Below are 72,089 nucleotides of genomic sequence, written 5' to 3' on the forward strand. Positions count from 1 at the left end.
AGCCAGCTGTAAAACGAAGGGCAGGCGGCGCGGCCGGTAGCGCCTCGGGCGCGGGGGCGTTCGTTAGCCGCGGCCCTATCCCTGTCCCTATCCCTATCCCTATCCCGGTAATTGCCGGCTCCCGCCGGGTTATCAGCGTGATTGGACCATAAACCCGGCGGGCCGCCGCCGCCTTTTAATAACTGCGCGCGCGCCTCGGCTGCTCTGGCGGGTCACGTGTTCGATCCACTTGCGGCCTGCCCGGGGAAGCCCCGTCTTATCTGGCGCGGCGCCTGCGCGCCTTATGGCGGCGCGGCTGCCCTGCGCAGATTACGGCCTCGCTACCGGCTTGAGCCACTGGATTAGAAACGCCGTCGCCACTAGCTAGCAGCTCTCAAATTTTCCGAATAGCTGCCTCATTTAGGCGGCAACGCCGCAAGATCGTCTTCATTTTGAAGCAGTGATCTTTGTTGATCATCTTTGGTGCAGCGCTCTACCAAAACTAAGGTTCGGTATTTTTCGTACACTACATAACTGACATAGTAAATGGTCGGATTACCGGAAGTATTGGTAAAATTGATAGAGAAAGAAATGCAAATGAACGTGTAAGAGAGGAAATTGAAACAATAACTTACCATTGATTTTTTGTTTGTTTCGTTGTCAGTTTTGCACATAATTAAAAAAGCACACTATTCATTGTTAGTCCAGTGTGTATTTTATATCCTTACAGAATATAAACTGCATGTGACAAGTGACAAAAATTAGTTGGTCGCGTAACTTCTGTGCATTTATGTAACAAAGCAATTAATTATAATGCAAGAACACTTTACATGCTCATACACCGAAAACTCTGTATAATTATTGTTGTTAGTTTATACTCGATACACCTTTCATCATGATCAAAGGTAAGAATTTCTTGTCACTATAGATAAGTTTGAAAGTTGCTTATGAGCAGCATGTTTTGTATTAACGCGAAATATAGGAGAGAGTGTCACAGAAATGATACAGGATTTGGGCTGGAAATCATTAAAAGAAAGGAGTTTTTCGTTGCGACGGAATCTTCTCACGAAATTCCAATCATCAACTTTCTCCTCCAAATGCGAAAATATTTTGTTGACACCGACCTACATAGGGCGGAACGATCACCACGATAAAATAAGGGAAATCAGAGCTCGTACGAAAAGATAACGGTGTTCATTCTTTCCGCGCGCTATACGAGATTGGAATAATAGAGAATTGTGAAGGTGGTTCGATGAACCCTCTGCCAGGCACTTAAATGTGATTTGCAGAGTATCTATGTAGATGTAGATGTAGATGAGTGACAGAAACTTATTTTATACCGGCTCGATGAAGTATTGAGGGAATGTCTGATATGTTTTTGTTTTCCTTTTTCTTCAGCTTTACGTTTTTTTCAGGAAGTGCTTTTTCTAGCGCAGTATTGTTTTATTTTATGTAGTGTTTTATTTCCTTTTACTACATCTTTCCTCTGTTTCATGTCATGAATCAACCATTTTCGAAGAAACCTAAACTAAATATTGAAAATTTCGGTTTTGCTATAAATACTGTTCATTTTTAAGCAGCAAACAAGAGGGTAACTATACAGAACAAAAATGTTCCATAGGGTACCTGGCCTTATGAGCTAGGGCCCAATAGATATGCAACATACCCAGCACACAGGCAACGCGGTTACGTTCTCAGCTCAAAGCTGCGAGAAAAACTATCATTGTCTACGCTTACTTACGGTAGTCTGTTGAAACCGTTGGTAGTTATACAACTCTAACCTTTTTAAATGCTCTGCCAACGTTTCTCCTACATTTTACCCGACGATTTGTTTCTCGTGTCGGCATTGGTCCTTTTGGTGCCATATCGCTCTCACTGTATGACCATCTTATCCAGTTTACAATTCCGTATGTTCAAAATGTTCAAATGTGTGTGAAATCTTATGGTACTTAACTGCTACGGTCATCAGTCCCTAAGCTTACAGACAACGTAACCTAAATTATCCTAAGGACAAACACACATATCCATGCCCGAGGGAGGACTCGAACCTCCGGCCGGACCAGCCGCACAATCCATGACTGCAGCGCCCTAGACCGCTCGGCTGATCCTGCGCGATAATACTGTGTGTTACATTCAGTTTACGCGTTGCAAATAAATCCTCCATTTTCGTGTCAAAATAAAAGTGAAAAGAAAAGAATTAATATGATTTTCGGCCAAAACGCCAGTCTCGCGAATTATGATCAGTTGCCGGTAAGTGGAACTTTTTGCGAGAGCGACGAAGGGCGCAGGAGGAGAGTCAAGTGCTCAAAGCGCCAGTTACAGTCTGTGTGCACTGCCACGCTCCGTATGGTACACGGTAATAGCTCCTTATGTGCTGGCGCACCCCTGAGGAGTAGAGGTCATAAAAGCTAAAAATTTATAGAAAAATTGCATATAAACTACTGAAATTTGAATAGTACTTTTATGTATGTCCCTTAAGCAACCTAAACATGACTACAGCTAATTATGCACCTTAAGTGTAATGGCATTTTCTTCGATTTTTGCGATTGAATAAGTATTCGTTTTAATTGCCAGTATGACGATTTCTGTTAAAATGAAGCCTGTATGAGTGGAAGCCCACCTTTATGTACAGACACATCGTCAAGTTAAAATGGGGATTGGGGAGTTAAAAGTAGCCAGGGACTGCCAATCTACCATCAGAAGCTGCAAAAACTAGCTGCAAAAAGAACCATTTAGCTTGGTCACAAAAGGTCGTTACACTTTTGTTAGTTTTTCTCGGGATAGGGGTCTTTAAGTAGGACTAGGGAGAACAATCATCTCTAACTTTATCTGGACTTCGACGAGACAGCACACAGCTCCGCTTTCGATACAGTTTCTCGCTAGGCCACGTGGATGCGCCTGTCTAGCACCATGTGAGTAGATGTTTTACGGGATAATGAAGCCTCAGAAGAATAAAAAAGCTAACTATTTGGATGAGAAATCATTTGGTTTAATACTCACTAGTTTCGTTAATACAGTTTCCAGTTTGACAATAGAATTACAAATGTATGTTTATCACCATCTGCCACTCAGTTAATGCCAAAATGTTCTGCTGCTTCTATGTCGTTATTCATCAGTCTCCCTCCGCCCCCTCTCCCCCCCCCCACCCAAATCTCTCTCAAAATGGTTAAAATGGCTCTGAGCGCTATGGGACTTAACATCTGTGGTCATCAGTCCCCTAGAACTTAGAACTACTTAAACCTAACTAACCTAAGGACATCACATACATCCATGCCCGAGGCAGGATTCGAACCTGCGACCGTAGCAGTCACGCTGTTCCGGACTGAGCGCCTAGAACCGCTAGACCACCGCGGCCGGCAAATCTCTCTCTCTCTCTCTCTCTCTCTCTCTCTCTCTCTCTCTGTCTCTCTCCCCTGTGAACTCAGTTTTTTTTTTTTTTTCATTTATCCACTGAATCTCTGTGGGGTTTCGGCCGTGCTTTGAATAGTCTGAATGTTCAAAATCTTTCTATATTTCCTCAGCCAATAAGACCGAAACGATTGGTAACAAACTTGCCATTATTTAAGATTGTAGATAAAAACCAATACTCATAGCTACAAGCACTGTTTTTATGTTGTAGATAAAGATAACAATTACTCATCTTCAGCAGCAACATTTTTATTATTCCTTGTAACCAAACATGTTTCGCCAGATTAGGCCTGTATATGGCATCTTCAGCGGTCTAAAAAGAAATGAAGGAGATAACTGATGGGTTAACTATAAATATTTGTTTCGAGATGCAGTTCGTGGCAGCGCTTTCATACTACGATTAGGGTAACTTTCTGATTGAAGTTCCAACGAGTCTCTTGGTAGGGGTGACAAGCAGAGCCATGCGAACCATGGCTAGTTCCACACCGGCCATAAAATTAGAATCCGTATGTTAGGAAGGTACTTTGTTGGAGCTATTGGTCACCTTAAAATTTACTTTATTTACAAGTAAAGCATTGTTATTTAGTGCTTACTTTGTGTCTTCTCTGCTTTGCGTGTGTCCATCGGCTGATGTGTAGCCTAATTTATTCTGGATACAAACTTTTTTGAAAAGTGTTGAATCAGTTGCTGTTAACTGCTCTTGACCTCGCTATCAGATTAACTGTGGGATCAAGGGAACTGTGGTAGATAGGTGAGGTATCAGGTATATTGGTGCCAACTGAGGTTTGGCGGATGGTGTGGAATTAGGGACACACTACTTTTTTACACACACACCCATATATATATATATATATATATATATATATATATATATATATATATATTGCATGGTGGCTTAATTAAATAAAATGCTAATAATTTTAATTTTAGTAGCTGTCTGTCCGGTTACGAAGTCTCGTAACCGGATGGCCCTGAGTAGTATTAGTACGCAATCTGATTGCATAAAATAACAACAAGGAATGAAAGGAAATTTCCGTTAACACAATTAATTAATTAAGTCCCCAGCAACTATAAAAGCTACGAAACAACAAAGCACAAGTGTAACTGTTCTGTGTGTGGAAGTGTGATTCAACATACACATCTGGCACGGCTCTTCCTCAATACGACAAGATGCTTTAAACGCCATTTACAATAAAGCAATTAAAAAAACCAGAAATGCTATGATTGCACATAGAAATCAGAATTACAGTCTAATACATGAACACAAGCCAGATGCTTTGTTGTCTGAACCTGTGACCAAGAAGCATTGTTATTTAGGAAATTTGAAATACAAAAATTTTTTATTGCCTCTTATATATTGACGAAAAAATACACTCTGATCATTACAACATCCCCAATCGAACAGCATCGGGTGTCTAGCCCATCAGAACAACTGCACACAACATGCACACAACTAGTACTGCTATCGACATCCTCTCAGCAAGCACTGCCCACGGCAACTTCTGAACTACTTCTGCCCACAGCTACTTCTGCACGAGCACTGCCAGTGGAGACGGCGGAATAATACTCTTTGGCGCAATCTCTGGCGCTGTGACTCAGTGTAGCCACCTTTCATATGCCCCTCCTCCACGGCCACAATTTGATGGTATTTTTGCCAGCATTGGTGGAGAAAATACCACCAAATTCGTCCAAAAAAATACAGACAAAAATAAAAGATAATATTAATAAGTAAATATCACATAACTAAATAAATTTTGGCTTTGCACTGACCCTTCAATAACTTAATATATAAAATACACTAAGGAATACAAATGCTTTCATACATGTGATTTTACATAACAGTTTACACAAGAATCATTCAATCAATGGCACCAGCAATGACGAATAGCTGTAGGTAAGAGTCTCATACATTTCATTAACAGTAAATACACAAAAAAAAGTTTATACAAATATTCATATAAAATCTTTTCAATAGTTCAATAAACAGGTAACACTCCTCAGAGTAGTTGACAGTTCCACCAGTAGCACCCAGCAATGGTCAACAGGTGCAAATAGCAGTCTCATAACATTTCATCAGCAGTAATCAAACAGCTCCAACAGTGGCATCCAGCAATGGCGAGCAGGCGCAGACACCAACAAGTAACATCATTTCAGCAGAAACAGTTCCATCAGTGGCACCCAGCAATGTTAAACAGGTGCAGACAGCAACAAGTCACATTATTTCAGAAGAAGCAGTTCCATCAGTGGCACCCAGCAATGTTGAGCAGGTGCAGACACCAACAAGTGACATTATTTCAGTAGAAGCAGTTCCAACAGTGGCACCCAGCAATGTTGAACAGGTGCAGACACCAACAAGTGACATTATGTCAGTAGAAGCAGTTCCATCAGTGGCACCCAGCAATGTTGAGCAGGTGCAGACAGCAACAAGTGACATTATTTCAATAGACGCAGTTCCAACAGTGGCACCCAGCAATGTTGAACAGGTGCAGACAGCAACAAGTGACATCATCAGTAGTAGCAGTTCCATCAGTGGCACCCAGCAATGTTGAACAGGTGCAGACACCAACAAGTGACATTATTTCAGTAGAAGTAGTTCCCACAGTGGCACCCAGCAATGTTGAACAGTGCAGGTAACAGTCCATAGTATTCACTATCACTAATTAGACAGTTCATCAGAGTTTATCAGCAGAAATTAAACATTTCCAAGTGGCACCCATCAATGCTGAACAAGTGCAGGTAACAGTCCATAATATTCACTATTACTAATTAAACAGTTCATCACAGTTCATCAGCAGTAATTAAACATTTCCAAGTGGCACCCATCAATGTTAATACGTGTAAGCATGAACAATAGTTTGAATGCACACACAATTGCTTTTACAAAATTATTATCAACGCTCTTACACTAAAGATACAAATTATAATAAGCACACAAATGATATCAGATAATTGTCATATTAAATATTACAAATACACAAACATCAGCAAACCTATAATATTTATGGGTGTCAGTGCAAGCCGCAACAAACAAGTAAAATAATATTTAGGACATAGGTCGATACCAATTATTTGGGATTAGTAAAGGAAAACACACAAAACACACTCACTCATCTTTCATCCACATTAAGTGCTACTGTGTAATTGAATAGTGTTAACTGTGTAAATGCAATTCTGTCAAAGATTTGATGTTCGACATGTGTATCAAGTAGCAGTGGCAGCAATGTATAACAGTCAATAATAGTCAACGTCATAGTCATCATGTCAAGACCAATGTTTGCCAAGCCAGATCAAAATGTACAGTTGCTGAACAACTGTCAGCGTGCCAAGATATGCAGTTACTTCCTCTCTCCAAAAAAAAAAAAAAAAAAAAAAAAAGTATATACTGCTTATTGATTTAACGAAGTGTGTGTGTAGACAATCTTCCTTCCACTTGAGTGTTCTAGTCTGCCATCTTCATCCTCCTTGTTCCATATAGACCAACAAAAAAATATGCTCCTCACTTACTTTACCTCTTATCCACCAAAACTCCAATAATCATCAGCATCACATAATCTTAATACTTCAATAATACCTATTACGTCGATACATATAAACCTTATCATCAATATCATTTACCTTACTTCTTGTCCACCAAAACTTCAGTAATCATCAACTTCACACAATCTCAATACCTCAATAACACCTCTTCAATACGTCGATACACATAAACCTTATCACCAATATCATTTCACTTCCATAGCAACTCTTTCCTCTAGTCAGTCTCCTCGAACAAGTACAGATAAAATCCTAGTGCAAACTTCAATTCATCATCCCATACAAGCTGAAGACACAATGTCCACACGCAACCTCTGTGTAATCCATCTGACCCATATCTTCTACTCATTATGAATTATAAAATACATTTTGGTTACCTTGTCCATCATTAAATAAAAGAAATGCATACATGACCTCTAACAGCCTTTAGTTTGAATAACTTTCAGTAAGTAAGTACGAGTACGGAGTGTGAATGATCGTAATATTTCACAGTGTGTACACCAATTTAAGAATCATGGAAAAACAGAAGCAAACACGTGGAGTATTTCATGTGTCAAGTGTCACTTGCTATTTCAATTGCTCACGAAGAGTGCAGTGTAATAACTGTCAATGGTCTAAACCTAGTGTTGGTATGTCATGTCGGTAGCTTCCTTTCTATTAGCATAAATTAATACAGCTTCCATAAAACCTCCACCTCATGTGACTTCAATGAAGTTTCTTGTACCAATGTCGTTCGTGGCATTATAGCAGTTCATTTTCTTATCTTAAAATATAAGGCACTGAGCGTAAGCAAAACATGCAATAGCGAGTAAATATACCAGTAGAGAACAGAATGTCAACAAATGGATGTAGCACAATCCCTACAACGAGGCTCTGCCAAGCGAACAATCTATAATTAATACCATGGTGTGACCTAAACTCCATGTTCGTACACAGTATATCAGCATTTCTATATGCCAAATAAAGAGTAGTTATGACAACAAAACAGAAATGTGCAAATATGAAATCCATACGCAAAGCAGCAAATATATATCTTACATAATAAACAGGTCATTAGCATCATATCAGCATAAGCAAATAAATGTTCATATGTAATCTTAATAAGTAAACATGAAGACGCAAGCAGATAAATCACAAAGTATAACCTACACATAACCATATCAGAACAATTAATCAGGTGACAATTATAATTTAAATAAATAAGCACAGCTGGCACATAATAAAAAAATATGACATCAGTGAAAAAGCAGAGCAGCCAAGCGATGCATAATATACATATAACAACACTGTTCATTAATCAATTACATTCTTCCTGAAATTTTCTCGATAGCACGTCCTCTTAACGTGGGACACACACAGAATTTACCTGTAGTTCTTAAATATTTTATACAACTGTATCCTGAAAAAAACTGAACATTAATAACATAATTTATCAAGTCACTATAGCTTTATACTGAATTTAATCAGAGAAATTAGACTGTGTATTTGTTCACGGCTGCCAGTGCATTCGCACTGAGCGCTCAATCAGCTGTAGGTACGCGTGACGTAGGAAGTAATTGTTTCCGGTCAACGACTGCCTTGTGCGGCGCGCAGACTTGACTGTTGCTTTAAGTATGTGCCGCCGCCGGAACACGGCGCGGTATCCTTGCACTCTCTACATGTTTACGTATATCTGTTAGTTTCTCAAAAGTCTGTCATTCCACAAAAATTTTAACGTTCGATATATGATGTATTCCCTTACAGCGCCGAGATGTAAGAGTTTCTACTTCGACAGTGTTATCATGAATAATTTTGCGAACTCTATATGGACCGTTATAAAGCAGAAAAAATTTGCGACACAAGCCTTTTCCTTTGTGAGACAAACTATGAGACTTAATTAACACCTTTTGACCAACTGACAAGGTTTTTAAACGACCAGGACGTTTAGCTGATTTCTCTCTTCTAGCAGCCGCAGATGCAATATTTTGCAGAGCCAGGTTCACAACTTCAGAATGCCGCAGTTTCCGTGTAGGCGGAAAAGGAACGATTTCAGAAATGCGATTTGTCGGTGCTTTATTTTTTAATATCAATATAGGCGGTAAAGAAGTTGAATCATTAGGTAGTTCATTCAGAAACTTTTGAAAAATATGAAGATACTGATCCCACATTCTGTGATTCTGATGACAATAAAGTCGACACAATTTATTGATTTTCTTCATCCATCTCTCTGAAGCGTTATTTGATGATGAAAAAGTGAAATGAAAATTGGTTTAATCTTACGACGCCGCAGAGTCCGAAGCCAAATTTTAGAGCAAAACTGTGATCCATTATCTGATATAACCTTATCAACATGTCCCACTTATTTAAGAAAATGTTTGATGAAAGCATTAGATACTGAACGAGCTGTTGCTTTACGTAAAGGTGTAAAACACACATATTTTGATGTCAATTCCACTGCTACCAAAATGTATGCAAAACCTTTAGTAGAATGAACCACTGGACCGAACAAATCGACTGCAGCCATCTCCTTTAATTTCGCTGGAATGATAGGAAACAACGGTGCTCTGTGAGAAATAGTTGGCGGCTTAGCCTTTTGACATAATTTGCATTTGGCCAGAACAGATCGAATACGTTTTTCCATATTACTGAAGTAGCAATTTTCTCGTAATTTATGAAAGTATTTTCTGCGACCAAAGTGTGCATAACTGAAATGTGTATATCAAATCAATTTATTAACCCACTCATCAGGAATGCAAACTAACCAAACAGAGTTGTCGACCGATTTTCATTTAAAAAGAATATCATTGCGAACTAAATAATACTGTCTAATCGCTACGCTTTCCTTTCTCCTCCACTTCTCCTTAATGTCCTTCCAGATCGGATCCTTATTTTGCTCCTTAGCGATGTCCTGGAGCGAAGACGAAATAAAATTTTCAAACGCAACACCTTGAATATACATCAAACAATAATTGTTTTCCTTACAGTTCTCCTCAGCACTTTGTTTCAAACCCATAGGTGCACGTGATAAAGCATCAGCAATAATATTTGAAGAACCCTGTATGTAAACAATACTAAAGTCAAATTCCTGTAGATACAGGGCCCATCGTGACAATCTTCCATGAGTTAATTTTTTTGACATAAGAAATTCCAGAGCTCGATGATCGGTGTAAACCTTAGTGTGTCTCCCATACAAAAATGTCCGGAATTTTGTGAAAGCCCAAACAACAGCCAAGGCTTCAAGTTCCGTAATCGAATAATTCTTTTCTGATTTAGAAAGAACACGACTTCCAAATGCAATAGTTTTCTGTACTGCAACGTAGTTTTCTTCTATCTCTTGAAATAAGTGTGCACCTAGGCCTTTGTATGATGAGTCCGTCGCCAAACAAAAATCTTTAGATAAATCCGGATGTGAAAGAAGTCGAGCAGCAACTAAAGCATCACAAAGTTGTTCAAATTCTGATTGAGCTTCCTCATCCCAACACCAATTAGAATACTTTCCAGATAGTTCACATAAACGAGGTGTGGCCAAATCGTCCAATCTAACAAAGCGTCGAAGAAAATTACAGACACCAAGGAAACTACGAACATCACGTTTTGTGGTAGGAACAGCATAATTACGAATAGCGTCTAGTTTCTCTGGATCAAGAAGAATACCTTCTGTAGAAATAATATGACCAAGAAATTTCACCTGAGAACGACCAAATTCAGATTTTTCCAAGTTCACTGTAATGCCAACTCTTGCAAAAATACGTAATAATGAATCCAAAATTTTGTTATGCTCTCTCCAAGAACGTTTAGCAATAAGAATATCGTCAACGTATGAAGTAATATTGTCACGAAGATAAACAGGTAAAATTTCGTTTAAACTACGAATGAATGCTGCTGAAGATATTGTAAGTCCAAATGATAATTTCCGAAATTGATAACAGTTACCAAAGGCTAAAAAGGCAGTGTATTTTCTACAATCAGGGTGGAGACCTATTTGCCAAAAACTTGCGCGCATATCAATCGTGGATAAAACTTTAATTCCATGGAAATGTTGAAGAAGTTCATCTAGATTTTGTGGACGGTCAATTTCAGGAATGATGATATTATTTATCTGTCTGGAGTCCAGAACCAAACGAATTGACCCATCCTTTTTAAGAACGACGTGTAATGGGCTGGTATAAGGGCTGACTGCTGGCTCAATAATGCCCTGATCTAACATGTATTGAAGTTCACTCTTAACCTTGTCTCTGTAAGCCAAAGGAACAGCGTACGTTTTCCCCAGAAATGGTGTGTGTTCTTTTCCTTTAAATAAATATTGTAAGCCTTGTGTAGTTCCTGTGTGATGACTAAATACTGTAGCATGTGAAGTCAAAATTTGGTGCAGTTCTTCTCTTGCAACGTCATCTGGCACTTCAGCTTTCTTAACCTTTTCATTAATTAATTCTTCGCTATTAATTATATCATCCATCACGTCTCTGGATCTATTGTCGTTGTCATGAATTGTCATTGTCGTCATAATGCTCAGCGAAAACATCAGAAGTAAGAAACCTTAAACATTTTGTGTCTGATTCAGATTTTGCTAAACACTCGAAAAATTTCAAACATTTCGGCATTCCGGCAACAGTCAAATTCACACTTCCCTGTTTAAAGTTTAAAATTGCCTTATGTGTGTTAAGAAACTCCATACCTAATATAATCTGTGTACTGAGTAATGGAACAATAATAAAATTAGCAGAAAATTCGTATCCTTGACAAATGAAATTTAGGTTGGTCTGTTGTTTGACTTCCACACTTTTTCCAGAAATAGCTCCTCGAATTGCAGTTTTAGAAACAGGTAACACAGGACAAGCAATAGTTCTTACACATATACGAAAAACTGATTCACTAATAACATACAATGGGCTCCCAGAATCTAAAACCGCAGTGAACTTATTCTTACCCACACATACTTCAATAACAGGATGTAAAAATGCGTATACATTATTTTCCTTGTCGTCTAGCAAAATGTCTCTCATGTCTTCCAGGCGTACGTAGTGTAAAGTCGTAGTGTCATTACTTTCTGAACCGTCTATATTGCTGCCAGAAGCCGAAGCTACAAGTCATTGTCGATTGTTTGCGTCACGTCTTTGATTATTCGCGTCATTTCGCAGATCAATTTCTACGATTTGCACTTGTCTCTCTGAATTTCTGCCACGTGGAGGATGCCAATTAGGTCCCTCCTGTCTGTTACATGTAAATTCTTGGTTGTGTCTGTTATTAAAATTTCTATTTTTCTGTCTATCTGCATGACTACTTCTTGTGTAATTTCGATTGTCTCTTCTGAAATTATTGTTATATCTACTACCCTGGTTATTTCTGTAGTAAGAATTCCTATTATTGTATGAATAATTTCTGTCTTGATGATACCGATTGCTGTTTCCGTATAATTGATCATTCCGGTAGGAATTTCCGTTATTATAATTGTCTGTGTAATTTCTGTTAGAACGTCTGTTATTGCCATAAGGCTGGTATCTATTGTCCTGTCTGTTTCATCTGTCATTCTCAAAATTACCACTATAACGTCCATTCCGATCATTATCCCTTCTGTCTGAAAGATTACCGTTACTGAAAAAATTACAAGAAGTCCCGTCGTCGTTGTCATACTCAAGTTCTTATAGCAAAGTCTTAAAAGTCTCAATGTCATCTTTACATCTTCCGGCTAAGGCAATTTGTCTTATCGATTGTGGCAGCTTAGTTAAGCAAATGCGAATTAATTCAGTCGGGCTATAAGGGTTGGAAAGGAACTGATTCTTTCGAATCATATCTTCAAAATATTCTGCCGGCATGCGGAACTCAGACTGTTTAAAATTACGCTGCATAATAAGTCTATGTTTGACTCTGTCTTGCGTGTTTTCGGACCAATATGCCGATAGAAATGCGTGATAAAAATCATTTAAATTATTACAATCTCTAATAAGTGCGCGCATGCGCGTCGCCGGTACGTTTTCTAAATATCCACACATAAATTCCAGTTTGTGACTTAGTGGCCAATTTGGTGGAAGTGCGTACATAAATTGATCTAACCATGAACATGGATGTATATCATTCTTAGAATTGCGAAAGATCTTAAATTTCCGAACAGTTAAAAAGTGTTTATAGTCAACATTTTCGCCTCGTGGTGACAAAGACCTACCGCGTCTGTCCCATTCCCAATGTCGATTATCGTCAAGTTCGCGCGCCTGGCGCTCTCTTCTTGCATCTCGTAAATGAAATACATTATTATCTTCAAAACCCGCTGCTATCGGCGATTCCAAATTTCTTCTACCGTCTTCTCCTACGATTTCGCTTTCAATTTGTTTGACTTGCTTTCGTAACGCCCCAAATTACCTTTTAACGCGTTCATTAAATTTTCCCTGATTTTCAACATGTTTATTTATGTTCTGGTACTCTTCGGTTTCCGCAAATGGCAATGGAGCTGCATCATCTGAATCTCTGTCCCCATTTAAACTAAGACTTGTCAATTTATCTGAAATCTCCTCAACTCTTTCCGATAAGTCACCTATCTGTTCTTTCTGTTTATTTACGTCTTCCGTAAGTGTCGTGACTCGGGTTTCGGTATTGACACATTTAGTAGTTAACTGTTCATACTGTTGCGTTAGGTTATTTATTCTGTCATTTGGTACGGATTCCTCGATTCTTTCAAATATTTATTCCTTATCGTGTGCACGTTGTAAATGTAACTCTGAAAATTTCTGTACTATCACGCGATCTCTTTCTCCCTGTTCTCTATCCTGTTCCTTTTGTCTAATTTCTATTGAAATTAATCTATTATTGTGAGCATTCAAAATTGGTTGCACTTCTCCTCTAATTTCTTTCTTTAATTCATCTTTCATTTTTTTGAAACATGTCCCTATTCGTGAGTCTAACTGCGTTTTCATTGTTTCCATCTCTGTTTTAATTGTTCCTATTTGTGAGTCTAACCGTGTTTCCATTGTTCCAATCTCAGTTCTAATTGTTCCTATTTGTGATCCCACCGTTTTTAATTCAGATCCCAAATTTAATATTGCACTCATCAACTGCTCCATATTAACTGGTTCGAAATTCATTTCGCCCCTAACATTTCCCGCAAAACCAGCTTCCTTCGTCATAGCTGTAAAGCTATCTGTGTTCGATACTATTCCAGAATCTTCTGTCGTTAATCTCGTATTCTGAAAATTCTTTAATTGTGAAAAGTTTTGAACTGGTTCCGGACTATTTTCCCTGTTTATTAAATTATCTTCTACTTCATTATTCATTATACTGCTCTCCTGTGTTGGCGAGTTCGCCATGTTAACAATTTCGTCATTCTGACTATCCATAATTTTTGCCTTTTTTATCGATCGCGTAATCATTTACAAAACATACAAAACTTGTCACTATACGAAAATTACACACAATATGACACTTTATCACCAACAATACCATTCACACGAAATGCTTCCCTCAAACACGATTAACGAACAATTGAAATGTTCATAATTGCACAAAATTGTCAAATGCATATACAAGACATCAAAAATTAAATTCTGCAAAAATACCATTAGAAGAAAGACAAGACAACTACAAATGTATAATTACTAAATCTACACATGCAATATAGACTACAATTACTAACCTACAAATTACTACAACAATACTACTGTCTGCTATTTTTACTATCAGAAGATTCCAAGGGACGATCCTGCCAGGGTCGCCACATGCATGGGGGCTTAATTAAATAATATGCTAATAACTTTAATTTTAGTAGCTGTCTGTCTGATTACGAAGTCTCGTAACTGGATAGCCCTGAGTAGTATTAGTACGCAATCTGACTGCATAAAATAACAACAAGGAATGAAAGGAAATTTCCATTAACACAATTAATTAAGTCCCCAGCAACTATAAAAGCTACGAAACAACAAAGCACAAGTGTAACTGTTCTGTGTGTGGAAGTGTGATTCAATATACACATCTGGCACAGTTCTTCCTCAATATGACAAGATGCTTTAAATGCCATTTACAATGAAGTAATTAAAAAAAACCAGAAATGCTATGATTGCACATAGAAATCAGAATTACACTCTAATACATGAACACAAGCCAGATGCTTTGTTGACTGAACCTGTGACCAAGAAGCATTGTTATTTATTACCTCATATATATTGCCGAAAAAATACACTCTGATCATTACAACATCCCCAATCGAACAGCATCGGGTGTCTAGCCCATCAGAACAACTCCACACGAGATGCTCACAACTAGTACTGCTATCGACATCCTCTCAGCCAGCACTGCCCAGGGCAACTTCTGAACTACTTCTGCCCACAGCTACTTCTGAACAAGCATTGCCAGTGGAGACGGCGGTATAATACTCTCTGGCGCTGTGACTCAGTGTAGCCACCTTTCAATATATATATATATATATATATATATATATATATATATATATATATATATATATATATATATTTATATATATATATATATATATATATTGAAAGGTGGCTACACTGAGTCACAGCGCCAGAGAGTATTATATATGGGGGGGGTAGGTGGGTGGGTGGGTGGATTGGTGTTTGTGTGTATGTGTATTTCTTTATATACATTATATCAGACTTTTGTTCCCCTGTAAGTGGTTATTTAGTCGTGGGCTATATTTTCTTTTTTTCTTTAAGGACCACTTTTTGAAATAGTCTTAATGGAGAGTAAGTATGCCCTTTATTCTACTAGTATGGTACAGAGCTGCTATGCAAGTTTTTATCCCAGTGTGCTGATGATTTTCTTGTATAAAGTTTTTCTTGTTGTGGAATAAGTACATGCACTATTCGTTACCCTAGTGTGATATTTGTGTCTACCATTCGAATTTCTGGCAGTCATAAAAATACTTTTAAAGTTGCCGAAATTATGTTTTACTTGGCAGTTTCCTGAACTATCGTACTTCTATTAATCTTCTGTCAGTGTTTTTAGTTTCTTTTGAACTGTACGAAGCGTTTCGAAGGACATTTCAGTTTCATGATTTCAGGAATTTTACTAATGTTATTTGTGAGCTCACTGTTATACACTATAGTCTGCCATTTTCTGTTTGCGTTGTGGATTGACTTTTCCAGTGTGACAGTGCATTCTGTTTTATGGCTTAGTCGGTCCCCTACCTTCTTTTTAAAGATGACTTATAGCTTCTATCCAAAGTTCACAATGGGTAATTTGGTAAACCCCTGAAGCATGATGGCACAGAATGATAATTAGTATACAGAGTGATAATATACAGATGATCATTAATATAAGCTGGGAAGTTATAGTTGATTAGTTATTATAAATCTTTCCTTTCAACACAAAATGCAGAATAATTGACGTCCATGTTAAGCAGCGGTATTAAAATCAAGTAAACGAAATTGCAGCCCAAGAAAAGTTACATAAAGAATCAAAATGACTGAGGAAGTAATTAATCACAGATTCATGTCCAACAGTAAGGAACACCAGTCGCTCACTTAAGGGTAGTTTTAAATTACGCATTTTGCTTTTATATCAAAATGTGTCAAAACGTATCATGAATGTATGACCATCTCCAGAGTTTCTTTACGTACGTGCCGACTGGCACGATTCTGCGAATCGACTGGGGTTTTCCTCAGGGACGGAGGCGCGAGGCGGCCTGGCAGCTGGGAAAGGAGCCGCCGGGTGATGTCAGCAGAAAGAGTGTTTGCTGCGCTGTGGCGAATAACAGCGGACTGGGGTGGGGTGTTGAGTTCGCTAAGTGAAATCGTGATGTTGTGCTGCCGTAAGCCGCTGAGCGTCACCGCAACTCCTGACGTTACAGAACAGAAATTGTCTTAATTCATGTGACAGTGGATTTTAGAACAGTAAAACTAAGACTATTTGGCTCTAGCTTGCATACTTTTGGCTGTGACCAGCGCTTGATGCAAGTTGTGTTGATGGACATCCTGTTGTTACTTAGTTTCTGAAGCTCTCTCTGCTAATGACATTAAAAGTGAGGAGCCATAGTTGCATGCTGTACTGGGCACGCATCGTACGAGTTCATGCGTATAGTTCTTCGATCAACCGTATTGGAACACAGAGCTGGAAGGACAAAGGTCTCGGTATTACCAGTTGATCAACCGGACGTGTGGCATGGTTGGTAATATTCTCACTCAGGGACATGGTTATAGATTTCTTCTCAACGCACCGTCTCATCAGCTAAAGATATGTAGGGTAAATCACAGTCTGTCATACTGACGTCCTTTGTAAGTATTCATTAATAGATGTTTTAATAGTATGAAATAAGGTTATTGTTGGTTATTTTACGGCAGACTCACCTCTGGCAGTTTATTTATTTTAAGTGGCGGGAGGGAGGGGGGGCGGGGGCTTCGGCTATTTTGGTATGTAGAGTTTTATATTTGTTTGGTTTTTAGTACTGGATAACCTGCTCTCAGAAATACTTTACCACCACAAAGGCATTACGTGATAATGCTCCGAATTATCTCCCCAGACTACCTTGATGGGATTTCATTTAGATTTGGTCTAGGTGTCACTGCAGAGATCCTGAAGACTTGCGCTTGTATTTCTCTTCAAGTGTCAGCCCCTCACTGGGAAAGTGATCGTGGGATAAGAATAAGCATAGCTTATTACATGTGATAAGTCATGTTCACATTCTATAAATTCAGTATCATGTCTCTGTGAGCATTTGCTTTTCTTTTTTTTTTTAGTTTCATCATTTTGGCCCCTGTTGCCTAAATTACAGTCGTTCTTTTAGATCCATCTATTGCCAGCATATTTTTGATAGGTGGGTCATTCCGCGGTTACGGACATAACATTTGCACTATTTAAAGTGAAGTATTCACATCAAAATAAAACACAAATAGACCTGAATATGACACCATACACGGCGAAAGTTTGATGATGCAACCAGTGTTGATTTTCCACTAAACAAATGAACAGGAAGTGTTATGGACGTACAAAAAGCTTTGCTTTTCATGGAGTGATCCAGGTGTTTCTGTAAAAGAGTAGTCAGGCTCCTTTTCCCGCCACAGTTGGACTGTTCTCTGGACCTGCTTTCGGAAAAGGTGAAGAACTTACCGTGTCACAATGATAGCGTACTTTGGAGTCGGTGTGTATCACAAAGATGGTAGGACTGCAACTAGGCCACGCATCACCCACAACGTCTGAGCAGAATGCTTTGGTCTTTCACACATCTTTTCGTAATTCCTCACAGTAAACCTGCAACTGAAATACACTAAAACTTGATAAAAGTAAACAACGCACAAAAAACTGCGAATGAAATTTAAGCCGGAATACGTCATAATTCTGTCTCAAAATTCCCATGAGCTGAGATAGCAGCTAGCCTGAATAGCCACAAAAGTTTTATGAGGTTGTTGCTGACACCTCTACGCGCGACAGCCATATAAAATTTCTTTATATATTCATGAGCTTGCCAGAAAAAGAAAAACTTGAAGTGAAAGTTGTCTGTGTTGCCTGTATAGTTATGGTAACAATCATTAATTACACTAACTCTCGTTATGCTTCTAGTCTCTTTCGCCAGCATTCAGACACGAATTACCTGCTGAAGCAAAGATGCCCTGTTTAAAGTCACATTTTTAAGTCGCAAGCTAAACTTGACAGAGAATCAATTTTTTTTGTAAGAGCGATGCAAAGATGTTAAATCTTTGAATACCAATGTATAATTTTCAGCCTAGAAGCTTGAGATGCTATATATACGCACGTTATCTTGCTTTGTGGAAGTTCACCTTCTTTTCTCACATACTTATTCATCAATATTTCTCTTTCAGATTGTTGCAGACGTAAGATGTAAGTTCCTTGTACTCTCGCTTATGAAATATTAATCTGATAATTAATTATTTAATTGTGTCTCGTTTCTTAACATCCGATCACATACGTTATTCTAAATAATAATTTCTGAATCAAATGTGGTATTTCTGTTCACGCAGGCCATATTTCGAAAGGTTGGAGATGCACTGTTTATTGACCAAGGGATATGATTGTTGTTCGTGCTCTTTCGTTAATGTTTGTTGTTTGTGTTCTTTCGTTAATCATTCTCATAATACAGAAAGTACCTGTCTTCGTAAATATCGAATCCGATTATCACGATTCCTGCATTATTCCAGTACAAGGATTCTATTAAACTTTCACAGTCGTGCTTCTCTGAACAACGACAACAGACTATCAAAACAAGTTGGCTAAAAACGAACAACTTTTTTTATATGGCGATGGGAAGTCTCCATACATCTCATTTTCTTCGGGTTCAGACAGGTGCATATAAAAGGCATTAATGCTGTGTTCCAACTACAATTCAAATCCCATCGCTTTTGGAATGTGCCTTCTTTACGCGCCAAACGTACGCACGTGAAACTTTGAATTATGTGCATTTCTTAATGTCGCTTAGCTGGAGAATTATCCACTGTAGAATTTTCTGTATCAAGAGGGCACATTTCACCCGTCAGGATCGGTATTCCTAGAGCACGAAACTCTTTGGGCGCAAGACAGGTGAGTTACTTTGTTTTCTTAAGGTTGGCAACGGAATATGACGAAAATTTCCAGTTGTGCAGAAAAATGATATAAATCTTTGGATGGGCTGGTGATTTTCCTGGCGACTGCTATTCAAAGAGCAGCTGTTCCAGGCGGACCACACTGCAAGCTGTGGATGACAAAGCACCATCGTTGTTATACATGTTTCTCGAAAGGCCGTTGACTATTCCTATTATTAGCCAAAACGAAAACCCTATTCCGGGAGTATTACAGTCGCAGAAATTCGATTAGTTTTCACGAATCTTAACGTGCATGACGACCAGTCGGTAATTCGATACATCTTCTGGCCCACATGGACGTTCTTGCTCCCCATATTATTTTTTTGTATCCTCTTACTCCCATTATCAATGTGTTTTTCTATGCCTTTTCACAGTCAAAATTATCGTTAAGAGTTCACGTGGCTTGCGATTTCGGCAAAACGTCACACATCGTGTGCGTTTAGTATTTGGCCACCTGTATGCTCACATTGTGGGGTTGGAACCCCCACTGCGTTCACTATTTTCATTTCAATAGACATTTCTTAGAAATGATTGTTTTTGATTTCACACACTCCACGTATAATCTTTGTAGTCCTCAGCCTGTCTTTCCCACTTTCACTATCTCGTCTTTTTGTAACAGACAGAGCTATTATAATTTCACACACAGATATATAAATGTCCCTTTTTTCAGCGTGTGAGATATGATTGTCGCTGTATTGGTCTACGAAATGCGGGACAGAGAGGTTCCGTTAAACAAACTGTTACGGATTGTTGATTCATTTCAGGTTCCTGATTTCAGGACTTAGACAGATTGTTAATGTACATGGGTTATGAGCTTTGTGGTGTGCGTACTGTAAGACCTTTGGTACACACACCATCAGATTATTTGACTTGTCGCTCTAACGAAGTAGGCGAGTGTCAGCAATATGTCTCGTGGTCTAATCGTAGCGTGTTTATCTTCTGCCGTTAGGTCAGACGATAGAAATGCCACTTGCACGCTTAGAGTAGCAGATTGATGGTGACCAACTTTAAACAGAACTTGATTAATTTTCACACAAATTTATTAAAATAATAACAAGCATAAAATTACTTAACTTGATTCTTGATGCTATTTACAATTTACAATCTGAAGTTCCTTTGGTCTTGGTAAGTTAATCTTATTCTCACATATCTCTGATACTTGACAAAGTGTCTATACATTTATCTTTTTGGTTATGTACAGGAATGTGATAATCTATTAGGCGCAAACTGAAACTTGACTATAGGCTGGTACAGACTAATGCAGACTAGTACAGACTGGTGCAGACAAATGCAGACTGGTGCAGACAAATGCAGACTGACTTATTCGGAGGCCTGTACACTCGTTATAATACCTCGCGCGTTCAGGTATCATTGCACGAGTGTGATCTGTGAGGAGAAAAGGTTCTATGTTAGCAGCAATCTCATTGGCTGCGTTACATATTAATACACGGATCGGAGGAAGCAGAATTTGGTCCATCTCTAAGGCAGCGCCATCTCATAGTGCGGAGATGGATGAGCGCTGCGCCTGCGTTGTTGTGCTTAGAGGGGCGCGCTCTAGTGGGAAAGTTGTGTACGCGCTGACTAAGCGGAACTATGTACACAACAAGCTTCAACCAGTAATAGACACAGTGTCTCTTATCAGTAAAATAGACTACTGAATATTAGTTGGAAACTAGCCATATGTATGCGTAAGTTTAAAAAGAAAATACTTACGTGTATGGAAGTCAGGAAACTTGCAGTACTTCCTCTCTGGCGGTCCACATTCCATTGAAATTACAATGAATGAAATAATCGTCATGTTGTGGTAGAAGCTCACTTTCTGTCCGTGTCTGATTTCTAATATATATGGAAATAGCGCTCTCCTTGAGCAAACAGAAACTGTTTTTGTTTAACACTCAAACATGTTTCGCTGAAGTTTGACCGCCCTCAACAGGTTCATTTGTTTTCTGTCAAATAACGTGTATAGAACTTTTGTATGATGATAGATACTGCTTATGGTGCTTATAGGTCTATGTACAAAATAATTAACAGAGCAGATATTAACAGAAAAAATAGCATAACTTAGTATCACATACTAATGGTAATGTGGTCATCTAACGTTTGCAGTACAGCTGATATTTCGCTCCAGTTTGTCATCTGCAGTGAATGAAGTTTTTTTCAATATTAATGTATATTTGTCAAAATGCTAGGACCAAAATGTAACTATTGCCTTTTCCTGCTTTTATAATGTCGGGTTATAGTACTGTCGTTATATTACTCTCTGCTGTCAATATTGGTTTGTTGTTTTTCCTCTTTAAAGCAATAGGTTGGCCCAGAAAATGTTGTGGGGGATGTTGATTAATGAAATCTGTAAATTAGTGAATGGAAGGAGGACTGTGTTTGTAAATTGAGTGTACTTACTTTTTTTTGATTGCTCTTTTTGGTGCCTCTGGGCTCTGTATTCATTTATCATTTCTTATAGTTATGGCTTTTTGTATGTAGTAGTTTTCTTCTGGGCTGTTCCAGCATTCAAGGATGTTTGGGTCAGCGTTTATGTCTGTTTTCATGTAATACTAAAGTTTCTGCCCATCTGCCCGATGTAAACTGAGTTACAGTCTTGACGTGTGAGTTGATAGGTTCCAGATATGTTGGTTGTCCTCAGTTACTTTTTTATAGTGTTGTCTATTCTGTAGACTAATTTGAGTCCTCGTTTTCAGAATATGTATCAACTCCAGAGAGGTGCTTTGTTGTTGTTCATGAGTGTATGCCATTTGTTTGTTGTTGTGGATGTTTCCTTTTCAGATATCTTGTGTGTATATGTGTTCCATGTGTCTAACTTCTTTGTATCTGTGTTTGTATGTTGGTGCTGAACTGTTTGTTGCTGTCCGTTGGATGTCTCTTTCATTTCTGTTTTAATTTTGTGGTTTATTTTGTGTATCATGATTTTTTTTGTCGATTTTCAACAGCTATTTGTCTGATTATCTGTAACTCATTTTTATGGTTCCGTCACTCAGTAGATAAAAACTGAATCCGTGCAGGATCACTTTGTCGTCACTCTGTTGAAACTTCTTTTTCTCAGGAACTGCGAGACGTACCATGTTGAAATTTGTCACGTACTAAGGTCTACAGCTCCTTCGAATTGTAATAAAAAAAGTTACTAATTGAATGTAACCAAAAGATACGTCTATTTATGTCACAGCCGGCCGCTGTGGCCGATCGGTCCTAGGTGCTTCAGTCTGGAACGGCACTGCTGCTACGGTCGCAGGTTCGAATCCTACCTCGGGCATGGATGTGTGTGATGTCCTTAGGTTAGTTAGGTTTAATTAGTTCTAGGTGACTGATAACCTCCGATGTTAAGTCCCATAGTGCTCAGAGCCATTTGAGCCATTTAAACTTGACATTAGAACATTCTCAAAAGTCTTGGAATCCCTGGGACAGATATCATGCCTGTATCATTGCCGATAACAGCCAAAAATGGTCGGGATTGACTGGAAGACCCAATGTCTTTTCACTGTCTGTGGTGATGGTTGCGCCCATCGCTTATACCAGTGGAAGAAAGAAGCTCTATGCCAACTTATCCCTTATGTCAACTATCCCCAGCTCTCCCTTCTACAGCTTATCAATGTAAACGAAGCAAAATAACATTACATCGTTTGTAACTCGTATAAAGAAAAATATTGGGTAAATCTAGATACTTGGATTTTGATACTGCGCTGCGTGTAGCGACAAGGTCGTCGTTCCATGCTGACCGCTATCCACCTTGGCCTCGTAAACAGCGCCCTCGGAAGATTGCAGAACCAGTAAGGCAGCAGGGTGCGGGTACGCAGCAACAAGCGGGGGCTGTGAAGCAACAGATGGAGAGGTTGCCCCGCACGTAGGGGGGCGGGCAAACACTCCTCGCGGAGGGAGCCCTCGTTACATGCGTATTACGCACCGCAGTTGGTGCGGTGGGGAGGGGAGGAGAGAGGGTCATGAGTAACGACTCGACCCTGCGTGCAGGCGGGCTGGTGCAGTTCTCACGGCGAAAGCCAAGAGCGTGCGCCTCGCTGTCACGCCGCCAGCCCTTGCCGCGGCCTGTGGAGGTTCCGCTGACGTCTGCGGCGGCTGTCGGCACTCTTCCATCTACACTACTGGCCATTAAAATTGCTACACCAAGAAGAAATGCAGATGATAAACGGGTATTCATTGGACAAATATATTATGCTAGAACTGACATGTGATTACATTTTCACGCAATTTGGGTGCATAGGTCCTGGGAAATCAGTACCCAGAACAACCTCGTCTGGCCGTAATAACGGCCTTGATACACGCCTGGGCATTGAGTCAAACAGAGCTTGGATGGAGTGTACAGGTACAGCTGCCCATGCAGCTTCAACACGATACCACAGTTCATCAAGAGTAGTGACTGGTGTATTGTGACGAGCCAGTTGCTCGGCCACCATTGACCAGACGTTTTCGGTTGGTGAGAGATCTGGAGAATGTGCTGGCCAGGGCAGCAGTCGAACATTTTCTGTATCCAGAAGGGCCCGTACAGGACCTGCAACATTCGGTCGTGCATTATCCTGCTGAAATGTAGGGTTTCGCAGGGATCGAATGAAGTGTAGAGCCACGGGTCGTAACACATCTGACATGGAACGTCCACTTTTCGAAGTGGCGTCAATGCGAACAAGAGATGATCGAGACATGTAACCAATGGCACCCCATACCATCACGCCGGGTGATACGCCAGTATGGCGATGACGAATATACGCTTCCAATGTGCATTCAGCGCGATGTCGCCAAACACGGATGCGACCATCGTGATGCTATAAACAGAACCTGGATTCATCCGAAACATGAATTTTTACCATTCGTGCATCCAGGTTCGTCGTCGAGTACACCATCGCAGACGCTCCTGTCTGTCATGCAGCGTCAAGGGCGACCGCAGCCATGGTCTTCGAGCTGATAGTCCATGCTGCTACAGACATCGTCGAACTGTCCGTGCAGATGGTTGTCGTCTTGAAAATGTCCCCATCTGTTGACTCAGGAATAGAGACGTGGCTGCACGGTCCTTTACAGCCACGCGAATATGAGGTCAGTCATCTCGACTGCTAGTGATACGAGCCGTTGGGATCCAACACGGCGTTCCGTGTTACCCTCCTGAACCCACCGATTCCATATTCTGCTAACAGTCATTGGCTCTCGACCAACGCGGGCAGCAATGTCGTGATACCATAAACCGCAATCGCGATAGGCTACGATCCTACCTTTATCAAAGTCGGAAACGTGATGGTACGCATTTCTTCTCCTTACACGAGGCATCACAACTGCTGTTTGTGTATGAGAAATCGGTTGGAAACTTCCCTCATGTCAGCACGTTGTAGATGTCGCCACCGGTGCCAACCTTGTGTGAATGCTCTGAAAAGCTAATCATTTGCATATCACAGCATCTTCTTCCTGTCGGTTTAATTTCGCGTCTGTAGCACGTCATCTTCGTGGTGTAGCAGTTTTTATGGCCAGTAGTGTATGTTTATACTCTGGAAAGATAAAGTGAGGAAAATGGTAACTCTCTGACTCGTCCGCAGAATTTAAAAATGCTTAGGCTGTGGCGAACGCGATTTCTCCCACAGGAGTAGTGGTAGGATTTTAATTATTAATACCTGTTCTATGCTCTCGCCGCCAAAGTAGTTCTCAAAACTATGGCTCTGTCGTTCCTCTTATACCCGACTTTGTCACTGGTAGCGTGATTCTGCAAGTGGTAGTACATTGGATTAATAACAACGCAATGAATATTAGTGCAACGAACTTTCGGTAAGGAGAGTTTTGTCCGTGGGTTATGTTCTCCACATAATGATTTCGACAACCATCCACAAGCATAATTTTCGGATCATCTGAGGGGTACATCACTATCAACATTATCTTAAGTATCTTACACACACACACACACACACACAAAGGGTTAGTTACTATGGAGAGGTTGGCCACAATTTTGTGCTTAAAAACTGTTACCAATTCTGTCTGGCTTCATTTCCAGAATGAAAACTTTTGATGTCATCATAACTCGAAACATCTACATTCCGGGCGTCATCCGATATAACGGGGCAATAGTACAGGGAACGAGCGGACAATAAGAACACATACTGATACTTTGTACCATTTTAAAATACGAGGGTAGTTCAATCAGTAATGTAACACTTTTTTTCTCGGCCTGGTTGTTGTGGGTCATCGTGCAATATTCTCGCTCCAGTTCGTATAGTCTCATGAAGCTACGATAGGTAGGGGCACTATACGTAGCCTTGATAATGTAACTGGAGTGCATTCCAAGCAGAGAGCTCTCATTGAGTGTCTTTTGGTGGAAAACAAGGGTATCGCAGATATTCATAGGCGCTTTCAAAATCTTTACGGAGTCTGGGCAGTGAACAAAAGCACGGTTGTTGAGCGAAGCGTCTCTCATCAACAAGGTCGTGCAAATCTATCCTACCTCCCACCTGCCGGCCGGTCACAGACAGCTCCTGCAATGTTTGAACGTGCGGACACTCTCAATAGAGGTGATCGATGGATCGCAGTGAAACACCTCGCTACCTAGCTGGACGTCTCTGTTGGTACCGCTAACACACTCGTCCACCATTTGGGGTCCTCAAAGGTGTGTACCGCTGGGTTCCTCGCTGCCTAGCACTTAAAGAACAACAAAGGATCATGTGTTTGGCGCCTTAAAGGATGCACTCCGAGGGAAGTGTGCTTGGATGATGGTGGGGTTGTTGATGCAGCAAGACGTTGAATGCGATGTCGACTATAGTAGAGTGGTACTGTGCGGGCATAGAGGCCCTCCTAGTAACGTGGCGTAAGGCCGTTGCCTTAACGGAAATTATTTTGAAAAATACGGGTCTGTAGCTAAAAGAGAGGGAAATAATATGGTGTATTGGAATCCTGAATAAAGCCAACCTGATTTCAGAAAAAAATTGTTGAATTACTTAATGAATGCCCTTCGTAAACGCAAGCTGGCCTTCCTTTTTAGACAGTTTTGCTGTTTCAGATAGTTTTAATTTTGACAGAAATTAAATCATTACAGCCTTCAGATGAACGACGTTCCAGCATCATAAAAATGACCTGTGGGTTAGAAAAATTGACTCATTTGTGCGTTGCATCACACGAAAATGAAGCGTTGGAGAGACATGTTTATCGATGACGGTTCAACAGGTGACCATATACCCCTCAGTCAGAGCCAGGTGTAATATGCGCACACCCTTCTCGACGTGCTCCCAGACAAGCTGTAGAAAAAGAAGATGCGACATCAGGGGCCATGAATACTTAGGTCACCGAAGTGTTTATTAAAACTACACGGACAATATTAGGAGCACATGATCTGACGTATTATCATTGTGAACGAACACGTCACAACAGGAATCTTTTAGAGGAAGTGAACAAGTCAAAATTACTTTTCTGATAGACCCCTACTTAGGACACATATAGGTGACGAAGAAAGATGTGCTAGAGATGTCATTTTCTTCCACATATACGTTTCACACACAAGAATATTTCCATAATTTCCTTAATCTATGCGTTACTGATAACAGGAATCTATTGTTTCCCTGCCTTTGGGAAGTACTGATATGAACCATGAATCATAGGCTCTGGCAACTTTTCGCAGTCCTACACGGAAGCTATCTTCTGTCGTTGCTGGCTTTTGTGTACTGAAGAGGGACGATGATTCTGGTTGGTATGCCTGTTCAGAGGGTGAACTGACAAGTTGTCCGTGGCGGCTACACCGTTTTTAAGTGCGAGCTAACCATTGACATTCCATTCATTCCCACGTCGGTGAACCCTGGCACTCGATGTTGATGGATGTAGTTCTATCTGTATCGAAATACTCTTGGTGATCTCTTAATGTTGTATCATATGAAAAATCAAGCACATGCGTCTTGGTACATGGCAGATCACACTCTTACATTGGGTGATATCGTTCTGTGCGTCACTAGATGTACCAGATGGAAACCTGAGCTGACAACACCTGTTCCGTCGTCTTTGCAAGGCATGTAGGCCAGCAAATATCCTGCCAGAGAACACAGAGAGATTTAAATGGATCCAAAATGGCCAACAAGACACATTTCGATCAAGCTCTGTAGGCATTCTGTTGTGAGGAATTTTTACGAGAAATGAGATGGCATATCCTTTGCGCCTGTCAGGCCTCCCAGCCAGAACGATACAGGAACCGACCGACATGACATGAGCAGTAGTGTGTTCGCTCACAGAGCAATTTAGTTGACTCTGTCTTGAGTAAAACAACTACGCTGCAGTCTTTCAAGATTTGTCAAAATGGTACGACGAATACTTCAGAAATGTGTTATACAGGGAGTCGTTCAGGTTACCTGACCTCAGTCGTATTGAACGGAAAATGGGTGACGTCTTAGCACAGAACTCTGACCCATTTTAGTGGTTACTGGATAGCGTTTGTGAATTTTTGAAGGGCTACTCAGTGCTTTCAGTGGCCGTACCAGGAAGCATCATGTCGTCATCAGGGCGACAGGCAGTGTTACACACCACGATTAAGTGTCTCTAATTCAGTTGCTGGTGAGAGTTTACCAAATGTAGCTCATCAGACAAATATTCGGTTTTGTCACTGTCTAAGGATAAAGAGTGGTCATGCCACGAAGCGTAATAGTCGTCATCAGAACAACAGATAGTGTTACACACCACTATTAAGTGTCTCTAATTCAGTTGCTCGTCTGAGAAGTATTCAGTTTTATCACTGTGTAAGGACAAAGATTTCGAAAAACTGTCGTACACTGGTACATTAAAGCAAGTAGTTTCTTTAGATGCTGCAAATTAGTCTCCAATACAACGATGATAAAAGAAGTGCAGAATTTGTTTCTTTTTTTCTACTCTATGACCACAAAGATTGTCATCAGACTGTCGATTCGAGTCTTTGGTGACCATCTTCATATCTGTTTAAAACCTATCTCTACAAACTGTAGAGAAAGATGATACATCAGGAGCCATCAGTACTTAGGTGTCCGCCCCAGTAGCTGGGTGGTCAGCGTGACGGATTGCCGTCCTACGGGCCCGGGTAAGATTCCCGGCTGGGTCGGCGATTTTCTCCGCTCAGGGATTGGGTGTTGTGCTGTCTTCATCATCATTTCATCCCCATCCGTCGCGCAGGTCGCCCAATGTGGCGTCGAATGTAATAAGACCTGCACAAAGGTGGCCGGGCGTGCCCCGCAAGGGGTCTCTCGGCCAATGACGCAACACGCTCATTTCATTTCCAGTACTTAGGTCATCGAACTGTTGCCCAAAACTACACAAACAAGATTTGGAGCAGATGATATGATGTATTATCATTCTGAACGAACAAGTCACAACAGGAATCTCTGGGGGGAAGTGACTCGTAAACATCTCCTTCTTCGGAGATGTATAGATGACGAAGGAAGGGAGTTCCTTTCTTTCTCCACATAATATACGTTTCATACACAAGGATATTTTCATCATTTCCTTGATCGGTGCACTACTGGCATCATGAATCCATTGTTTCCCTGCCTTTGGGAAGCACTGATATGAACCATGAATCATAGGCTCGTGCAAGAATAATGAAGCCGTATAATGAAGCCAGAGCCTGGAGATACAGAACGATGCTACTCTGTCTCGTTTATACAGGGTGTTTATAATTAAACTTTAGCTGCTGGAGAAGGCCACCACGGAAAACGAGTAATCGTAGGACAATGGAAGTATGAGCAAACATTTGTAAGGATATGTGGAAGAGAACTGACGAATAAACCATTGACACAAACACATTTTACTTTCGAGGTTGGCTCTGAACAGTGCCGTTTGTATACGGTTTCATATTATTGTTAACTTCGTAATCGCTGTTGGAATTATCTTTAAATAGCCTTCTGCGAGAGTTAGCCTAATTGGAAAGGACCAAGTAGTTGCCCAGGGAGCACCGACAGTGATCAAGGCACATGAAGATGCATTCGAAGACGAAAAAAGTGACTGCTCACGTGAAGGTCTCTCGCTTGCTCCCCATGGCGACTGAGACCAAATGTTTCTAAAACCGAGGTAAGCCTGTTCCACCTCTCTAATCACCTTTCATCAACAAATATCAGTCCACTTCTTGGCACAGTCAGATACAACGAAAGCCTAAAATACCTGGGAATCTCTCTGGACAGAACTTTAACATACAAAAAACACCTTTCCAACTTGGCCAAGAAGATACAAACACGAGTGAACCTTGTGAGAAAACTGACAGGCAGTATATGGGGAGAAACCACATCAGTCCTCCGAGGAGCATCCCTTGCACTGGTATACTCTGCAGCAGAATACTGTGCACCAGATTGTCTGCCAAGTGCCCACGTAGTGAAAGTAGACGTCAAACTGAACTCAGTTATGAGTCCGGTCTACACCTACTTGCTGGCTACAGTGCTTTCAAACATCTGTCCACCAGACCTCCGTCCTCTGTCAGCAAGTTTCTGAAAACAACTCGATCCCTCTTCATGACGATCTGCTATCACTGCCCTGGAAACGCCTCAAAGCTAGAAGACCAGCATATGAAATGGGAGTCCAAATGCTATCCACAGGATTCGACCAGGACGCAGAGTGGAAACGTGAGTGGCAAGCTGCATGAACCCGAAACCACGAACTTGTAGACAATCCAGCAGTTCCAGTTCCAGGCTTCCACCAACCAAGGGAGGTGTGGGTGCAGTTAAACAGATATCGGGCTGAAGAGGGTAGGTGCAAATACAACATGCACAAGTGGGGCTTTTCAAGTGACAGTGTGTGTGACTGTGGTGACACCCAAACAATGAGCCACATTGTGAATGAATGTCCAATCAGACGCTTCCCTGGTGGCATTGAGAAGCTCCATCAAGCATCCCACGAGGCACTCCGGTGGATCGAGTCCATCAACATCCGAGTGTAGTCTGAGGCGTTTTAAAACTTGTGTACTGTATATAATTTCACGTGTTCATTTTAATATATATACTTACTTATCGCGAATGGACCCAGAAGGATCACGCAAAGCTTTCTGACGTCGTTTCTTCCATACTTCTTTCATTCGTTCTCCATGTTTTCTTTTTCTTTCTTCTGTCCATTTTGTTCCTGGTCTCTTTAGTGCTTCCTTCTCCGACAATACAATCCACTTTTCCACCTTATTTCTAAAAGTTTTTCTATCTTTGACATCTTTAAGTTCAATATTTGCTTTTTGTAAATCTAATTTTACTTGGCTAATCCATGGTGTTGTTGATTTGACTTTTTCTATGTAAGTGAGAATTCTGTTGGTGAGTCGTGTGGGGGGAAGTCTAGTGACATGTCCATAAAATTTTAATCTTCGCCTTCTTATGTCTGCTGCCAGGTTTGATATAGTTTCTGTGGTTCTTCTTGATTGTATCCGGTATCCTTCTTCTGTTAATTTTGGACCTAAAATCTTTCTCACAATTTTGCGTTCTTCTTTTAGTATTTTTTCTAAATCACATTTTGTGTGGAGTGTGAGCGTTTCACTAGCATATAGTGCTGCTGGCTTAATTACTGCGCAGTAGTGTCTGATTTTTGTGTTCGAGGAGATGCATTTTTTATTGTATATTTCGTGTGTCATACCATATGCTCTCTTCATTTTCTGTTGTCTGATCTTCTGTGCAACTTTCTCTCCTCCGGTTGGCTCCAAAATTTCACCTAGGTATTTAAAATGTTTTACTCTATTTATTTTTCCATATTTTGTGTTCAAACTGTGTATATGGAATTTCGTACAGAAAAATTCTGTCTTTTGAAACGAAATTTGTAAACCTACTTTATCCGCGCATTCCTTAAGGATCTCTATTTGTTTGGTGGCGATTTCTTCATCATCTGCAAGTATGGCCAAGTCGTCCGCGAATGCTAAACAAGATATCTCCACGTTGTCTTTGGTTCTACCAAGATGGATTGGTTTCCAGTAGGATTGATTTTTTAATTCTTTTTCCCATTCCTTAATGACTTTATCCAGGACTATATTAAACAGAAGTGGAGATAGCCCGTCACCTTGACGTACTCCAGTTTTTATGAGAAAAGGTTCAGAGATTTCTCCCCTGAATTTAATATATATATATATATATATATATATATATATATATATATATATATATATATATATATATATGTGTGTGTGTGTGTGTGTGTGTGTGTGTGTTTTGCTAAATGTTTTTTAGACCGATGACCGTAGCAGTCTGGTCCCTTTACTCCCACAAACCCACTAAATGTTTTTTAAAACTTGTGTACTCTATATAATTTCACATGTTTATTTCTATATATATCTCTTTGTTTTTCTAAATGTGTATTACTGTAATTGATACGCGCGATAATAACAATAATTTTAATTTCCAAATGAAAGGGGAACATTTTTTAATTGAGTTCCGCGGTTACGTTCCAGGTTACAAACGTCGGTCAATATGACGACCATCTGCATCCACGACCGTCTTGAATCGCAGCAGAAGTACCATTTCACACTTGTTCGCAGCACTTTTCGAATGGCGCATCCTGGAATGTTTAGTTATCGTGGCACAGCTCGTGCACTGTTTGAAAATCGCACATTGCATCCAACATTGCCAACCGTGGCGACGGTAACTTCCTCGACAATTTTTGGCTCAATTGGCCGTCACCCTCTCCCAGGAGCAGTTCCCAAATTGCCAGTTAATTCGAACTTCCGAATCATTTTCTTCAACCCCAGTGCGGAAGGAGAACCTCTCCGTATTCCTTTAATGCGTCAGTACTCGCGAACAGCAGCAACACTATTGCTGGTGTTTTGATCTTTTACGACGTCTTTACGATTAAAGTCCTCTTCCTTGCCTAGACTCGTGATGACCGTGTGCAGCTGTAATGCACACTGGTGCTTGGATTTCACCCCACGCCGCCGTAGCAGTACCGGCGCCTAACGCCAAGTCGTGACACAAACACTACTCACAACGCAAATCCTGCAGCGCGGAACATCATTCCTATACAGTTGTGTTCCCATGCGGTAAATAGTTTCCCGGCTACACTGGTTCGAGCAGTGAAAGTTAAATTATAATCACCGGGTATTATGGAACGTTTCAAAGAGATCTCAAGATCGTCACTATCGACCGAAGTTGATGGCATGACAACGGTTTTTGTATTCATAAACTGGAAATAAAGAAACGCGAGCAGTCTCGTTCCTATTTCGTCAATACAGTATATACACTCTAAGAAAAATAAAAAAATAAAAGAAACGCGACTCACCACGAAGGAATTGTCCAAATGGAACGGAAATCGTTGGATACGATGTATATGTAAAGACAAACAGACGATAACAGTTTCAGAAAAATGGATGATTTATTCAAGATAAATAGTTTCACAAATTGAAAGAGTCAATAACGCGTTGCTCCACCTCTAGCCTTTATTCTTATTATTATTATTTACATTTTATGGCCTTCATTGGACAACTCTAGCCAACTTTATACAAAGAAGTTTTCAGTTTCCTGTCAGCCCAGTGCTTCTTCACTCTCTCGGATCTCATCCCTCTTTCTTCATCGGAAATCACCCTTCCTATTGTCTGTTTGTTGATTCTCGTTTGCAGTCTGGTTTGTTTGTCTCTGAGTTTCCTGATTTTGTCAGTTTTGTTTCTTAGGTCTTCAAGTGTAATCTGTAGCTCATCCATGTCTTCCTTGAGTTCTGTAATCCACTTAATGTTGCACTTATTATTCCACAATTTTTCTATTATTCTTCTGATGATCCTGTTCTGTTGTGCTCTGATTAGATGTCCGAAAAATGAAATGGGTTTCTTCCTGATTGTACTAATTACCGTTTCTATTTCCTTGTAGACTGTTTCATTTGTAGCTACTCTCCAATGTCCATCTTTCTGATACGATTTGTTGATGCTCGTTCTGATGATTCTTTCCTCTATTTTGAGTATTTTCTCTATTTGTGCAATGTTAGTTGTTTTGAAGATGGTTTCACTTGTGTATGTTATTTCTGGTTGAGTGGCTGTTTTGTAGTGTTTTAATTTTGTTGCTATAGACAGGCTCTTTTTGTTTTAGGTGTTCTTCGTGATATATTGTGCTCTAGTCAATTTGTTTATTCTATTATGCCATGTTGGCTTTTCATTGAGGTTATATGCTATGATTTCTCCCAAATATTTGAATTTTTCTACAATTTTGATTTCTTCGTTTCCTATGGCAATTTTGTTTATGAGTGGTTGGTCAGTTAGCATGATGACTGTTTTTTCAAAGGATATTCCAAGAGGCCGGCCAGTGTGGACGAGCGGTTCTAGGCGCTTCAGTGTGGAACCGCGCGACCGCTACGGTCGCAGGTTTGAATCCTGCCTCGGGCATGGATGTGTGTGATGTCTTTAGGTTAGTTAGGTTTAAGTAGTTCTAAGTTCTAGGGGACTGATGACCTCAGATGTCAAGTCCCATAGTGCTCAGAGCCATTTGAACCATTTTTTATATACCAAGACCAACTTCATGTGCTATTTCCTGTAGTGAGATAAATTGTTGTTTGGTTTCCTGAATACTGCTGGACAAAAGAGCGAGGTCATCAGAAAATCCTAGACAATTTACACTTATTTTGTCTTTGGGTCTGCCAATTTGGGTGTTCTTTGGATTAGCCTTGTACCATACCCTCATTATGTATTCCAAAGCACAGTTGAACAGCAGGTGTGCCAAGCAATCTTCTTGTCTTAAACTTGTTTTTATGATGAATGGTTCAGAGAGTCCCCCCCCCCCCCCTTGAATCTGACTTTTGATACAGTGTTGGTTAAGGTGAGTTCTATCGATTTAATTAATTTTGTATGGAACACGAAATTTCTTAAGATTTTTAACATTGAATGTCTATGGATACAGTCATATGCTTTTTTAAAGTCCAGAATGGTTATTACAGGAGGTTTATTTCGTTTCTTGTAATATGCTATGGTTACTTTTAAAGTGATGATCTGTTCTGCACAGCTTCTCCAAGGTCTGAAGCCTCTTTGACATTCACCTAATTTTTCCTCTATTTGCTCTTTGATCCCATTGTATAGGATTCTGGAGAAAATCTTGTATGTGCAGTCTAAGAGAGAAATACCTCTGCAACTACCTGCGTTGCTGTTATCTCCTTTTTTGTCGAGTGGGTGGATTATGGCTGTGGTCCAATGTTCGGAAAACTTTCCTGTTATCCAGATTTTTGTTAGGGCGTTGTGTAAGAAGGTTCGAACGGTATCACTGGCATATTTCCACATTTCTGCAAAAATCTTGGTCTTCTCCGCATGCCTTGTAATTTTTCACCTCTCTGAGTGCCGTTTCGACCTCTTGGAGGTTTTTTGAGATCAGGTGGAGCCTTGATGGGCGTGTCTGTATTAATTGCTAAAAGTTCCTGGGGTTCTTATTATGCAAGCAATTATTCGGCTTGTTATTCATTGATAAAGTTGTCGGATGTCACCCTGACTGAAATTCGTGCCAAATTCTGTCCAACTGGCGCGTCAGATCGTCAAAATCCGGAGTTGGTTGAAGGAGCCTGCTGATAATGGCCCAAACGTTCTCGATTGGGGAGAGATCCGGCGATACTGCTGGACAAGGTAGGGTTTCGAAAGCACGAAGACAAGTAGTAGAAACTCTCGCCGTCTGCGAGTGGGTATTATCTTGCTGAAATTTGAGACCAGGGTAAAAATGAGAATGAGCGTTTGGCGTCATTGACCGGAGGGCCCTAGTGGGGCAGGTCCGGCCGCCTTGGTGCAGGTCTTACCACATTCGACGCCACATCGGCTGACCTGCGCGCCGGATGGGGATGAAATGGTGATGAGGATAGCACAACAACCCCGTTCAGATTGTTCGTTGATTCCTTGACTCAGTTTTTTTTTTTTTATTATACAGGGCACGCAGCTCTCTGACCGAACACGCTTAGCTACCGTGCCGGCACCACTCAGCTATCGGGGCCGACAAGCCCGAGGTGGCTTACCACGAAAGGCAACAAGACGGGGCTGCAACATCGTCGATGTACCGCAGTGATGTGGATGACAACAAAAGGGGTCCCGCTATGAAAAGAAATGGCGTCGCAGATAGTCAGTCGTGGTTGTCGGGCCATATGGCAACTGTCCAGATATCTATTTGGCTTGGAATGTGGAACTGAAGCAGAATTGTCTTCAGTCATGAGTCCCGGTTCGAACTATGCCCCCATGATCAGCGAAGACGTGTCTGGAAACGCCTGGGACAGCGATGGGTTAGCAACCTGACAGTCGCCTGCTGTACGGGCCGACAACCAGGAGTGATGGTCTAGAGCGCCGCTTCTTTTCACAGCAGAACTCATCTGGTTTCTGTCCGCGGCACACTTTCAGCAGTGACGATATTATACGCTCCAGTTAGTCCCTGTTGATGGCTAGACATCCTGGGCTTACATTTCAACAAGACAACGACCGCCCGCACAGGGCGAGAGTTTTTACTCCTTGTATGCCTACTTGCGGAACGCGTTGTTGGTCAGCAAAGTCGCCGGATCTCTCCAAAATTGAGAACGTTTGGAGCATTGTGGGCACTACTACCCCCCGAGCGGCTTGGGATTTTGAAGATCTATCGCCCCTATGGGACAGAAATTTTGCACGACATCTGACAGATGGACATCCCACAACTCTGTCAATCAATGCCAAGCCGAATACGTGAAGCTCTTAATAAGTTATCCAATTTTTCTGATATTGTAATCATTTGTTTGTCTGTATTTCCGTCCCAATCTGGTAATTCCTTTGTTCCTTTTGTCTTACAGTGTATATCACTCATATAACAAGAACTGTCTTTGTTGAGAAATTTATAATCGTGAATGATTATGTATATCTGATACAGTATTCTTCTTCTTCTTTGTTTTAAAGAAACTCTTTTTGATTTAGGAGTTGGAATCTTTACGTTCCAAAGACCTGCAGCCCATTTGTTCCGACTGCAGGGCGAAAATCTTTACCAGGGAAGCGACTTTCGCGATCCTTTTCGAACCACTGTTAGCGGGCGTCAAGGAAACAAAAGACCAGACGAAAGAAGGTGTTCCCCGAAGTGGTGTCAGACCGTGAGATCGCTGGAGAACAGAACAATGTGAAAAGAGATAAAAGGAAGTGGGGAGCAATCGGCCATTGTGCGGAGTGCAGCGGGCGCCGGCCACGGCGGCGGTGAGGCAGCGTTTAGCGGGCTGGGGGCGGCTGGGGGCGGGAACAAAGGGTGCCGGAATTAGCGCGGGAATGTAATTAGCGGTGGCCCATTAACAGCGTCGCGACGCCAGCGTCACCTCACGGTGCCGGCGCCAGCCTGTTGCGTCGCCGAGCACCCCCGGGGTTTGCTAAACAGGGGAAACTCGGAAAAGACTTCCGCAGTTACTCTCCGGCCGCAGAATCCAGCACAGAAACGAGTGCAGAAATATCGCTTATTTTAGCTGCTGGTGGTCTGCTCCAAAGTCCGTCAGATTTTAAGGCCTTGATGTATTTAAAATCTTCGAATCGTTGGTGCTGAGGTATGTGTCGCGCCCCGGCACAGCCTCACTATACCAGAATGAAGTAAGTGCGAAATGCGTAGCGCAATGGGGACGTTAACGACAATCGGTTATTTATAAATTGCTGTCAACCTTTATATCGGAGCTGAGAGGGAGAGATTCTCCTTGGTTTGAAGCAAATAAGTTTCCAGAAAATAGGTTACAGAATTGCAATAGACAGAAAAGATTGGTTAGTTTCTATCAACTTTATTCTCACATATACTTATGTGAGGTGTTGGACCATAAACCCCTTAGTAAGATTCAGTCTATTTATTCGGACTTCCTACTTCAAAGCTAATTGCCGGTACATATAAGAAACAAGTACAAAGCAATCACTTGTTCTTGGTTAGCACTGAAATCTCTCTAAGTAATTGAGACAAAGACTGACAGCCTCTGTTCAACACTATTCCAGTGAAACTCTAAAAATCCTACTAGACCTGCAGTTACTGAGTTTCCACCAGAGTCTATCACCGTCTTCTCGTAGTTGAAGTCTTTATCAGCTGTATCGGCTGCTATGGGCCTACTCGGCCCCGCTGGCGTCTCGCTGCGGAATCTCCAAACTGCCGGCACTGGCTCTGAATCTGCATCTGAATCTCTGCCTCTAGCTATTCCGCTGCCTGGCATTTCATTTCGTTTCTCATGTACCTGGATGCACACAAGTTACTTTGTTTCACACGACCCTTTCATTTTTAAGTGATCGCATTGCACAAGAATGCCTATGGTTCCACACAAACTCTCGTTTCTAATTGATCGGCTTGCGCAAGAGTGCCTTCGGTTCCACACGAAACTTTCGTTTCTAGCTGCACACAATTTGGTTCAACACGAGTATTTTCCGCACGTGACTGACACTCTCTCTTGCTGTATTGTCGCCCTGGTGTTTGCGTCTTCCATTGTGCAAGTTTGATTCATGCTGCTTCCTCTGGCAGGAAGTCAAACACTAAGTTATTCGATCAACAAGCCATACTTGGCAGTCTCCGCCGCTTATCTTGTCCCTACGTCCTGGTGGACTGTTTCTTAATGTCAGCTGGCTGTTTGCCTATGGAGCCTGGACTGTTATTATGGTCACAAAAGCAAGAATAAAAATTAAATTTTTCTACGGTCACAACATATATGATGGTTGCCTCTATGAATTGACAAAAACTGCATTCATTAATTTTGAGGGTTCTGCTACTCAGCCATAAAAACGCAACCCTTGTACGATCGTTTTGTTATTCGTCTGTCTGTCTGTCCGACTTATAAAAACCCTTTTTCTCAGTAATGGGTTGACATATCGTGTTGAAATTTACGTCACACACTAAGATCTACGCTTCCTTGGCGATGTAATAAAACGACTCTTTCAATAAAGAGATACGGTCATTTACGTCACATGTTTTGATACTCGCACACTCTCTCATCAAAACCAATAGAGTACTTCCGGTTGACCCAGAATCACGAAATTTGGCCAGAAGCAAGGTTTCGCAGTGCAGCCCAATGGGAAAATCCGAAATAATACCACACGAAAAAAGTTTTTTGTCATTTGATATCGGACTTTAAAATTTTAGAAAGCATTCTGTAATTGGAGCAGAGCAGCGATCGGTATAAAATGCTAAAAATCGAATGAAAGCAGTCTCTATCCCGTTTTCAGATTTTTTATTCGTTAGTAAGCGCTTTCAGCTCTTCGCTCAGATCATCTTCAGGCTTTTCCCACCATTATGGCTGCTGGTGGCAGCAGAGAGAGCGAGATACGTCTGCTGCCACCAGCAGCCATAAAGGTGGGAAAAGCCTGAAGATGATCTGAGCGAAGAGCCGAAACTGGTAGCTAACGAAGCCTTATTCTCAGGAATGGCTAGCCGTATCAAGTTGAAATTTATGTCATATACTGAGGTCTATGGTCGCTTTGGTGGTGCAAAAAAGTTAAGGCTCTAATTTGATGCAACCAAAACATCCGAAAATTTATGTCACACTTTTTGATACTCACACACTCACTCCTTAATACCTGTTGGGTACTTCCCGCTGAATTAGAATCATGAACTTTGCCAGGCAGCAAGATTTTATAGTAAAAGCAAAGGAAAAATCAGAAAATGTTAATTTTACTTACACACGAACAAATTTTTCTTTTGTCATATGTTATCTTGTGACTTCAAACTTGAAATCAAAGCATTCTCGAAAGTCTTGGAATACCTGTGACCGATATCTTGCCAGTATCAGTGTCGATAATAGCAAAAATCGTAGTTGTTCTAGGTTCCCGGAATGGATGAACTATCTTTATACACAGTTAACTCCGCACGGAAACCTCAGTGCGCGAATCCTACTCGCACCTGATCCATTTTTTTCATTTATATATACGGATATTTTGCAGTATCTGTTTCGAGCATCAGCGCCCATGATTCCTGACTAGTATATATACGCTATTGGGTGAAACGCATCTGGAAACCTACTGGTAGACTTTAATGTGGGATATGTCTTCCCTTGGCCTTTATGAAGTTCTAACTCGTTCCAGAGGCGTTAAATTAGGTTCAGGACGAGACTTTGGGCAGACCAGTCGATTCCTGGAAAATCACTGTGCACAAACCATTGCACCACAGAAGCTGCTCTGTAACGTGGTGTATTGTCATGCTGATACCAAAAGTACTCTTCTCCGATTTCTTCCTGTAATGTACACAGTATACAATAATATAAAATGTGTTCATATCCTTCCGCACTTAGGGTTTCTTTAAGTGCAGTAAGGAGACCACAGCTTAACCATGAGAAACGCCCTCATTCCGTATCATCATTTCCTCCTTATTTCACTGCTGGTACTACACATGACGACAAGTAATGTTCTAGAAGCGGTCACCACATCCATGCCATTCCGTTGGATTGTCACCGGACTCGTTTACAGTCATTCACATTCCAGTGGTGTCGTTCTCTACAGCACCTCAATCTTCGCTCAGCGTTGACTTAAGAAATGTGATCTTTATGAGGAGCTGATCGACCATTGTACCCCACTGTTTTTCACCCAGTACGCATAATCACTGTGCTGGTTGGACAGCCGGTACCAGTCTGGTAATCACGAGTGATTCCTTACGCTGATTTTATGTTATTTTTTAGAAACAGCCCCTGCAATCCTCGATGGTTCCTGTCGACAAATACATGAGATCTGCGTAGTCTTCGTTTAGTTGTGATTGTTCCTTCATGTTTCCACTTCAAAATCACAGCATGCAAAGTCCCTGTTGGATTCTTTACGCAGCTGACATCCAATGACTAGTCCACGTTCATGTCACTGATCTCTCCTGAACGGTCCGTTCTACTGTTGCTGCTTCACTACTGACAGCGTGGTGAGCCACTTACTCGCTAATCTGGCGAGCATTGCTTGCTCGGCAAGTGTTACTCTTGATGAACCTCTTGATGTGGTGTTATATGAACATGAGTCGCTGGATTGTTCGCAGGTGATGTGAAGATAGGTTGTCCTCAAGCTGCCGCAGGGAATATTATTCTCGCAGCCGGATTGTGCTCAGGTGACGTGGAGTGGTGTCCTCAAGAAAATTGGACAACGTGCTGTCGGCCTGAGGTGTCGTTAGTGGTTCTGTACCAGAATGACCCGATAGCGGGATTGACCTGCCCTCTCGTAGAAGACACGAGTCATCTGCCGGAATCTTTCCTGCAACAACAGGGTAGCTGTCTCTTCGTACAATATTATTTATTTATTTATTGCCAAATTATAGACCTGTTACCTGATGTTTAAAACAGGTCGTACATCTTACAATTTTCGTTTTTCATCTTTTTACAGTTTTCTTTCCTTTTGTTTTATCCACAACATTTACAAAGAATGATTCAAAATAACAATAATTTGAGGTTGAAATATAAATAAAATTTTGTTGTTTTTAAGAAGAATATAAAAAGAAGATAGGATAGGTGAGAGATATGTTAGTACCATCACCGAGTGTGATTGACGGTGAATACCTCGGAATGGTTTCATCGAGCCGTTGACCGCCAGTCACACACACACACAAATGATTATTAGTAGAGAAATAATGTTTCTTATCCTATTTGTTACTAATCCTATGTATTAACTACATTAGGTGTGCATCCTTGTACAGCATTTGGTGTTTTCTTGGCTAGATTGCCAGCAATTTGCTTATTTACTGTCACATCTCAGCTTCCTCCTCCTGTTCCTCCTCATTTTCACTATTTTCGCTGTCACTGTGGGTATCGCTGTCCATCCTCTGGAGATTTCTGTTACGCTGCACATAGGCATGTCTGTGATGTCGCGTCCGCATATATTCTTCATGTGTTGTTTTTGAAATACTGTTTGTCAGTGCGTTTGATTGTGCCCATTGTTCTTCGTCTCTTATTGCTGTGTATATATTTATGTCTGTATCTGTGTAATCTAAGTGTAGTGTATGTCTATTGTTCGTGTATTGCCCGCAGAAAAAGACAGTGTGTTCTGGGGAACCTTCTTCCCCGCATGTGCATGTAGGTGTCTGCCTCAGACTCACGCGGTTTAAGTGCGTGGGATAAGGTCCGTGCCCGGTTAAGAAATGTACCATACCGCGGCTGGGATCGATATGTCTCATTCTCAAACGCTCCCTTATGTCAGGGAGGAAGTCGTGCAGCCTACGTCCCTTATCACTTACATCCCACTCACCTTGCCATGTATCCAAACGCCAACTTTTAAGGTGACGTATCGTCTCTATGGGCACACCGGTTATTGTGTGTACCTTATCTAGTCTCCCCACCTTTAACCAGTACCTCGCAGCTCTGTATTTGATCGTGATATCTATGGGGCATATTCCGAGCACCACACACAGTGCATCCGCTGAGGTGGTACCGAAGGCTCCAGATAGCCTAAGTAGAACACTTCTCTGCCCTCGTCTGACGGATGCTTTGTTGGTGACCACGTTCAGCCTATGTGCCCACGTGCTAGCTGCAAAGCTGAGTACTGATTCGAAGAGCGCACAGTGGTATTTAGGTATGACTGGCAGAGGTAGTCTGTACTGTTTTGAATTTAGCCTCACCAGTTAGTGGAGTATTTTTTCTGCTTTGTCTGTGGTCAGCCTTATGTGTTCGTGGAAATTCAATTTTTCATCTATGTGTACCCCAAGATAGCGGGTAATGTCTCTTCGTACAGCTGGCGAGATGAGTGTAGCCTGGACAGGCTCACAACGAAGAGCCAAATTCTCCACCCTCTGCAGTGCTGTGATGTGAGTGCTGGCGGCGTTTCCCCACACCAGGGCCGCATACTTTGACACTGGTCTGACCAGAGTTAAGCAGAGTGTAACACCATGGCGTGGAGACAGAGACAGCTGAGGGTCAAGCTGTTTGCGATGTCTTGCATATGTGGTAGCCACGTGGGACTCTAATGGAGTGTCACTCCAAGGTATTTAGTTCCTGGGACTTAGCAGGACGCTGACAGGCGACAGATGTACTGGCAGCATCCTTCTGAAGAAGATTACTGACTAGCTCTTGGCAGCGTTGGATTTCAAGCGCCATTTAGTCGACCAAGAACCCAGTGAGGTACACCCGATCTGGAGGCGGCGTCTCATCGTCTGGACATTCATGCTGCGGGTGAACAGTACAGTACCGTCGGTGTAAAGCGCCAATTCTACTCGCGCTAACCGCTGTGCGCCGGCAGTGCACAGGAAGTAGTGCAAATACTGGAACACTGACACTTGCGGAACCCCTGCACGTATCTGTCGCTCGGTCAAGGACATTCCTCTATCCTCACATGGAAGGTCCTCACAGCAAAGTATGACTGAAGAAGAACCACGTCTGACGTCGGTATCCGATGCACAATGAGTCTGTACACGAGGCGTCATGTCACAGAGACTCGAATGCCCTGCACAGTGCAGAAACACCGGACCAACAAATTTCCTTGTTTCCAGCTCATCACTAATGCCACCAGTCTTATCAGGAGATGAGAGGTGGAGTGGATTCTCTGGAATCCAAACTGCTCGTCCGGTATTATGCTCTGCTTTGTGACATGTTGCAGCAGCCTCTACACATAAAGCATCTCGAACACCTTTCATAAGGACAGGAGCAGGCTCTTGGTGTGGTGACAGGGGTCCTTGACACTTTTCAGTAAGGCACCTCTTCTGCATATATCTATACGGAAGGACATGCTCCCGAGCGAAGAATCTGGTTGAAGATATCCGCTAATGGCTGATGATTGCTGATGGCAGATTCTTCAGCAGGAGGTTATTAAATCGGTTGTTGCCTCCCGCCCTCACAGTGTTCGTAACAGGAGTTGAGCAGAGTCTTTTACATCCGTAATGGGTTGAATGACGTCTTCGTCTACCCTTGCTGCCAGGAAGATGGGAAGCTCCTCTTCAGGGCTGCAGATGTGGTTATCAACCACAACGTCAGTCACCAGCGTGAAGTTCTCGTGGGTGCGTCAGCCAGCATGCAGGATTTGGCATTTGGCTCGCACACAAAGTCTTGGCCTGCCTGCAGTGGCGGGATACGCTGCTGTCAACTCTGCGGACGTTTCCTTCATCAGGGTTGAGAGTACACACAAGGTCTGCCCAGCCACAATTCCAGTGCTCCTCGATGGTCTCGTTAATATTTCATGTGATTAATGGGGCGTCTTCTGCCTCGTTGGCAGGTGAATTGCCATTCACAGAACAGCTATTTTTTCTCGGAGATCACCTCCAGTATGTGGGGCAGCAGTTGGCGTGAGGAGTCTCGCGGCCGCTGTGGCCGCCTTGAACTGGTTACGTCTGCTGCCCAGAGAGTTGAAGAAGGCCAGCATTACACCAGCCCTCTCTTCCTCAGCACCTGGTACGTTGTTTAGCAGGTCAAGCATCTCTATTCGGTAATGTTCACTGTCCACGCTTCGATACCTTGGGCGAATGGTTGGTGACACTGCATCGATTACATACATGTCGAAGATCACAGGGATGTCGTAGGGCCAGCCGCTGTGGCCGAGCGGTTCTAGGCGCTTCAGTCTGGAACCGCGGGACTGCTACGGTCGCAGGTTCGAATCCTGCCTCGGGCATGGATGTGTCTGGTGTCCTTAGGTTAGTTAGGTTTAAGTAGTTGTAAGTTCTAGGGACTGATGACCTCAGATGTTGAGTCCCATAGTGCTCAGAGCCATATGAACCATTTTGAACTTCTTTTGACGTACTGTATTCCAATGTAAGTCCTGCTGTTGGCTCAAGTTGTACAGGGAAATTGTTCTTTGACCACCAAAGAGGTCGCCTATTAATGAATGCTTTTGCTAGAAGTTTGCAGTATTATACGATTTCATTTCTAAGCTCTCGTGAAGGGCGATGAACACTCCTCTCTGCTGGCGACACTTTCAACGCCGTGCCTGAATGTCTGTGGCGGAAAGGCAGCCTATTATTCCACAAGGGAGGAACCCAGAGGAGGCAGTGCTGTTGTTTGCTTTGGTCTGGAGCGAAGTTCACGTTCTAACTCATCCAAGAGGTGTTCCATAGGGGTCAGGTTGTAAGGTGTCAGGTAAATCCAACACCTTCCATAAAAACCCTGACATGATAACAAATCAGGCAATATGTCACATAGCTCCGAATAAATCCTGACATTAAATTAACCAAAGTAATACGATCAACGAGTGAGCAAATGGAATACCACAGACTAACACAAGAACGCCTAAATGCATGTCATACCTTTCCACCGTGAAACAGACGCAGTTCCGAGGGAAGAAACGGGAACAGAAACCGAGAGCAGACCCGTGCAGAGTAGAAGGCCCTACGATAAGGGGCACCCTCATCGCCCGCCGACCGCCAAGGGTAACCCCAGCCCATGTTAAAAGATAGAGCCCCCCAGAAGAACAATATAGATGTTATGATAACACTAAAAGGACCACACCAGCTGCAAGTTTTAGCGTGAGACAGTCCCCATTTGAACCATTTTTGATGTCGTAGGACGATAGGGCGTTTCTAGTCGTGGCAATCGTGCATTGCCCAACGCTCTTCAGGAGGGCAATGAAGAGCATATCCAGCAGTCTCTGACAGGGAAGATGGTGGCGTCGAAAGGCCCCAGTGTTACGGCGTCGTTCCAGTTATATACATATATATATATATATATATATATATATATATAAACTTCTGAGGTCATCAGTCCCCTAGAACTTAGAACTACTTAAACCTAACTAACCTAAGGACATCACACACATCCATGCCCGAGACAGGATTCGAACCTGCGATCGTAGCGGTCGCGCGGCTGCAGACGTTTCAGTGTGCAGCCTTTTTCAAGGCGACGCCCACTGGAGTTGGTGAAGCGAGAATTACATATCGATCGTATTCTTTGCGCTGAAACCGCCAACAATGAAAAGATACCTTCCCCCCCCCCCCCTTCTACTCCCATACACAGCAGGGCGTTGAAGTGCACTTCTTGGAGCAGTCCCTTTGGCTGCTGGTAAGATTATCTTCCCAGCAGTGGTGTTGACAGCCATGCCTGTGGCTTCCAGCATGGGTATTGGACTTGATGATGCTATAGCAACGTCCTGATTGCGGTGCCACTTCCGGCAGTCGACCTGCCGTTGTGTTAGCAGCTGTAGTTTGCTGTCCCTAGGTAGTCATCGTGTTTTAAGAAAGTTTCCTGTACGAGACGGATGTCAGTTGCCTCGTCCAGTAAGAAATGGAGAAATTTACCCTGCTATGGCCAGAGACTTGTTCTCTTAAACGTGTAAACCGTTATTTCATGAATGTGGTCGTTAGCCATGTGAATATAGTTGTAATTGATGGCGACCTGGAGGGCATCAACAGGTACAGATATCTACACCACTACTGGCCTTTAAAATTGCTACACCAAGAAGAAATGCAGATGATAAACTTGTATTCATTGGACAAGTATATTATACTAGAACTGACATGTGATTACATTTTCACGCAATTTGGGTGCATAGGTCCTGGGAAATCAGTACCCAGAACAACCTCGTCTGGCCGTAATTAAGGCCTTGATACGCCTGGGCATTGAGTCAAACAGAGCTTAGATGGCGTGTACAGGTACAGCTGCCCATGCAGCTTCAACACGATACCACAGTTCATCAAGAGTAGTGACTGGTTTATTGTGACGAGACAGTTGCTCGGCCACCATTGACCAGACGTTTTCAATTGGTGAGAGATCTGGAGAATGTCCTGGCCAGGGCAGCAGTCGAACATTTCTGTATCGAGAAAGGCCCGTATAGGACCTGCAACATTCGGTCGTGCATTATCCTGCTCAAATGTAGGGTTTCGCAGGGATCGAATGAAGGGTAGAGCCACGGGTCGTAATACATGTGAAATGTAACGTCCACCGTTCAAAGTGCCGTCAATGCGAACAAGAGGCGACTGAGACGTGTAACCAGTGGCACCCCATACCATCACGCCGGGTGATACACCAATATCACGATGACCAATGCACGCTTCCGCGTTGTCGCAAAACACGGATGCAACCATCATGATGCTGCAAACAGAACCTGGATTCATCGGAAAAAATGACGTTTTGCCATTCGTGCACCCAGGTTCGTCGTTGAGTACACCATCGCAGGCGCACCTGTCTGTCATGCAGCGTCAAGGATAACCGCAGCCATGGTCTCCGAGCTGATAGTCTATGCTGCTGCAAACGTCGTCGAACTGTTCGTGCAGACGGTTGTTGTCTTGCAAACGTCCCCATCTGTTGACTCAGGGATCGGGACGTGGCTGCACGATCCGTTACAGCCATGCGGATAAGATGCCTGTCATCTCGAGTGCTAGTGATACGAGGCCGTTGGGATCCAGCACGGCGTTCCGTATTACCCTTCTGAACCCACCGATTCCATATTCTGCTGACAATCATTGGATCTCGATCAATGCGAGCAGCAATGTCGCGATACGAGAAACCGCAATCGCGATAGGCTACAATCCGACCTATATCGAAGTCGGAAACGTGATGGTACGCATTTCTCCTCCTTACACGAGGCATCACAACAACGTTTCACCAGGCAACGCCGGTCAACTGCTGTTTGTGTATGAGAAATCGGTTGGAAACTTTCCTCATGTCAGGACGTAGTACGTGTCGCCACCGGCGCCAACCTTGTGTGAATGCTCTGAAAAGCCAATCATTTGCATATCACAGCATCTTCTTCCTGTCGGTTAAATTTCGCGTCTGTAGTACGTCATCTTTGTGGTGTAGCAATTTTAATGCGGAGTAGTGTAGCTAAAGAGTTAGTTTAGTGATGCATGACTGCTCTGAATTCACTTCCGAGCTCTCTCGGGGCCGGGGCAGCCAGGCGGCGGCCTCCGTTGCTGGAGCAGCGGGCCGCGCCAGGGCGGCGAATACTGGCTGCTGAGACGCTCAGTGTGGTGTCCGCGGCCGCGCACTGCGGCCTGTTGGTACGGTTGGCGTGCCAGCTTCCCCCACTCGTGATGGTGCGGTCGCTGATGATTGCTGCTGCTCCTAGGCTGAAGATGACACCGCCTGCTAGTGGGGGCGGGCGGGTGCCTTTCCTCTGCAAATGTCCACAAAGCTGGCGCCTGGTTGCAGTTTTCGTGTTGCTTTCCGTATTTTAAATGCACTGCAGCCTCTGTAGGTTGCCACATGAGGCTTGCTGCACTACAGTGGATCTTCCTTCTTCTGGTCGCACTGTTTGCTCTGATGCAGAGGCGCATTTCACGCATCAAACCGGCATAGAGTGGTAGCGAGCTACATGGTCTGTGCCTTGGCACGAGTAGCACTGAGCTGTCCTGCCCTTCGCAGAGAACGGTTCCATCTCCACTGAGGTGTCAGATACCATCTACAGCTGGAAGACCTTTCTGCTCTAGAACCTGTCTACCAGGACGACAAGAAACAAGGTTATGTGTCTGTGTGTCCTGGGCGACTTCATGACGCCCGTAGACCAGACTCTAAAACTCATAACCTCCCTCTCCTTTTTCTGATAACCCAGTGCCATCTTCGTAGGGAAGCGGCAGCAAACCACCTTCAACTCTTGAAAAGGTCAGCGTTATGCACGTAGCAGCGAAGGTGCTTCTCCCTGACGATATCGAAGTCCTTGCCGTAATCCTCATATGTAGTCATTTTGACCTTGTACGGATCATTTCTGGCGACGCAGGTGGAATTGGGGTGGTGATCCTCGTGAAGGGGCTGGAAGCCCTTGCATGGGTTTCTCCATTGGATAACGATTGTTTAGAGAGGATGCAGTTTCCTCACCTGTGGTGGCGCTTGCTTCTTGTATGTCAGAGTACCGGTTTGCCTTCTGGAGCGGTTTCAGTTGTACCCATCAGAGCACCTGGGCTCTGGTTGTGTGCCCCTTCTTGGAGATAATGAAACCATTATCTGGTCCATGTTGCGGTGTAGACACAGCATCTAACCTCCTAGCGGTCTTCTTTGACCGTGGCCTGGGGGTGTGGCCTGGGAAGAGGAATCGGCTGGGACGTTTCTGTAAGGCCTGCATGACCTCCATAAGCTCATCCTGTGATGTGCCTTTGGAGGAAGCGACCTATCAGGTGCGACTGGTTCCTTTCTTCCACAGACCAGCTTGCATTGCCACGTTAGGAACGGCAGCTGATGTCTGCGACTTCCTGTCATCAGGAGTGGCCATGTCAGGAAGGGCACCAGTAGTCTGCACGTAGGTGGCCCATGGACAATGGGTTTGAGAGAGACGAATCAGAGTTTTAGCTTTAGCGAACCAAATTTACGAAGCAAATTACAATTTTTTATTTATCCGTAACAATTTTCCACTCAAAATGAGAATATAGATTTTCTTGAATTACAGCGCCAACTACCAAGAATCAAAACAAATGTTTCAGACAAATGTACGCAATTCTGTATGTAGAATATGATTCTGCAATAAAAATGGGGGTTCCCATTTGAAATTTTAAAGTTGCCTCCCGCCTCACCCCTAGGGGCTGGTGTGACGGGCTAATTGTAACACCAGCAGATGTCCCCCCGCGAAAATAATCAACTTCGGATTCTACAGATTTTTTGGTGTGAAGCTTATTTTTCGAGTTATTCTGGTTTGTCAACTTAAAATTTACACCCTTTATATATAAAAATAAACATGTATTACAGGTCACTGAAGATCCTTCGCAAATAAAAGAAGCGAAACGCGAATGGCAAAAACCACTGCCTTTCATTTAGTTGCAAAGACGGAATGTACTTCCATGAGTCTTGAGAAAATTTGGGGAACCGGCATTTGAAGCTGACTGTCGCCAACATACATTTCGCGTAAGTACCACGAGAATAAGATACAAGAAATTAGGGCTCAATCGGAAACTTATAGAGAGTGGTTTTTCCCTCGCTCTGTCTGCGAGGGGAACAGGAAAGGAAATGACAAGTAGCGGTACAGGGTACCCTCCACCAATCACAGTACGGTGACTTGCAAAATGGCTCTGAGCACTATGGGACTTAACATCTGTGGTCATCAGTCCCCTAGAACTTAGAACTACTTAAACCTAACTAACCTAAGGACATCACACACATCCATGCCCGAGGCAGGATTCGAACCTGCGACCGTAGCAGTCGCGCGGTTCCGGACTGAGCGCCTGCACCGCTATACCACCGCGGCCGGCCGGTGACTTGCAGAGGCTGTATTTAAATGTAGATGTAGACCGCAAATCGCGTTAGACTAGGCTGGGATCGAGCTATCAAATGGGCGTATAAAATCAGTTTTAAAAACTTTTTCTCCATTGCCAGTCGGCGTCTCGTGTAGCAGTTGATGAGCAGTATTAGTCTGGCGTGGCTCCATCTGTACACAGTAAAATAGGAATTGCAAATGTCTGCCAAAACTGCAGGGAAAACGTTCCTGCCGGCGTTTTGTGGAGGCGCTTGGTACAAGATGTGTAGTGATCATTTCGGTTGTGTCTGGTTGGTTGGCCAATTTGGGGAAAGAGACCAAAAAGCGAGGTCATCGATCTCAGCGGATTAGGGAAGGATGGAGAAGAAAGTCGACCGTGGCGTTTCAAAGGAACCATCACGGTGTTTCCCTGAAGCGATTAACAGAAATTACGGAAAACCTAAATCAAGATGGCCGGAGGCAGGTCTGAACAGTCGTCCTCCAGAATGCGACTCCTGGGTGCTAACCACTGCGGCTTTACCCCCCTCTCTCTCTCTCTCTCATTTTGTTCGTTTTCGTTCAATGTATCTGCTCGGGACGGACGTCGCAAGACACCCGTTTCATTTCTAAGATGATCTACATTTTTTTTAACTGTTTCTCCCCAAAATATATCTGTTGCGAACCACGGTTAAATTGATTGAATTATCATTACAAAATTTTGTCGTTGCGTACTAATGTTAAGGAAGGAGACAATTAATAATTATTTTAGGAGTAACAAAGCACCAACACATGAAATTTCTCTTGGTTTGTCTGTATATATTTACCAAGTAATGCGCGACGGGCGTGTTAGCATTGAGTGATTACGGGCGAGTCGGCAGCATTCTTGGGCGAACCGCTGACGTGTGTTCGTGGCCCAGACTAACTGCAACTCCAGCGTTAGCAGCAACGACCCCGTCCCTTACGCCAACCTTCAAAGTCGTTAGTGACCTCCTAAGGGGTTAAAGTGGCTTCATCTGAGTGGTAAACCCATTCTCTGCCACGTTAGTCGAATTACTTGTGGGCAGCTTTTGTTGATTTTACTTCACATGTCCTCACCCACGCTAAAAAACACTAACTTGTCAAGAATTCTCCTGTGTAAAAACGTTCCATCCGCAGTCTATGTGCCGGCCGTGGTAGCCGAGCGGTTCTTGGCGCTTCAGTCCGGAACCGCGCGACCACTACGGTCGCAGGTTAGAATCCTGCCTCCGGCATGGATGTGTGTGATGTCCTTAGGTTAGTTAGGTTTAAGTAGTTCTTAGTTCTAGGGGACGGATGACCACAGATGTTAAGTCCCATAGTGCTCAGAGCCATTTGAACCATTTTTGAACCCAGTCTATGTCCGGTTTAGCGATGTCTTTCCTTCCAGAGTCTGCAACTTTACGTCTGATGAAGATGTAAATCTTTTAAAGGTCTTATATTGTTGCAAAATTGTGCATTATGAGACACCTCCAAACCATCAAGAATCCTCAGATCACCTCCTCATCCCCGTACTTTCAGCAGCATATTGGAAGGAACATGGAGGATCATTGTCTGTTAAAATAGTTTCTCCTTTCTTGAGTTCTGCCCCGTGCGCACACTTTACAGTTCTATCGGAAGAAGCTTACATATATTAGGAACTCATAGTACTGGAAGGAAAACGTTACGTAAAGTTATGTTCAGTACGCTATCATTTCCGAGACACTGCTATTACAAAGCTTCAGGAATGTGCCTGCGAAGTTTCCCTCATCCCACTTAACGTTTAGTTCATTTATTTATGCAACTGACAATAATGATTCAACGTGCAGGTAACACACGCGAACACCTAATAATAGTTTATTTGCTAAAGACTTGAATTAGGAAGAAAGCCTCTGCCACGAACTTGATGAACTCTACTTCTTCTTAGCGTGAGACGCAAATTTTACTGACATATATTTACCCATTCTGATCAGACGACGTGAATTGACCAACATACTGTTTTTCTTTTAAGTGTAAATTTGTTTTCTTACTTACTGACCAGTTTTTGTTCATATAGACATGATTAATTTATGAACTATTCTGATAGATAAAATTATTGTTTGTAAACATGTTTCATTATGAAAGCTTGTTCAATGTAATAATTTATTGTAAATGGATTTCACGTAATTCTTAGAGTTCTATATAACCTGTATTTAATCGAAAGAAGAAGAGGACGCACAGTCGAGATTGAAGCTGTAAGTGGAAATTGAAACGCACTAGAGTTCACGGTTTTTTTAGTCAGTAAACTGTGAAAATGTGGAGGAGCCAGAATTCTGACTGTATTAGTAAAGGGAGTTTTAAACGAGGTGCATGCATATCGTGCAGGTTCAAGTTAGCTTCGAGAGAAACTGTTACATGTTTAAAGTTCCATCGTACCAGCGCGGAATGGCGATGGAGTAGAACTGTTAATGTAGAAATGTTAATGGTGGGCAGCAGATCTGTTAAACTTGGACGATATCGTTGCTGACACACATTATACCAAGACGTCCAAATGGCAGGCATATGAACATCCTGTCAACATAAAATGTTGGTGATATCGTTAAAAATAAGTTAACGTGTGAACAAACTGTAAGAAGCTCCTCATGAAGAGACTTTACTGATAAACGTGCACGTCAACAAACAAATATATTCAGTCAGTGTGTGCTCAGTCAGGTGTGTCGTATGTGCTACCATGATGGTGTGTCGCCCTTAAAACCACACAGCCCATCAGCAGTTCTCTGGAATCATTTAAAATTATGTTTTTTCACCAAATTTGTGTATGGACTACTTACAGGAGCAAGACTTGGGTGAGTCAAAATTTTCGATATAATTGATTTTAAAACGGTTGCCGTATGTCACCAGTTGCAGAAAAAATTACGTACAGCTTTTATGACGGGAGAGGAGCAAAGATCACGCATTATCTCACCACAGCAAACGGTGTCGTCAGCAAGGTTACAAGATACATCGCTAGTCGTTGAATCAAAACAGTAAGGAAATCACTGCCGAGGCAGAAGTGTTGCGAGATTAGCTATCATAAGAGCGTTGTTATTTAAATTGTCACACATTAAGAATTAGCTTAACGTGATAGAATGTATTCAAATGTAACAGGCTAAATTTTAAAGACAGTTCATAACAGTGGAAGGTACGACTTCTTTAATTTGCTAAAACGTTTGGTCTGATACTGCGAGAACAGAAAACTGTCTCGCAGCGAAAATTTGTCAAGTGCTATATAATAAAGGTAAATCAATACCACCACTTCGCGTTTATGTTTTGATAATTTGTTTCCAACTAATTACATTTGGTTGGGAGTTAAATGTAATCCTATAAATTGCTTTGCAGTTCAACAGAGTGATGAATGTTGTTATTATCAGAATCTCTTAACATTAATTGCACTCTCGGTAGTTTTAAGTTCTTAGTTCATCCATGTTTCTATTAACTAGAGCCGGGTTTGATAATTTATTTCCAAATAATTGCATTTGGTTGGGAGTTAAATGCAATCCTATAAATTGCTTTGCAGTTCAAAAGAGTGATGAATGTTGTTATTATCAGAATCTCTTAACATTAATTGCACTCTCGGTAGTTTTAAGTTCTTAGTTCATCCATGTTTCTATTAACTAGAGCCGGGTTTGATAATTTATTTCCAAATAATTGCATTTGGTTGGGAGTTAAATGCAATCCTATAAATTGCTTTGCAGTTCAAAAGAGTGATGAATGTTGTTATTATCAGAATCTCTTAACATTAATTGCACTCTCGGTAGTTTTAAGTTCTTAGTTCATCCATGTTTCTATTAACTAGAGCCGGGTTTGATAATTTATTTCCAAATAATTGCATTTGGTTGGGAGTTAAATGCAATCCTATAAATTGCTTTGCAGTTCAAAAGAGTGATGAATGTTGTTATTATCAGAATCTCTTAACATTAATTGCACTCTCGGTAGTTTTAAGTTCTTAGTTCATCCATGTTTCTATTAACTAGAGCCGGGTTTGATAATTTATTTCCAAATAATTGCATTTGGTTGGGAGTTAAATGCAATCCTATAAATTGCTTTGCAGTTCAAAAGAGTGATGAATGTTGTTATTATCAGAATCTCTTAACATTAATTGCACTCTCGGTAGTTTTAAGTTCTTAGTTCATCCATGTTTCTATTAACTAGAGCCGGGTTTGATAATTTATTTCCAAATAATTGCATTTGGTTGGGAGTTAAATGCAATCCTATAAATTGCTTTGCAGTTCAAAAGAGTGATGAATGTTGTTATTATCAGAATCTCTTAACATTAATTGCACTCTCGGTAGTTTTAAGTTCTTAGTTCATCCATGTTTCTACTAACTAGAGCCGGGTTTGATAATTTATTTCCAAATAATTGCATTTGGTTGGGAGTTAAATGCAATCCTATAAATTGCTTTGCAGTTCAACAGAGTGATGAATGTAGTTATTATCAGAATCTCTTAACATTAATTGCACTGTCGGTAGTTTTAAGTTCTTAGTTCATCCATGTTTCTATTAACTAGAGCCGGCCGCTGTGGCCGAGCGGTTCTAGGCGTTGAGTCCGGCACCGCGCGCGGCTGCTACGGTCGCAGGTTCGAACCCAGCCTCGGGCGTGGATGTGTGTGCTTTCCCTAGGTTAGTTAGGTTTATGTAGCTCTAAGTCTAGGGGACTGATGACCTCAGATGTTAAGTTCCATAGTGTTTAGAGCCATTTGAACCATTCTATTAACTAGATTTCCGTATGATAAATTATGATGTAGGTCTGTCCAGTGGTCTTGTGCTATGTCTCGTTGAATGAATGAACACGTGCATAATTGTAGTCAAGGCAGTTTGGAGAGAACTTTATGAGGAAGCAGCTTATCCGAATACAACAGTCTACAAAAGAGAAGGTAGAAGCTGTTTCGGGGAATGTCAAGATTCAGGACAAATATAGCACAAAATATACCAGTTTTAGTACCAGTATGAACCTATTTTGAAGAGTCCACAACAGACCAGTCTTCACAAATGTGCTCCTCCTATGGACAATGGCTCTTCGTGCTAATGCTCACTGTTATAGTTCTCATTTCAGATGGAGTGGAAGTTCCTAAAACCAAAAAGATTCTCCTTCTCGTACATTCTGCAGTGGCAACGAAACTTGTAAAACAAAATTTACAAAAAGCCACGTCTAGCGTGCACTCTCTGTGAAGCTACATCTTGACAAGCCAAATTGTCTTCTGACACTCGAGATCTAGACTGGTTTCTTTCTTCATAATGTCTCGATGATGTATAATAGGGTCCTTTATCTCCTAGATGCTCTTCACAGGTGTCGACCGGTAAAAAAAAATACAAACTGCGTTTTACGAGGGTTGCCCAGAAAGTAATGCACCGCATTTTTTCCTCGGTCGGAAACAGTGCAACGAATGCAAAACGTTACGTATGTATTGTTTGAAGTCTCCTTGACCGCGCCAAGTTTCCGTCGCTTCCGCCAGATAACGTAGCTGCAGGACAGTTTCAAAATGGCGTCTGTAGGTGATGTATGTACAAGCAAAGTGCCGTCATTGAATTTCTCACTGCAGAGAAAGAAACTGTGGGGAATATTCACAAACGCTTCTGCAACTTCTATGGAGGATCCGCTGTCGACAGAAGTACAATAGTCGCTGAGCATGGAGGGTGAGGTCATCAGAAGGCAGTTCGGCGGAGCTCCACGATTTGCAGCGGTCGGGCAGACCGTCTACGATTGGCGCACTTAACATTTTGCAGCGAGCTGATGTTGTCATTCACGAGGACGGACGCATTAGGACCCGGCAGTTGGCGCTGAATCTGTCAATCAGCAAAGGAAGTGTGGAAGCAATTATCCGCACTCTTGGATATTCACAAGTGTGTGCAAGATGGGTTCCGCGATGTCTAACGGTGAATCACAAATCGGACAGAAAAAACATTTGTCTCGATTTCTTGCAACGTCTTGAATCTGAGGGGGAGGCTTTCCTCTCCCGGATTGTGGCAGGAGATGAAAACTGGTTTCACCATTTTGAGCCTGAAACAAGAAGACAGTCGATGGAGTGGCACCATTCCCACTCCACACAGAAGAAAAAATTCAAAGCAGCTGCTTCCGCCGGTAAGGTCATAATGACCGTGTCCTGGGGCTGTGAAGGTGTGATTCTCATTGATGTGATGCCAAGAGGCGGTACCATTAAATCGGTAGCATGTGTCACCACGTAAACAAAACTCAAGACGCGCTTCCGGTGACTTTGGCGCCACATCAACCCAGGAGATGTTTTGCTGCAACACGATAACGCTCGGTCCCACACAAGTCTGAGGACTGTTGAACACATCGCAAAACAGACTTGGGCAGTGTTACCCCATCCACCCTGCAACCCTGACCTAGCCCGGTTGGCTTCCACTTGTTTCGGCCATTAGACGATTCCATTCGACGAAGACATTTTGAGGACGATGAGGAGTTGATTCACACAGTGAAGCACTGGCTCCGTCACCAGAATAAGGATTGGTACCGACAGGGCGTACACGCCCTTGTTTCGATCTGTAGGAATGCCGCAGAACGGGATGGAGATTACTTGGAAAAGTAGGTGTGCAGATAAAACACCATTCTTTGGTGTGTGTAATTCCCATTATGTTCAACAATGAATTGTTGAAAGAAAAAAAGGCGGTGCATTACTTTCTGAACAAACCTCGTAAAAGCAAGAAAAATTAGTTGATCGCGTAATTCTGCTTTTTTACACAACCAAAGCAATTACTTTTGACGCATGTACAGTTTACATGCTCAAATATTAAAAAATCTGCAAAATTGCTATTATTTTGTACTCAATAGAACGTTATTGATCATGATCAACGGCAAGAGTTTCCTGTTATTATTGATACGTGTGAAAGTTGTTTATGAATAACAGAAACATGTCTTATAAAAGCTCGACGAAGTACTGATTTTTTTCAACTTTACTTTTTTTTTAAGAAACTGCATTTTCTACCGCCATATGATAAATCTGAAGCGTTTTTTTATTGTTACTACAAATCAAAAATTTTCTAATAAAATCTGAATTAAACATTGACAATTTCTGTTTTGCGCTTGCGCTTTCATTTTCTGGGATAACATAAACGCGCAACGTATTTTAAGTTTCACGTACCCCCCGACACAAAATGCCCTTTCCTATTCGCACGGTGCAAAATTCCCGCTTCTAGAAAAACCGGCATTACGATCACACGCTACAGAATTTGACGCAGCAGGTTCTTGTACACAGCAACTCCATCGTCCTGATGGATTCTTGACGTCGAGGTTAGAAGCAGGCAGAACTGTAGCAGCTTCTCCGTCAGTTTGGTTCTCAGTTCTTCGATACAGCGCAAAGGTGGGTGCCTGTCATGGAGAAGTTCCTGCAGTTCATTGTATATTATTAATAACTGCAGTAACCACAAAATCCGATAAGAAAATGTCATTTCAGTGCCCAGCATACACTGTCTCTGAGGCTGCGTCAGCGCACGCAAAACTGTCTTCTGTCACTCTATCCCGTCACCCTCTTCTCCGTGAGAGCCTTTCCTTACGAACATCTGCGTGATGCACAATAGAATTCTTTTTCTCCGTGGTTTTCATCGAGGTCTATCTGAAACAGAAGAAAATCTAATGTTAGTATCTTCGAAGAATGAGTTTAGGTCTCTAAAAAGTGTTGCCACGTAGTGGAGTTGTGGTACTGCATACAGATGCCTAAGTTCCAGATAAGTCAATGCTGCGAAGTTCCACGTAGTACACAGGCCGGTCGTCTACACTTCTACGTCTACACTTCTTCATGCCGGCTACCTGATGAGAGTTCCGCCTTGGGGAAATCCCGTTCACGTAAGACGTGTTTAAAGAGCTCTGTTTTGCACCCGCCGTCGGCGTGTTTGTGTCACGTTTCCCATGACTTCTTTGGTATACTCCACTAATGGGCGTAGCAGGATCTGGTACAGAAACAACCCCGTGGCCCATGGGAGTGCTCTCCCCGGCCTCCGGGTGAGGCAACGAGTAGAGGTGCCTGTCCGGAGCTTTGGCCTCCACTTCTTCGAAAGGGAGCCAAGCTGTATGTCTGTCGATAGGGACACTTGGGCCTTTCCCCACTGCACTGTTCCACACAGGATGCCTGTCTAACTCCTCTGAAAAATTTCTTTTACAGCTAAAAGGGAAGACCTGCAGTTTATATGAGAAACGTCTTATGAGGTGTGGAAGCAGCCAGTTAGCTTTAGAGTGGCATAATGAATAGTTTGAATACGCTGTGCTGAGTGTAACATAGCCCATAACAAATACTTTCGTACAGCTTCCCGACTCTGGAATCCCTACTTGCGCGACAATTAGTCTTGGAAAGAAGATCACCTGTTTTGTTAATTGTGTAATACGTCCTATAGAAACTACGGGTATTTCCTCGTACACCAAATGAATCGAACCGGAAGTTGCTACCGACACAAAAATTCTAACTTTTATAAAAATAATTTGGCTCAAATGGCTCTGGGCACTATGGTACTTAACATCTGTGGTCACCAGTCCCCTAGAACTTAGAACTACTTAAACCTAACTAACCTAAGGACATCACACACATCCATGCCGAAGGCAGGATTCGAACCTGCGACCGTAGCGGTCACGCGGTTCCAAACTGAAGCGCCTAGAGCCGCACGGCCACACCGGCCGGCAAAAATTATTTGTTCGTTATGGGTTCATTAGTCGTAATTTCAAAGTGGAATAAATTCTTGCAGGACAGAAAACTACGACTAGACTTAAAATATTTTATCAACTATGAAACTAATTCCGCTCCTTTTTTTTCTACATGTCGAAGCAAAACGATGTAAATGGATTCATCCGTGCGTATTCTGTACTCAGACGTAATTGTTGTTGTTGCAGTCTTCTGTCAGAAAACTGGTTCGATGCAGCTCTCCACGCCAATCTATCCTGTGCAAGCATCTTCACCTCCTAATAACTACTGCAACCTACATCCATCTGAACCTGTTTATTTGGTCTCCCTCTACAATTTTAACCCCTACACTTCCCTTCGATACTAAATAGATCACTCCTTTAAGTCTCAGAACGTGTCCTATCAATTGATCTCCTGAAACTTCCTGTCGGATTAAAACTGTGTGCCGGACCGAGACTCGAACTCGGGACCCGAGTTAGAGTCTCGGTCCGGCACACAGTTTTAATCTTCCAGGAAGTTTCATATCAGCGCACACTCCGCTGCAGAGTAAAACTTTCATTCTGGAATCGATCTCTTCTTTTAGTCAACCTGTGCCAGCTTCTTCTCTCTCCAGTTCAATTCAGTACGTCCTCATCAGTTTCATGAACTGTCCACCAAATCTTCATAGTTCGTCTGTAGCAGCATATTACAAAAGCCTCTGTTCTCTTTTTGGCTGAACTGTGCATTCTCTACGTTTCTTATCCATACAATGCTACCCCCCAGAGAAATACCTTCACAAAAACTTTCCTAACATTTAATTTACATTATACGTTAGAAAATTCCTCTTTTTCAGAAATACTTTACTTGCCAGAGCCAGTCTCTATGTAACTATTAATCATTATCTTTAATTTCTTGACTCATAAATTCAACATACATGTTTACTACTTGTATTAAGCCATATGCCCTAGACCTTGTGAAAGCCTTGACACGTTAAATACAATCGTTCTTCCTTCTTTTGAGGTGGGCAGGGGCAGCTCGGGAAGCTGTAACATCCACTCAGTCGCTCAAGGTTCACACCGTCCGTCCAAAAAGATCCGGGGCCAAATTTATTCCTGGCGTATACAGCAAGTGATTTCACAACAGTAAGTGAGGTAGCAACATGAACTAATAACTGTAGACAATAGACGTACATTCGATCCATCAATTCTGAGCAGCCAGTGTTAGGTAGTGGACGTAGTGTTTCAATATTGTCTAAAAAATTGCAGTGGAGCAATATTTCTGAATGAAGTGTTCAAGACATTCTTCAAAATGTTTTGAAGACGACAGATGGGAGTGCGAAGTTATGACTCGCAAACAAAAACGACGACGTTTGATTCTTGCTGTGAGTTGACTCCGTGCAAAACGCGGGCAGTTCTTTTCTGGAAAAATATCATCATTGGTGATGAGACGCGGTGTATTGATGAACCTACCACAATATTCAAAGTACAGAATAGGTCCCATGGTTCGCAAAGATGGAAGAAGGTGCCATGTGACGCGCAATTTAAACAATACTGCAAAGAAAGGCTTTTACGACAGTTTCACATGGCTGTATAAACGTTCTGTGTGCTGCACTCAAGTGGAGGAAGACTATATAGGACACCCGAAGCACAAAAACGACCATCTTAACGTTCCTATATTTTTTTTATTAATCCAGTTTCGAAAATTTTTGGACTGAGGGGCACCTCTGACAACGTTGTTGCTGCTGTCGGTATGTACGCATACCGAACATGTTCCAAAACACCGCGCATAAAAAGGGGATATTCCGGAACTCATACCTCCGATTCAATTGGCGATAAAAGCTAGGTCAAGTGATCTGGATAGCCCTTGGGCAAAAGACCACAAGGATCATCTTAGTATCACTATCGTACAGTACAGGGTCAAACTATCCTCCTGCTTAGAGAAATGGAGCAAATCAGTTGGTTCTTTCCGCATTTGATGTAATTTACGGTTGCTTGGTGGGACTTATGGAATCGCCATTTAATTCAAATGCGGTTTCTCGGAAAACTCCAAAAAAGGGTTTTTTACTATATTTTCACCGACACGGGCGGACCAAAAGGCAGCGGAGGATTCCAAAATGGCTATGCACATAAAATGGCTGAAATTTTTTACGATGAATTCCTAAGATCCCAATCTCGAAGTGCCTTGAAAATTTCCTTGATATCTTTATCTGCTTCGAAGATACAGAGGTTCAAAGTTACCGAACTCCTTATACGTAAAATCCCATATGAAGCGAAAGCTAAATATTGATAACCGTAGAAAATTGCCCAAATTTTAACGTTATACTCTCTAGGCATTTATGTAGACGAATCATCTCCGCGTTTTCAAAAATATTTATCTGTTATCGATAAATACCATTAAAATGTGTTTTTTTGGGTACTACACCACAGCCGACGATTCCGAGACGTCTATGCACAGAAAATGGCTGTAATATTTACAATGTACTCCTGAGATCCGGATCTCAAAACCCTTGAAGATTTTCTTCACATATTTATCCGCTTCCGAGATACAGAGATTCAAATTTACCCTTCTTGTACACGTAAAACAGCTGCCTCATTCTACCTGCCTCAGCACCTTTAAAAATATTCCCAAAAATTTTGACATGCGTTCATTTTCGCCGTTTTGTATACTGAGAGAGGAAAGACAGTAGTAGTAGCAAAGAGAAGGTGCGTAATAAATAGGAGAAGACAAAAGACAGTGGTTGTGGTAAAGAAAGAGCGAAGGAGACAGTGGCAGTGTGAGAGGAAGAGAGGGACACGGCGGCAGTGAAGCATAGTTGACTGTGACAGAACAGCACTAGGAAGTGCTTTTAATAGTTTCCACAATAAAACATTGTGTCAAAATATGGTAGATAACCCAAAGAGATTCTGGTCGTATGTAAAGTACCAGTGGCAAAAACAGTCAATACCGTCACTGCGCGATGGCGATGGAAATGTTACCGATGGTGGTGTCACTAAAGGGGAGTTACTAAATACAGTTTTCCGTAATTCCTTCACGAAAGAAGACGAAGTAAATATTCCAGAATTTGAAACCAGCACAGTTGTTAGCATGAGTCACATAAAAGTAGATATCTTAGGTGTTGCGAAACAAATCACTAAAAGAAAGGTCCAGATGGTATACCAATCAGTTCCTTTCAGAGTATGCAGACACAATAGCGCCTTTCTCAACAATCATATACAACCACTGAGTTAACGAAAGGTCTGTTCCTAAAGACTGAAAAGTAGCACAGGTCACATAAATATTCAAGAAAGGAAATAGGAGCAACCCATTGAATTACAGACTCATATCACTGACCTCAATTTGGAATAGGATTCTGGAGCATATACTGTACTGGAACATTATGAATCACCTTGAAGAAAATGACTTATTGATACATAACCAACACGGATTCAGAAAATATCGTTCTTGTGAAACACAGCTAGCTCTTTATTCCCGTGAAGTAATGAGTGCTGTCGACAAGGGATCTCAGTCCGATTCCATATTCCTAGATTTCCAGAAGGCTTTTCATACCGTTCCTCACAAGCGACTATTAATCAAATTGCGTGCATATCGAGTATCGTCTCAGTTGTGTGACTGGATTCGTGATTTCCTCTCAGAGAGGTTACAGTACGCTGTGATAGACGGTAAATCATCGAGTAGAACAGAAGTGATATCTGGCGTTCCGCAAGGTAGTGTCATGAGCCATCTGCTGTTCCTGATTGATATAAATGAGCTAGGTGATAATCTTAGCAACCCCCTTAAATTGTTTGCAGATGACACTGTAATTTACCGTCTAGTAAAATCATCAGACGATCAATCCCAATCACAAAATGTTCTAAAGAGAATTTCTATATGGTGCGAGAAGCGGCAATTGGCACTAAACAAAGAAAAGTGCGAGGTCATCCACATGGGTACTAAAAGAAATCCGATAAATTTAGGGTATACGATAAATCGCACACATCTAAGGGCTGTCAATTCGACTAAATACCTGGAATTACAATTACGAGCAACTACAATTGGAAAGAACCCATAGATAATATTGATGAGAAGGTGAAAGAAAGACCGCTTTGTTGGCAGAACACTTAGAATATGCGACAAACCCAAAAAAGAGGCGGCCTAAATTATACTTGACTGTCCTCTGCTGGAATGTTGCTGCGCGGTGTGGGATCCTTACCAGTTAGGATTGACGGAGGACATCGAAAAAGTGCAAAGAAGAGCAGCTCGTTTCGTGTTATCGCACAATATGGGTGAGAGTGTCACTGATATGATACGCGAGTTGGGATGGCGGTCACTGAAACAAAGGTGTTTTTCTTTGCGGCGAGATCTATTTACGAAATTTCAATGTAAAGCTTTCTCTTCCAAATGCGAAAATATTTTGTTGACACCCACCTACGTAGGGAGAAACGATCATCATAATAAAATAAGGGAAATCAGAGCTCGAGCGGAAATATTTTTAGGTGTTCCTTTTTCCCATAAGCCATTCGAGAGTGGAATGGTAGAGAAGTAGTATGAAAATGGTTCGATGAACCCTTTGCCAGGCACTTATGTGTGAATTGCAGAGTAACCATGTAGATGTAGACGCAGATGTAGGAAAAGAGTGAAGGAGAAGTGCCAAGAGGGCAAGAGGAGGGAGGGGGGGAGGAGAATAAGGAGAAAGAGCAAGTGGAAGTGGGTAGGAGCCTGTGATAATCGGGGACAGAGTATGTGATAGGAACAAAGCCGAAGAGAGAGGTAGTGTTAGTGAGAAGAGACAGCAGCAGTAAGTAGGAAGGAATGACATATTACCTGTAAGATTGAGCAAGAAGGAGATAGTTCCACTGAGAGAAGAGTGTAGTAATAGGACAGAACCAAGTGGACTATGGCTGTGACTCGGGAGATAGAGAGATACAAAGAGATAATTACAGTGAGTTGGGCTGAATGAGCGAATGTGGAAGGGCAGCTGCCAATGGATGGGTATGAGCGATGCAATATAGTGGGTGTGAGTGAGTTAAGTTAGGGGAGCTTGTAGGCGTTTCAGGTGAGTTGCGTGCTAGAAAAAGAGCGAATATGTAATTCTGAAGGTGGCAGGGGTAAAATACAGGGAGCGAAAGGCTATTTACAATTTGTACGGAAACCATATGGAAGTTATAAGAGTCGAGGGGCATGAAAGGGAAGCAGTGGTTATGAAGGGAGTGAGACAGGGCTGTAGCCTCTCCCCGATGTTATTCAATCTGTATATTGAGCAAGCAGTAAAGGAAACAAAAGAAAAATTCGGAGTAGGCATTAAAATCCATGGAGAAGAAATAAATACTTTGAGGTTCGCCGATGACATTGTAATTCTGTCAGAGACAGCAAAGGACTTGGAAGAGCAGTTGAATGGAATGGACAGTGTCTTGAAAGGAGGGTATAAGATGAACATCAACAAAAGCAAAACGAGGATAATGGAATGTAGTCGAATTAAGTCGGGTGATGCTGAGGGAATTAGATTAGGAAATGAGACGAAGTAGTAAAGGAGTTTGGTATTTGGGGAGCAAAATAACTGATGATGGTCGAAGTAAAGAGGATAGAAAATGTAGACTGGCAATGGCAAGGAAAGCGTTTCTGAAGAAGAGAAATTTGTTAACATCGAGTATAGATTTAAGTGTCAGGAAGTCGACCTGAAAGTATTTGTATGGAGTGTAGCCATCTATGAAAGTGAAACAGGGACGATAAACAGTTTGGACAAGAAGAGAATAGAAGCTTTCGAAATGTGGTGCTACAGAAGAATGCTGAAGATTAGATGGGTAGATCACATAACTAATGAGGAGGTATTGAATAGAATTGGGGAGAAGAGGAGTTTGTGGCACAACTTGACAAAAAGAAGGGACCGGTTGGTAGGACATGTTCTGAGCCATCAAGGGATCACAAATTTAGTACTGGAGGACAGCGTCGAGGGTAAAAATCGTAGAGGGAGACCACGACATGCATACACTAAGCAGATTCAGAAGGATATAGGGTGCAGTAGGTACTGGGAGATGAAGAAGCTTGCGCAGGATAGAGTAGCATGGAGAGCTGCATCAAACTAGTCTCAGGACTGAAGACCACATCAACAGCATGTTCGCATGCCAAAATTTTTCGGAGAATTTTATAAGATACTGAGGTAGATGGACCCCACATCTCAGTCAGAAGCTTTCACACAAACAGGAACATTTTCGGATTTTTTGTGCTCCGATAGGAGAATTTTTCGCTGGTTTAGTATTTGACCTGAAGATTGCAGTTCAAAAATCGGAGCTAATCCTTCGGCAGAAACCTGAGTAGGGGACGGAGTCAGAGACGCAATTTCAATCGAAAATTAGGATCGTCCGCAGTCTGAAGGGGTGGTCCGGCACACCCAAGAAGCAAAGTAAACCGCAACGCGAGTTCGGCTGTGCCCTTTCCGAAGTGAGCGGGATTGTCGTCCGCGGCCAGGTGAATGGGGCGGTTTCCGGGAGCGTAATGAATGTGTGGGCGTGCTGCCAGCGGCCCCGCAGCATTAGCATGGGGCGAGCGGCGCAGCCGGCGAACGCATAAAGGCGGCCGTATTCTGCGTGGCTGCGACTGCATGCCAGTGCGCGCGGCCGCCGGCCGGACCCCGCTTTATGGAGCCGACAGTAAAAACCGTGGCAGGTGGCAGGTGGCGGGTAGCGGGTAGAGCACGGCCCGTGTCACGCCGCCGCCGCATCCGTCTGCGCTCGCGTGACGGCCGGCGACACACTCTAGTCTGGCATCTCCCGGCTGGAAGGCGCGCTACCACTTGTCTGCTCGACGTGTACGGCGTTCGCTCGATGCTCACTCGCATGCGTTTTCCAGTAACTGATAGCGTGGCCTGTAGAGTAATGACCCTCAGCGATGTCTCTCGACTTCTTACGAGACGAGGACCTGTTGCAAAATAGCTTCTGCATGGAAAACAGTTTGGCAGACGACCACTACCAGGTTGATGCCGTGCGCCTTGACTTCGAGAAGGCATTCGATACAGTTCCACACCGTCGTTTAGTGGCTGAAATGCGAGCTTTTCAACTACTGGATCAATTTGTGAATTCCGGACTTCCTTCCAAAATGAACGTCGTTCTTAACAGAACGAAACTGATATACGTAAAGGTACACTACTCGACATTAGAATTGCTACACCACGAAGATGACGCGCTACAGACGCTAAGTTTAACCGACAGGAAGAAGATGCTGTGTTATGCAAACGATTAGCTTTTCAGACCATTCACACAAGGTTGGCGCCGGTGGTGACATCTACAACGTGCTAACATGAGGAAAGTTTCCTGATGTGTCGACAGAAGTGCCGACACAGTGTGGTTCGAGGAGACCGATATACACGTTATAAGCTCACGCAGGATGGCGTGAGGTCTGAAACAGGATACGTAATGAATGCTATAAAGAAAAGTACGTAGCTTCTGGAATACTTAACTTTAATCCATCCTTGGCACATCGCTATTGACGATACAAGTGAGACTCTATAGTGTCAGACAATATACTGCTAATGGCGCCTTGCTAGGTCGTAGCCATTGACTTAGCTGAAGGCTATTCTAACTATCTGCTCTGCAAATGAGCGAGGCTTCGTCAGTGTGCATCGCTAGCTACGTCGTCCGTACAACTGGAGCGAGTGCTAGTACGTCTCTCTGGACCTGCCGTGTGGCGGCGCTCGGTCTGCAATTACTGATAGTGGCGACACGCGGGTCCGACGTATACTAGCGGACCGCGCTCGATTTAAAACTACCACCTAGCAAGTGTGGTGTCTGGAGGTGACACCACATTTCCAACCGATTTCTCATACACAAACAGCAGTTGACCAGCGTTGCCTGGTGAAACGTTGTTGTGATGCCTCGTCTAAGGAGAAGAAATGCGTACCATCACGTTACCGACTTTGATAAAGGTCGGATTGTAGCCTATCGCGATTGCGGTTTATCGTATCGCGACATTGCCGCTCGCGTTGGTCGAGATCCAATGACTGTTAGCAGAATATGGAATCGGTGGGTTCAGGAGGGTAATACGGAACGCCGTGCTGGATCCCAATGGCCTCGTATCACTAGCAGTCGAGACGACAGGCATCTTATCCGCGTGGCTGTAACGGATCGAGCAGCCACGTCTCGATGCCTGAGTCAACAGATGGGGACGTTTACAAGACAACAACCATCTGCACGAACAGTTCGACGACGTTTGCAGCAGCATGGACTATCACCTCGAAGACTATGGCTGCGGTTACCCTTAACGCTGCATCACAGACAGGAGCGCCTGCGATGGTGTACTCAACGACGAACCTGGGTGCACGAATGGCAAAATGTCATTTTTTCGGATGAATCCAGGCTCTGATTACAGCATCATGATTGTCGCATCCGTGTTTGACAACATCGCGGTGAACGCACATTGGAAGCGTGTATTCGTCATCGCCATACTGGCGTATCAACCGGCGTGATGGTATGAGGTGCCACTGGTTACACGTCTCTGTCACCTCTTGTTGGCATTGACGGCACTTTGAACAGTGGACGTTACATTTCAGATGTGTTACGACCCGTGGCTCTACCTTTCATTTGAACCCTGCGAAACCCTAAATTTCAGCAGGATAATGCACGACCGCATATTGCAGGTTCTGTACGGTCTTTTCTGGATACGGAAAATGTTCGACTGCTCCCCTGGCCAGCACATTCTCCAGATCTCTCCCCAATTGAAAACGTCTTGTCAATAGCGGCCGAGCAACTGGCTCGTCACAATGCGCCAGTCACTACTCTTGATGAACCGTGGTATCGTGTTGCAGCTGCATGTGCAGCTGTACCTGTACACGCCATCCAAGACCAGTTTGACTCAATGCCCAGGCGTATCAAGGCCGTTACTACGGCCAGAGGTGGTTGTTCTGGGTACTTATTTCTCAGGATCTATGCACCCAAATTGCGTGAAAATGTAATCACATGTCAGTTCTAGTATAATATATTTGTCCAATGAATACCCGTTTATCATATGCTTTTCTTCTTGGTGTAGCAATTTTAATGGCCAGTAGTGTAATTTCAGGGACACACCCAGCAAGTGTGACAGGATCGTTGCTGTTGATGACATACACTGCCGACAAAAAATTACTCTTTTAGAGGTTTCCAACTCACTCAACATTTTCAACTGCAACAATGCGCATGGAGTACGTGAAATGATTACATTCATAGATGAATAGCACAAGCTGTGGGGCGGCGGGTTTAAAACTATGTAATAGTTGTTGCTTATTGTTGTTCGCCGTCTTTCTCACGCGAGCCTGGCAATTATTTTTGTGGTCAGCCAGAAAGTGATGGAGAACATACTAACCGTAGTTTTTAGTCTGCACGGCCACATTCTGGCCCAGCCCAGTGAAAGAAATGTTTCTATTCTCTTTCTACTTAGCGGGATCAAGAGTATGATTATAAATGAAGGTATAAAGTTCTGGTTCAAACATATATTGAGTAAAGTATCTCACACACAACACTTTGAAAGTCACTATGTTCAATTGACAGTAAATCTATCTTAAACAGTAGTTTTATCAGTTCAGAGGTGACCTCTACGGAATGTTCCTACCAAATAGTCCTTCGCTCTGACTACTAATACTCAAATAAATGTTCAGAATAAATGTTCGCCACAAAAGTGGAAATAATAATTACCACTTGCCACGCGGATTTGTAATTATCACTGACGGCACACTGACAGTTAGTTTAGCAAAACCTAAGCGATCCAGGACGGTATACAGTCCTCGCGAGTTCACTATCAGTTATTACAGAAAATACGCATTTTGTCAAGGTCCGTCTCTGACGTAATCCGTGACAGAGCGCAATCCAACGTTTAAGAGACGCGGAACTTACAGTGGATGACTGCGAAGTGAGCCTCCTTCCTACCGAGCCGAGCCGAAATTTGACGTGTCATCCTTAGGCACGTGCGGGTGCAATTTTAGCACTTGTTGTGCTTTGTCTGGTAGTCCTGACTGATATGAGAGTGGGGAACCTTACGGAATGGATTGTCGTGATAGACGGAATTGGTCTTGGTTGAGGATAGGTGACTGACGGAGGAGCGTACACATATCCTCGTCTATTAGGTCGGAACCAGAACATTTGGGTGGGTCGGGCGGTGGAGTTTCGCACCGGCCCGGGAGGAATGGCCCCGCCGACCCACCCCCGGCTGAGACCACAAAAATTTGTTCCCAGTCGAAGAGCGTGAAGACGGGGTGTATGTTGACGAGATTTAAGTCCTTACTCGAGACCAGAGCACGTAAGGCCGAATTATGCCTGACAGGGCCGTAGGGTTTGCCTTTCTGCCTATCGGGCTGTATTCATATATGTGCCGCAGCGGACGGCCGAGGGAACATCTGTTGTCATCTGCCTTATGCACAAGGCAGCAGCCTCTGAATGACCGCTTTCTCGGACATATATTCTTTGATAACAAAGTTACGAATTAATTTACATAGAATCTTCTTCATTTGTACCTACATTCAGGTAAGCACAGAAAAAGTTTCAGCTCGATAGAATAAAAACTTTACCTTCTAGAAATTTTAGAGTGGAACTAACAGTAGATCGTTACCTCTGAACTATAACTTTAATAGATCTTGTATTGTTTATTATTAATACTAAGATTCTAAAATATGTTATAGCTCTAATGTTTAGTAGGTTTTATAATATGCTCTAACCAAAATTTTAGATTATGAAAATTACAGGTACCTAATCTACTACAAATGTGTATATTAGAGTTACAAATTTGGTTTTCCTTAAATTACTCAAAAAATATAAGAGGTAGCTAAACTTGGTCTCTTAGTTATTATTTTTAGGTTGAACTGAATCATAAATCAAATTTTTACGTTTCTAAGTCCAATATTTAGCACCTTCGAATTTTCTTTAAAATGTGGATTCCGGTTGTAATTTTTATTCTTTTGCTTTGAAACTAGCACCACTTATTTATGACCTCCACAGGCATATTCTCACCAAATTCTGACTTTCTAGCTTTATTATTTAGCTCCACTTTTTTTCTTAAACCTGTATTTTTATGGAAACTATTGATTTAATTACTTTAAGACTTTGTTTCAGAACATTATTACATAAAAGTATATGTTGACAAATTTTGAAATGGAAATTTTGACTTTTAATTTAAACTAAATTATGGTGCAAGACTTCTGCGCTACACGAAGACGCGTTAAGGTGACGTGGTGCTACTAACAGTGAACTGGGTAAGTCCCAGCACACTCGCTCGCTTCCGTATCTTACAAACAATACAGCGCTTGTTTCGCTTCAAAGCGTTTCAGATATACCATGTATCGACCCATGCTGAAACACCTACATTAGTATGTGGTGTAATCTCCACTGGCGGCAATGCAGGCACAGACTCCGGCATCCATTCGATCGCACATAAGGCGACTACTGTCCTGGGATATGGTAATCCACGCCTTCTCGACCTTTTCGGGTAGTTCTGTACGCGTTGTTGGTTGGCGAGTTGCGAAAGTCACTTCTCGTCCCATAATATCCCACATGTGCTCTGTTGGCGCCAAGTCCGGAGATCTTGCTGGCTAGGGAAGTCGCCGCAGCTAGTGCAGGGCACGTTGAGTTTCACGGGCAGTGTGTGGGCGATCATTACGCTGTTGGAACAACACATCATCTTCCTGTTGCAAGAATGCCAAAAGAACGGGTCTAATATTCTGCTGATACCGAGCGCTGGTTAGCGTCCCAGCAGACGCACTGAAGGTGAGAGAGTTGCAGCTTCTTGCGCCCGAGACCATAAGGCCCCGGGTGGGGTGAGTGTATCTTAGACGAAAGCACCCTACGAGACAGCGCTCACCACGTTCGAGTCGCATGCGCAAACGACCATCACTTGCGCGCAAGCAGAATCTGCATGCAGCTCTGTTGACCAGGGCGCTCCGTTTCATCTTCCAAGTGATCCTCTGGCGGCACCAGTCGAGCCGAGCACGTCGATGGTGTGGCGTGAGAGGAAGGCTGTCTAGAGGTATGCGTGCCCGTAGTCCCATTGATAACAGCCGTTTCGCAACAGTTCCTGTTGACACGTCTGGGCCCATAAGCCGTCTGTGGTAGCTGTACGATCTGCCACTGCTGCTCTTACGAGGTGCATTCAAGTTCTAAGGCCTCCGATTTCTTTTTTTCTCCGGACTGGAAAGAGATAGAAACATGCGCATTGTTTTAAAATGAGGCCGCGTTCATTGTCAATACGTCCCAGAGATGGCAGCACCGTACGGAAGTTGGAATTTTACCGCCAGCGGCGAGAATGAGAACTGTTTTAAATACTTAAAATGGCGACGTTTTCCTTACTTGAACAGTGAGCAGTCATTCGTTTTCTGAATTTGCGTGGTTTGAAACCAATTCATCGACAGTTGAAGGAGACATGTGGTGATGGAGTTATGGATGTGTCGAAAGCGCGTTCGTGGGTGCGACAGTTTAATGAAGGCAGAACATCGTGTGACAACAAAAACGGAAACAACGTCGGGCTCGCACAAGCCGGTCTGACGACACGATCGGGAAAGTGGAGAGAATTGTTTTGGGGGATCGCCGAATGACTGTTGAACAGATCGCCTCCAGAGTTGGCATTTCTGTGGGTTCTGTGCACACAATCCTGCATGACGACCTGAAAATGCGAAAAGTGCCATCCAGGTGGGTGCCACGAATGCTGACGGACGACCACATGGCTGCCCGTGTGGCATGTTGCCAAGCAGTGTTGACGCGCAACGACAGTATGAATGGGACTTTCTTTTCGTCGGTTGTGACAGTGGATGAGACGTGGATGCCATTTTTCAATCCAGAAACAAAGCGCCAGTCAGCTCAATGGAAGCACACAGATTCACCGCCACCAAAAAAATTTCGGGTAACCGCCAGTGCTGAAAAAAATGATGGTGCCCATGTTCTGGGACAGCGAGGGCGTAATCCTTACCCATTGCGTTCCAAAGGGCACTACGGCAACAGGTGCATCCTACGAAAATGTTTTGAAGAACAAATTCCTTCCTGCACTGCAACAAAATCGTCCGGGAAGGGCTGCGTGTGTGCTGTTTCACCAAGACAACGCACCCGCACATCGAGCTAACGTTACGCAACAGTTTCTGCGTGATAACAACTTTGAAGTGATTCCTCATGCTTCCTACTCACCTGACCTGGCTCCTAGTGACTTTTGGCTTTTTCCAACAATGAAAGACACTCTCCGTGGCCGCACATTCACCAGCCGTGCTGCTATTGCCTCAGCGATTTTCCAGTGGTCAAAACAGACTCCTAAAGAAGCCTTCGCCGCTGCCATGGAATCATGGCATCAGCGTTGTGAAAAATGTGTACGTCTGCAGGGCGATTACGTTGAGAAGTAACGCCAGTTTCATAGATTTCTGGTGAGTAGTCAATTAGAAAAAAAATCGGAGGCCTTGGAACTTGAATGCACCTCGTATATTAATACGACGATCCTGGAGGGCATTTGTGCTGCATGGACGTACAGAACCTCATCTACAGGTGCGAGAATGTTTCTGTGACCACTGATACGAGCAACATTGCACAACTGACGCAGCATGTCCAATTTGTGTGGCAATACTCTGAAAGGACCATCCCCCCTCCCCCCCTCTCTCCCTCTCTCTCGGAAGACTACAGTCTGATCCCTTTCAAACTCTCTCATTCGGCTGTAGGACGCACTAGTGAGTCTCCATGGCATGGCTGCCTGCTTGCTTCACACGTTTGCATCTCACTGAACCTTCCGGCCTCGCGGGGATCTGCACGGAGATAGCTTGTCCTCCGATGTTTGATGGAGTTCGCAGCAGTGATTGCTTTGCCTCCCATGCATGCCGATGTAATGCGTCTTCACGTGTAGGTTGTCTTCTTGAGTGTCTCCTCAGCACAGTTCTGCAGTGCTATGCAGCGAGCAGGTGTGGCCATCGGGTGGTGACGCTGCGCGGCAGTTTTCGGCCCAGCGTCCGGATTTGGGCGTTGTGTGACCGGCCAGCACGTTCGTAAAAGGTGCGGGCGGCCGTCTGGAAGAGGTCACGGAGCAGAGGGACGTCGTGAAGATGAGCGCTGGGGAAATCGTAAGGCAGGTGTAAGGCCAGCCGAAGGATGCAATTCTGCAGTGTCTCCAGCTTCTTCAGGTTCGTGTCGGGGCCGTTCCCCCAGACGACGGCGGCGTATTGGAGTACAGGGCGGAGCAGCGCCTTGTACAGAGTGATGCACAGCCGCGGTGGTAGTTGGGAGCCAGGGTTCAGCACCGGGTAGAGTATGCGGAGCCTGT

The sequence above is a fragment of the Schistocerca piceifrons genome, chromosome 3 (assembly GCF_021461385.2).
Source record: "Schistocerca piceifrons isolate TAMUIC-IGC-003096 chromosome 3, iqSchPice1.1, whole genome shotgun sequence".
Taxonomy (NCBI): Eukaryota; Metazoa; Arthropoda; class Insecta; order Orthoptera; family Acrididae; genus Schistocerca; species Schistocerca piceifrons.